The sequence below is a fragment of the Epinephelus lanceolatus genome, chromosome 19 (genome assembly GCF_041903045.1).
Source record: "Epinephelus lanceolatus isolate andai-2023 chromosome 19, ASM4190304v1, whole genome shotgun sequence".
Lineage (NCBI taxonomy): Eukaryota > Metazoa > Chordata > Actinopteri > Perciformes > Serranidae > Epinephelus > Epinephelus lanceolatus.
In genome coordinates this window covers 3,554,198-3,605,615 of record NC_135752.1, presented here as the reverse complement: position 1 = coordinate 3,605,615, position 51,418 = coordinate 3,554,198, and the positions used below count along the sequence as shown (strand labels likewise).

At 39.1% G+C, this 51,418-nt stretch overlaps 1 protein-coding gene across 1 annotated transcript; it reads left to right on the top strand.

Annotated features, from left to right (window-relative positions):
- Positions 1–3,028: 3,028 nt before the first annotated feature.
- eeig1b (estrogen-induced osteoclastogenesis regulator 1b) lies at positions 3,029–48,193 on the top strand. Its single transcript, XM_033647626.2, has 12 exons — positions 3,029–3,211; positions 3,565–3,865; positions 28,101–28,221; positions 28,889–28,918; positions 33,209–33,325; positions 33,441–33,487; positions 35,001–35,161; positions 36,638–36,739; positions 38,110–38,323; positions 39,697–39,818; positions 39,906–39,975; positions 40,052–48,193. Exons 2-12 carry the CDS (start codon positions 3,693–3,695, stop codon positions 40,095–40,097), a joined length of 1,203 nt encoding a protein of 400 aa, XP_033503517.1. The 5' UTR covers positions 3,029–3,211; positions 3,565–3,692; the 3' UTR covers positions 40,098–48,193.
- The last annotated feature ends 3,225 nt before the right edge of the window (positions 48,194–51,418 follow it).

Here is a 51,418-nt window from a genome sequence, read left to right as displayed (position 1 = left end):
CTTGCCTGATCTAAACCTTAATGGGGCTTTATTACTGAACTTCTGGGCCAGTAATGGATTGGCCATAACAAACATCATGTTCAAGCATCGTGATTCAGTGTACTTGGTACCAGAACACCTTAGGCCAAAGATCAGAGATCGTCTTTATGGTGGTATCATCAGATCTGCAGCCATATTTCTTCAACACTAAAGTTAAGAACTGTCAACTGATCACTATGGTGAGTTGGATAAGATGACAGGGTAGGCTGCTGGACAGTCCTGATAAATCAAACATGTAGTGAGGGTGAAAGGGGAAGGTCTTGCTTCAAGGTCTTTAACTCCGGCCTTGGGAAGAATTTCTCAAGCATCCTGGGGGAGGTTGGGGACATAGAATCCAACTTGGCCATGTCTCCATCGTAGAGGTAATTGTTAGCAGTTGAGGTCAAAAAAATCGGCAGTGTCTGTTGTGGTGGCAACCTGAGAATCTGCTGGTGCACACCGACGCTGAAGGAGGCTGTCAAGCAGAAGAAGGAAGCCTTTCAGACTTGGTTGGCAAAGGGGTATCCTGAAGCAGCAGACAGATACCAAGAGGCCAAAATGGACTTTGCCTAGACAAAAAAACAGATGTAGGAGGAGTTTGGGAGGAAGGCTATGGAAAAGGGCTTTCAAGTGGCCTGGAGGGGAAAGTAGAGCTTGGCTCAGGCTGTGTCCAGCAGGTAGGAACTGCTGACCCTGACTGGAATAGCGTTGAACAATGGAAAGAGTTCTCTCGGGAGTTCCTGAATGTCCTCTGTGAAGGAAGCAGAGTTTGAAGACTCAGGGGAAGCCTCATACATATGTCTGGCAGAGGTCTCTGGGGTCAGTAAGCTCCTCAAAGGGAGGGCCCCAGGTGTGGATGAGATTCACCCTGCAACACTGAAGGCTCTGGACATTGTTGGCCTCTTGGCTGTCTTGGCCGATATGTTTCAACTCGCTCCTTTTGATTTGAAGGAGCAGCGGCTTTACTCTGAGTTCTGGTTGTCTGAGAATTTACTCTTGTCCAACATTTTAACACTGAACTGTGCATATTTCTCATGAATTTTAAAACTGAATGCATTTGGTGTAAAACTGAGATAGTTTAAATCCCTTAAGGCACTGTTTAAAAAACACATCAACTTTTGTGAAAAACAGAACTCAGTCTTGACTGAAGCAATGCCTTTAATGCTTTTAAAATGACTGAGCTCTGTCTCCTGCTAGTAATTCCATAAACATAGTAACATCATGGCAGACAAGCAGGCAGTCAGGCAGTGATGGAAACGGGCATGTTGATAAGAAAATAAAATTATGTTGTTTTTTTTTTCTTAATCTCAGTGGCAACCAAGACATGGATTTCATGTAGACAGCCTACTCAGATTTACTTACTTGGACTTAGTTCTGATGTGCTTAAGACAAGGATATTTCCTGGTAGTCTGTATTTACTAACAGTTATAATACCTCCTGATATTGTCTGTCTCTCTCTGTGACCTAAATGAGGTGTAACTGGAACTTCCTGATGCTGTAGATAACAATGAAGAGGAGCAGAGATAAGAAGAAAGTAAGCTGTTTTATTATGTCATGTAGTCAGTAGTTTGAGATTTTAGGTGCAAACAAACACATTTGCTCATATTTTGCTGTCATATGAATGCCTTCCTTGATTTTTGACACTAGAAGCTACATATTTAATATGTCACTCTCCCTAAGTACCAGCCATACTACGGATCTAGCCCAGTGACGTAGATGGCTCTGCCAAACATTTTATAGGAAGCTCCACTAGTTTGGCCAGCAATTTTTGGCAATTCAAAACCAACTCTAGGGAAGTAATTGGTTCTCTTATGCTCAAAACAAAGCTCCAGGGATTCCCACGTCTCAGTGGGCTGAGCAAGAATTGACACTTCAAAATGTTGAGACTGCTTTCAAATGACCATTTGGAACCTCTGTGGTAACAGCTGCTAAAAACATGGCAGTTTTATATGAATAAGTAATTATAGATATCAGTCAATAATTAACGATTTAAATGAATATGAACAAATTACAGGTGTGTTCTTGTTTTCTTGAACTTTTTTTTTTCTAAACACTAAGAGCCCTAATTAGCCAGATTTACCTGAAAAGAGATTTCCATCTCAAAGGACTTTCTGGTTAAAAAAAAAGGTTATATAAATGAATAAAAATTCACATGCGGACCCCGATAGTGATATACATTCCACACACATCTCTGATTTATTTAAATTGGAGTGTGGCTGACATTTTTTTTGTGCTACTGGCAGATCCATATTTGAAATAATAACAATTTCAATGGTGACATGCTGTATATGACACTAACATATGGGTATGTAACATAAAAGGGTATATTTATTTATTTATTTTACATATATGTGCGAGTGATACATCACATTTATTGCCTGGCTCATAACTTCAATGAAATGTATTGATTTAGATATATGCCGAGTACTTTTTTATGTATTTTGGTTTTACTGTTATATATGATTAATATTTGCTATGTTCATATATGAAAAAGTTCCAATTTTGAATAGGTTCATACACTAGGCCTGGGATTTTCAACTTGCTTTGCCAGGGGCCACTTTTGAAAAATGACAGGAGGACAGGGGCCAGTCACAGCAAATTCGCATAGGTCAGCTGTATGTAGGGTGTACTTGCTTTTGAGAACATTTGGGGCTTAGCCTGAACCTCTGACGAGGGTCTTGGGGTCTATTTTTCTTGACAAACAGGCTGTATTTTAATGCTTTTTATGCACTGGGGTGCCTTGTTTACATTAGAAGTACAATATACCCCCTCCCACTGTGAATTAATTCAGATGTAACCCCTTAATAATCACCAACATTTGGATTAGCAACTGTAATTTAATCACATATTTTTTCTCAGTAACTGTAACTGACTACAATTACATTTATTTTGTAATTTAATTACTGTAGCTAGTTATATGTCAGTTACTCCCCAACATTGATGGATTTCCATATACCGTAGATTATCCTCCTCCTTACACACCTCTGCTCAGACTTTGTGGACGGTCCCTAACTGAGCTGTGAGACGTTCACGGAGCCGCTCTGACTGACTGTTGTTGAACTCTACCAGAAGGAAAAGTTGGCGAAGATGCAGTGAAACCGAGAAAACTGCCACGAACCCAGACTCCAGTTCTGTGCAGCGGCACACAGCTGTACTGTTTTACCAAGTATGAGGAGCTCACACCGACGGAACGGTAAGGTTTGCTCAAGTTTATGCGACAGGCTGTTGGAGTGAGCCACCGAGTGGTTTCGGTGTTTGCGTGGCAGCTGGTATCTGCTTTGGGAGAGTCTGTTAATGTGAGAGGACAGACCAACCAACACATGATCCTTAAGAAATAGGTCTTACTGCACTAAAAAACATTTAAGTCATCAGTCAAAAATGAAACAGAATGTAGGGGGTGTTGCAATGTGGGATAAATAAATATACTGACCACATGATTTTCACAGCTGTCATTGCAGCAAAAAACGTAACACGCAGCTGCAAATGAAACCGAGCTCATCTTAATGTAGCTGTAACTTCAACAAGTGTTTTTTTTTTTAATTCCAGGTCCAAACTGTTGTTCAGAGATGACTGACCAGAAGGCAAAGAAGGATTTTCAGCCCCCACTTTAAAGCCAAATACAGTATATTTATTTTTATTTTTTTCTGTTTTCATTCATTGGTGTTCATCACACAATGAGCACACTCCAGCAGCTGGGAACGATGTCTTTTTTGATCAAAAAGAAGAAGTTCAAGTTTCAAGTGCACTTTACATTGGAGGAGCTTACAGCAGTGCCTTTTGTCAATGGAGTGCTTTTCTGCAAGATTCGGTTGATTGATGGAGGGGACTTTGCCATTTTGTCATCCAGGTATGTAGAAGAACTTGTCACTTCCTTTTTGTAACCCAATAAATCCTCTGTTGCATACAGTCCACTCTGCTGGTTGCTTTGCTTCCACTCAAACCCTCACTGACGTTTCCTCCACATATGGTAAATATAATTTATTTCCATTTTTAATAGTTGACACTGCTGTTTTCTACAATTAGAGCAGCACCTGATTATGTTGATACACTCTGCCACAAACTAACAACAGACAAAATTGTCTGTTGTTAGTTTTCCACCTTAGATAAGGGATAGTTACAGCTGTAAAACTGGTGTAAAACTGCATGTCTTGCAGTTCAGCCTTTAGTACACCACAGTATGTGTTAATTCACCCTCCTGTCTCCTGGGAAAATTGTCTTTGTGCTGTTTCTCAGCTCCACCCTGGCGTTCACTCACACTGGGAGCTGCCCAGCATTAACACAGTCTTCTGATGCTTGTCTCTCTGTGGGAGTATGTCGAGGTGAGGTGGTTTGCTCAAGGGCTCTTGGGCAAAGTTGTTGAGGGAACAAAAAACATTGACTCACCTGCTAGGATTTAAACTGGCCAGCTTCTCTTAAAGGGGTAGTGCACCCAGAAATGAAAATTCAGCCATTATCTAATCACCCATATGCCGAGGGAGGCTCAGGTGAAGTTTTAGAGTCCTCACATCACTTGCGGAGATCCCAAAAAGCTCACGTGTGTGCACTTGCGTGAGACCATGAGACATGGGCACCGCATTCATGTGTGTTCACGTGCTTTCACTGGTCTCGCACACAAGTGCGCACACCACACGTGAGTGCGCTGTACTGAGAGGCATTTAGAGCTACAGACTACAATGAGGCTAAAAACAGAGTTCAAATGATGTTTTTCCAAACAACTTTTTATGTCAGGGCTTCAGGACACTTGGATCACTACGGACAAGCAGTATGGAGATATTTTGTGGTTTCAATTATGTGTTTTTGGACATTTGAATCTGGGGCGCCGTAAGCCTCCATTAGGTGGAGTTTTGTTGCTACCTCCTCTCCCCTTCGATCTCCGCAAGTGATGTGAGGGCTCTAAAACTTCACCTGAGCCTCCCTCGGCATGTGGATGAGTAGATGGCTGAATTTTCATTTTTGGGTGCACTATCCCTTTAATGTTTTGACTGGTTCACCAAAACACATAGAGGTTATTTCTTTGGTAGAAGGTATATCCAATTAGGGATGCAACAGTATGCCGGATAGAGAATCTCGCCTTTATTTTTAGGGATGCACGGTAATATTGGCATGTTATTAGTATTGGCCGATATTGGCTTTAAAATGAAATAATGGAATCCACCAACATGCCAAAAATATCAGCATGTCATCAGTATCGGTCCATATCAGCTTTAAAATAATCTATCAGAATCAGCCAACATGCTTTGCACAATAAATGAATATCACATGCACTGAAAAGTATTCTATTTCATGTCTCCATCTGCTGGTGGGACATCACAATAATCAATCAATCAATCAATCAATTTTATTTATAAAGCCCAATATCACAAACCACAATTTGCCTCACAGGGCTTTACAACATACGATATCCCTCTGTCCTTATGACCCTCACGGCAGATAAGGAAAAACTCCCCCAAAAAAAACCCTTTAACGGGGGATAAAACAGTATAGCATCATATTATGCATGCATGTAAGGGCATGCATGCATAATATGATGTTAATTTCAAGACAGAAGAGACTTGATGATCACTAAAATTAGGTTGGGAAAAAGCGGATATATCAATAGCGGCATCAGTTATCAGCCAAATTAGGAGTTATATATCGGTGGTTTTAAGTTTCAATTATAGTAATAAAACATTTGTTCAACCAAAAATAACCTTTTTGTTTTCATATCTTTAAGGGTCGTAGAGCTCGTAAGTTGCGTGTTTCCGTTTCCGGTACATGGGACCTTAAAAATCGATTTCTCATAATGCATTTCAATGGCTAGATGAAAATTATTTTCTGGTCCCGTTTGAATTGAGCCATGAATTTCACATGTTGTTTGTGAATTTGTGATATATTTTTTCGTGCAAAGAAGGCTACAATTTGGCAGGAAGAAGTTTGATACTGTTAGGTTTTGTGTGAGAGCGCTTTGTGGACTACAGCTCTTCGCTGCTCTCGACGCATATGATATACGTCACCACTCGCACTTGGAACATGGCTGTGTCTCTGGTACACTTCACAGTCTTCTTCCAAGGAGAGGACAAAAGCATTAAGCGTGGCGAAAACCACTACAAGTCTGGACATGTGGAAAGTTTCAGCTACGCCAGTGGGGAGATCTGATGGCTCCGTAGATCGTGGCAGAAGACGCAGCAGCAGCACTGTGAGTTGAGAAGTGGAGGGAAAGTGTGATGATGTGATGTCACATAGGCGACATGTTGTCTCTCATTACGTTGTTTCCACAGCCTTTAACTGAAGAATCATACAATAAACTGTCAAACTCTTAACATGAAAAAATATTATTTAGATCCACACAAAACATTTGTGTAATCCAAGGCATTTAATGACTGGGACCAGAAAATAATAATTTTCTCTCCATTGACTCCCATTCATATTTTCCGAGCCTAGAGGTCCGATGGGGGTCTACCAGAAGGGGCGTGACTTACGAGCTCTATTCTGACTGAAAGTAATAGTAATTCTGTAATACTGTGATATGTTTAAACTGCAATATTTGTACCAACAGACCAAAAGTTCACAGGTTATCAATCCACGCTTTTGCTATCATTATTTAAATCTGTTGTGTCTTGCACAATGCCCTCTGTTGATGACAAATCCTTGATACAGTGGTTCCACTCAAAACTTGTTAAAACACAGGTTGGTTTGTTAGATAGCACCAAGGCTCCAGGAATAAACAATTGAACCGGTTCAAGAACCAGAGCTAATTCGATGGAATTTGGTATGGGCAGGGGTGACAGTGGTTAGCACTGTCACCTCAAAGCAAGACGGTTCCTGGGGGGTTCCCTCCCCAGGAGGGAGACCTTCTGTGTTTGCATGTTCTCCCCTTGTCAGCGTGGGTTCTCTCCGGATACTCCTGCTTCCTAGGTTAATTGGTGACTCTAAATTGACCGTAGGCGTGAGTGTGAATGGTTGTCTGTCCCTATGTTTTAGCCCTGTGATAGTCTGGTGACCTGTCCAGGGTGTACCCCGCCTCTCGCCCAATGTCAGCTGGGATAGGTTGCAACGGGGGCAGAAATCTCAGCAACAGATATTGCAAAACCTGACAAATAAAACTGAACCAATCTTCATTCCACTAAGTTTGAAAATATGTTGTCCTCTTGTAGTTCAGGTGAACCGACCCTTTCGTTATTTGCAATTAGCAGTCTTATACCAGATAAAAGGCATCTGATAGCCCATGACCCCCTCTCATTCTTCAGCCATTGGTATATACACACCTCACTGGCATGACTTCAGTAAGACTCACTCTAATTACATTTGTGGCTCAACAGGAGTAAGCTGTGGGGAGGTGCCATGACAGGTCTGCAGGTCTGCAGGTTCAAAGAATAACAGACAAGCCTTGAAGGACCACACCAAAGTTTTTGCATGTTCTGACTCATTTAGAGCATACCATAATGATTTGAATTTGTGAACCTGTTTTTTTCCCCTCCCTTGGTTTTCATTCTTTTCTGTACAGTTAAGAAATCAGCTTGTAGAGACTTAACTTTCTTCACTGAGACAGGAGGATATGCAAATTATCACTTAATCAACAACTTCACTCTCATGGCAGTAAAGAACACCTCGGCATCTAAGTAAATATTCTTATTTGCTGTCTTTCTGGAAAGCTGGGCACCCACTGCATGATTTGAGCCTGTTACTGACAATATTTTTGCATGTTGGACTGAATTTCCGCTTTATTGTTGGGCGTTGTTTGCAGGGCAATGTACAAGGAACAGAGAGGATTGATCATGGCCTGATCAACTGCTCCTAACTAGCCCTTGGATGTTGGGTGAATTCCTGACATCAGATATTTAGGTTGGCCGTCGGCTCTCGCACAGTTGAAGCAGGGCCATGAGCCAATTTCCTAAGATCTGTGCCTTTTTTGTCTCACCTGCACAAAGTGGCAAACAGAGTGTCTAAAAAGTACCGTAGTGAGACAACACGTCATGGGGACAGAAAATATGGAGGCCAGGTTGGTGGAGCTGTGGCGAAAGCATACAGTCGTTTTTGATGTTTCCTCCTCCTCTCTTATCATGACAGATATGAACGAGAGAAACTTTGGCGATGATGCATTACTGTGAACTGATTTGTATGATGTTGCTCCGTCTCTGTCTTCATGTCTAATGTTTAGCATAAATTAACCCTTACTTGAACAATAAGAGTTGGAATTAAGCATCATTTCTAAATTGGGTTCAAATCTCACAGTGTACACCCACCTTAACTGAGATAGGAGGATCAATATCAGTCTCAAGTTTGTGGAGCTGGAGTCGTTAGCCTAGCTTAGCATAAAGACTAGGAGCAGGGGGAAACAGCTAGCCTGTCTCTGTCCAAAGCTAAATAAAACACCTACTAACACCTCTAAAGGTCATAAATTGACAAACTGTATTTTTTTATTATGCATAAAACGGAAATGTAAAAAGCACATGTTTTTCACAAACAGTTGATGTGCCCAGTACTTGTGTGTAGTGTCTCCAACTTTAGAGTGGGTTGCCAGATAATGTAAGTGAGTACAAGTTCTGGTATAGGTCTTGGTCCAAACTCAGAGGTACTAATCCTGGCAACCTCACTGTAACAACAAGACCTCAGGATCTCCGTCTGTTGTTTGCATGGAAATAGGAGGAGCCCCTCACTGCAGTGTGCATTTAGGGGCTGTACTCGATTTGGGTGGAGTCAAACGTTAAGCGCCACCCTGCGTTAGCAAGTCCAACTGCTATACCTGACAGCTAGCTTGCTAGCTGCTACCCCGCGGATCCTCTCTGCCTACTCCTGGCCACTTGACTGCATTTGCTGTGAGGAGAGTAGATGGCAGCTCCGGAGAGGCATGGGCGGAGTTAAGCATTTGACTCCACCCACATCAAGCACTGCCCAGCACAGCATATTGTGGTGAGGGATACTTGAGAAATAGAACCAGTAACACAACCTAAACCCATCAATTGTGTCTTTCACTATTCTGTATGGAGATACGAAGTGTTAATTAATAATTAATAAGTAAATGTATTGGTAAGCTTTTTTTCACATTAAACAAAGCAAGGCTATCTGTTTCCCTCCTACCTCCAGTCTTTAGGCTAAGCTAGGCTAATTGCCACACAGCTGAGCAGACATGAGAATGATATTGAACTTACCCTCAAAAAGTAAAGTAGTAGTGGGACAGTAAATTTCCCAAATTAACTATTCCTTTGAAGTAGATGTGATGTAATACCTAAAAAAAGGTGAGTCAATCCAGTGCAAGGTGGTATATTATAGTGAAATAAATGGAAACCAGTGACTGTCTGGGATATATGGGACACAGTTAAGGCTATGGGAATTGCAGTATATGGCCCAAAACATACAAAAACACTAGTGTTGGCAATCTTTTTTATTACCAACACTTTGCAAAGCAAGGAAAGAAATAAGCATTTAAAAGATAGGGCAGCGAATTGAGAAAAGTAAAAATACACCCAGCTGAGGGTGAGACATACAGAATAAATAACAGATAACGCAACAAGGATGAAATGAGAAAAGCAAAGAAATGGACTTGAATGTGAATGAGTGTGAAACTGCCTCAGACTGTCCTCAGGCAGGCTGCAGACTAGATGCCCTTTCACCTTTAGCCTTTAAACTGAACACAGTGGTGCTCAGCAGGTTCCTGCATAGGATCAAAAGGTCAGACGGATAACTGGGTTTGTAGGTAAAGTGCCAAAATGAACAGGCAACAAGCACATTAACCTGCATGCAAATAACTCAGATAATATAGGTGTTTTGTATTACCTAAATTCCCTATAAGTTTCCATGAAATGAATTAATGGCTCGAAGAAGTTGCAGTGAGTTAGTGTGTTATTGTAGATCACATTGGGATTGAAGCTGATAAGATTCAGGAAGCACCCTGAGGTGAGGAGCCCTCTCAGTGCTGTAGGACCTGCTAATGCTGCGTCATGCTGAAGATAACAGTCTGTTATTCAACATTCCAACCACGCACATAATTCATTAACCATAATGGAATGTGGCCAGTAAAGGGCCATTTTATACACATCTGTATGTCTTCAGGGCTTGTTTGTATTAAACATCTTTAAAGACCATTGCTCACCAAATAAAACCTCGTTTGAGATGCTAGAGCTGAGACACAGTGAGGAAAACCATCAGTCTACCTCAGTCTGTGCAAGATCTCTGGCTTCAGTGCTTCATGGTTTTGATGTACATCCTCCCTTTGGCCTAATTGAAGATTTCACACCATTGTCCCGTCTCCCGTCCCTCCAGAATAATAATAGGTACTTCTTGTATTTAAAGGCCTTTGGATATCAGGGATATCAGGGAATTCAGTTTCTTGTCCAAGGCTGATCCACAGCTTCAGTCCCATGTTATTTTGCAAGAATTTTTCCATCACACAGAAGGCAGGTAAGAGAAGTTTACCTGTTGGAGGTGAGCTGTTTGCATGGGGTGCAGTAAGAGCCTGTTGTCTGCACCTCTTCATCTAACATCTCACTGTGGCTGTTTCTGCCTGGACTCATCATCCTTGCGGTATTAGTAGGATTATATTTATTGAAGAAAAGCTGCTAACAAAGCTCCACTTATTTGGTAATAAACACTTTTTATTTCCTATCCCTATTCCTAAAATAAGCTACAGTAACTTAACAGGACTCCTATACAGCTGACTGCAAAAACAAAACAGTAAAATAAAGCAGATATCTAAAAGTACAAGCAGGATGCAGGAGTGAAACTTAACTTCAAACCACAGAGATTCAGTTAGAAGCTACAAAAGTAGTGGGAGCTAAACACAGAGACTTAAATGTCCTATCTGGTCTCCTGCACAGACATCAGTTGAGCCAGTTGATCAAAACACGCTTGTTTGATGGGGACATAGAGGAAGATGTCATCAGGGGTTGGCAGTGGTTGGCAAGACATCACTGCTACCCACTTGGAGGCAGTTGGTTGTTCTTTTGAATCACAAATCAATGTGACATGGTTTGACTCGGGACAACCAAAAGTGCTAAAGGAAAAGCCCTAATAAAGGCTTGTTTAAGGTTCTGGAGCCAAGATACACTGACTGTTGAGAGACAAATGATTCACACACTCTGCGCAGTATTCATTTTTTAGACAAGCATTCCATTAGACACCTCCCTCCAGCATCTAAACATTGCATTTTTTAAGATAAATCTACAGAGGCGCAACAGGTAACATTAGAGGACGAGAGAGGAGGAATGGCTGCCACAAGGCTGCATAGCTCTGGAGATTGGTGGTGTACCTGTGAATGCTGTGCCTCAGTGCCCACAAAATGCCTCTGTTGCAAGGAATGGGACCGGTTGCAGCCTTATTTTCAAGGTCTGGATGTGACCGAGGACGAGACACCTCCACCTGGAGTAGTATCCAGCTGGGCTTTATCTAGAGCTGGCGAGATATATTTCGGCTACGCTTTTCTATATGTTCTCTGACATTTATCCTAAGGATATGAGGCGGTCTTTGTGGAAAAAAAAGCTTGTTTAGTGGACTAACTTTGCACTTGAAGGTATGCCCGTTCACTTACTTTTAACAGGTCTGACGCTAGGGCTGTATCTAGGCTAACGGCTAACATGCTAACTATTATTTCTATGTCACTAGTCACTTGAAACAAATTTAGGACGATAGGAGACAGGTTGAAATAAACCGAAATTTCCCTTTAAGTATGGTTTGCTTGTTTGACATAACTGGACTGTACTCTGTCCCATAGCATAGCTAACTGTGGTGGGCAGCTTTGCATAGTGGTTTGACTTTGGAACTGAAAAGAGCACATGAGCTGCTCAGAAGCTGTTTCTAGTTGCAGTGCAGCTCTAGGAAAGGGAAGTGTAACCAGTCAGATCGGCTCATCTCTAACCAGTGAGTCTCCCCAGAGTCTCCTTTATGCTTTCATTGTAAATGATCATTTTTCTTCTTATACTCTTCAGTATCAGGTGTTTTAACACTTCTGAAAAGATCAGACTTCAAATATCCTATAAGATTATAATCATAATCATATCATATACTGCTTAAACCTAGACCTGTTCCCAAAGATTGTCTTTGTCAAAATGTTACTTTGTCTGTTATCAGTAATAACCGAAGACAGCATTCACAGGCAAATGGAAGAATGAACTTAACAAAGCAAGTTTAATATTGGATCAAATGTAGTAAGTTATCTTGATTGTTGTTCATAAATGTTATTGATCACATTTCCTGTAAAACAAGTAATGAATTGGAATTAAAAGAAGATGAAGGTCGTGAATTTAAGATCTATTTGGATTTCTTCTTCTCTGTTTCCTGAAGTGGAAATCTCTGAAGTTGCCCAAGAAAAAAACTCACTATCACTTTACTGTAATATACATATGACAAAATGTGTTACCAGTACAGCAGCAGAAGCTGCTCAGGACCTATTTTGTTACAGAAGATGTATAGCAGTCAGGATGGCCAAGTGGTCTAAGGTGCTGCAGTCAGGTCGCATTTTCCTCTGGAGGCGTGGGTTTGAATCTCACTTCTGACAGCAAGTGTTTTCACTGGGGTTTGAAGTATTATGTTTAGCAGAGTAAATCAGCAATGCTAGAGAATACGTATGACAAGACAGTGTTACTACAGCTGCAGCATTTGTCAGCCTCTACATTGTGAATGTAGTGAGTGATCAGTAAGTGTGTCTTTGCCCACAACAGTCTGATATCTTGATCCATTAATTGTTTGTATGAAGTCCTTCAAAAAAGGTTCTTCAGCTGTCATTTGCAAAACATACTCTGAAGGCTTAGTTTAAGAAGTGTCAACTTGGTAATGTAGGTGGAGTTCGAAGAAGGGTTTGGTTCATAGACTGTATAAATAAGGTTTGGTGAAAGCAACAGGGTAGGATGTAGGGACAGGGCCACTGCCCCCCCAACTCCTGGCTTGTTGAACTTTACAAATTTGTAGTTGAGATCACTATGAAGGCCATATTCGAAGATGGGTGTGGTCTGACTAAAGGGGGTGGAAGTAAGGGGCTTGGAAGCAGGGAAGGGGCTGCTGACCCCCAACTATATGCCCCTGGCCCACATTCATTTTAAGTTGCAGATCATTGTATCGTGGCTGGTGTGATCCCATCGCAACATGAACTCTAGTCTTCTTTGTCTGGTATTGTCATTTGTCCTTCTGTGTCCTGTTCCCTGCATAAATAATATGAATGGAGATATCATCTATGACACTGTCTACCTGTGTAGAGGTCCCATGGTGTAATGGTTAGCACTCTGGACTCTGAATCCATAATAAAACCCTTTGTTTACACTGTGGCTCAGTGAAGTGTCAGCTCAGTATTGCATTTCCCACACTCCTCTTGTCAGTGAGTGTTATGCCTTCTATGTCGACTCGTTTTGTCAAAGTGAATCATTTGTCTGTTCCTGTGGTGAACTTATCATTAGCTAAATATGCCAGAGGTATGTATGATATGGACACAAGATATTGGTATTTAGTTCAGTCCATCTCAAATCCATGGTGGGCTGCAAGTGAGAGATGTTTTTTTAAGTATGTTTAAATAGAGAGATTTTTCTACCATGTCACATAATTTTGTGGTTCCATGGTGTAATGGTTAGCACTTTGGAATCCAGTGATCTGAGTTCAAATCTTAGATGTATTTTATTTGAGCAGGGTGTAATAAAAACCTTTGTGTACACTGTGGCTCAATGAAGTGTCAGCTCAGTAATGCATTCCCCACACTCTTCATGTCGGTGATTGCTGTGCCTTCTATGTCATTATGCCTCAGACCCAGCAATAGCCATAGCTGGAGGCATTATGTTTTCATGTTGTCAGTCCGTCCTATTCTGGTGAACGTAACAGCTCAAGAACACTGTGACTTCATAATATTCTGCATAACACTTTTCTGGCCTTTATTAAATGTCATATCTTAGGAACAAACAGGGAGGCATTTAGTCAGATACTGAATTGATGTGTGTGAAGTATCCTTTTTTTCATAGACATGAATGTCAACTGTTACAGAAATGTGACTGGTGCGTGGAGGCATACATCCGCAGGGCAGTAATTCTAGTTTGATCTTGTTGTATGTGAAAATTTGGACTTTCTTTCCTGTGTGTTTTAAACCTAGACGTGGAAGAGTGAATCATTATTCATTACTGCTGGATTTGGATTGTGGTTGAAACATTTCACTCTCAGACCAATAAATATTGTTTAAAGCTGAATTAAATGATTTCTGACTACAAGGTGCCAGACCAGCTCAGCTTTTGATAGTACATAAAGCACTTCCAAAATTGATCTGAGATAGTGAAAGACCATCTAGAGTACTTAAAAGTATTCATAATATGCATATTCATACTCAAGGCATTTTTCAATATGATACTTACAGGTTTTGTTGTCAAGATAATTTCACAAATGAACACCACTTTATGATTTCTGAAGCATAAATGCAACTGGGCTTTTTATATTCAAGTCGTTCATGTCTATGGAAAATATTCATGCATTATTTTTTAACTGTGGCATAGCAAGAATATAGCTGTTTATGATGTATACAGTCATACAGAACCTATTGTTTATATTATTAATAAAGTAGATCTATAGCAAAATATTTCGAATTGTGAGGTCTTTTTTGGTGCTGTTTTTACCTCTTTGCTGCGATGGAGGGGTGGTGAGTGAGCAAGAAAAAACAGGGAAAATCTTGTCACAAAATAACAATCTAATGTCATGTGATTTCGTGATAGCCCCACAAAAGTATTGAGACTTTGTTTTATCTCAATAGGCTATCGTGAAATTTGATGTACCATTACATCCCTATAATAATAATTAACATGCTTCAGGGCAGGAGTTTTTCTAAAAAAATGATACAGACTTGTACAAAAGTAGTCTTCCTCAGTCATCATTTATGACTTAAGTTGTGTTTAAAACTGCAACCAACAAATCCTATTCATTCTGCCTTTAAGCAACAATAAAAATCTTATTGGCTTTTCAGTTTGTCCTACCTTTGCAGGTCTTCTTTCTAACGTCTAATATCAGAGCTGTGTAGCAGTAAACAGCAAAGAGCAATATGAAGAATCCTGACCGCTGTCTGGAAGCTGAAGCAGGAACGGTCAACAACATGTTTACATAAGGCATTGAATTATCAAATATTTTTCGAGTGGTCAGACCATAGCCAGTGTACACTTTAGTTTGTAAGATTTGTTACATTGCTAAGATTCATTTTATTTCTTAACATTTAAAAGAGAGTGCTCACACTGGTCCTCTGGTGTGTCATTTTTCTTATAGTAATGTTCACAGCAGGCCTGTTGTTCTGCAGTACTATGCTGCTCTGTTTTCAGTTCGTACTGAAGTCATGTTGGTTATAGTACATGTCTACAAGGCTGGAAGAACAAAATATAATATTCAGCTGTGATTGAAGGTTGTTGCAATTCAGTAGTTAGATGTTATTCATATCAATTCATGCATCAGTTTATTTCATGTTGTCATGCTACACACCCAGGCCTGACCTATGAAGGAGCAGTGTACATTGACTGTATTCACTGGTGTGTTGGTCATATTACAGAATATTGCTCATGTAAAGTGAATAATAAGATAAAGAAGCTTTAATTAACTTCAGTTGAGTACATTTTTGCTGCAATAAAAAATGACGGGATGAACAGGCTGAAAATCTTATGAGTTTACATCAATGCTGACATTTTTCCTCGAGGGACATAATTTGCAGTTGAAAAAAGGATAATGAATTGCAACATATCACAGTATTTGTTATCACAATACTCAGCATATTGCAAAATGATTGTATTGCGACGATTTGAAGTGTTGTGATGATATATTGTCTCGTTACATAACCATCATGATGATATTGTCTCGTGATGTAAGAGTTGTGATGACATTGTATCATAATTTGAGTATGGTGATAATGTTGTATGATGTAGCCTCGGTGATTCCCACCCCTATGGAGGACATTAAGATACTTCAAGGCCTTTAGTGCGTAACTGCCACAATTTGGATCAAGCAACTATTATCAGTCATGACTCTGAACCCACATACATGGTACACATATGTTAAGATTCAGTGTGATTTACACTTCCTGAGGATATCATCATCTTTGTTGTCCATATGAACATCTAGAAATCCACTTAGAACTTGCCTTAGAATCATCATGTTTATTTTCATCATCAACTAACTCACTGATTCCATGGCAACACTTAGGTTTTTCAGCTCCCTAACTATAGTTTTAAAAGTTACAGCATGGTTTATGGTAGGAGTCACAATATCCATTACTAAAATTAGCTAAAAAAGCTAAAATTTACTCCAGCTCAACGAGCCGCAACTTTAGAATGTCCCCCCGCTTACTGACCCCTCCTCTGTAATTCTGTAGCTTTGTACTGACAGGCTTCTACATCATGCTCACACAAGTACATTTCATACTCCTACATAGACTTATCACACATGCTTCACATTCACTTTCACACAATTACAGACATGAATATTTGGGAGCGGCCCAATACATCACTCTCAGTCTCAGTCCCACTTTGAAACTTTAAGCCACCACCACCTTAGATAAAACACACCTGCGGACTAAAGCTACCACATTACTACATAAGAACCTACACATCATACTCTAATAAAACACACAACACAGATATAGTAACCAAAAGACATGCATATATTGGATTGTGTGTGTGTGTGTGTGTGTGTGTGTGTAAGGCTAATTTGCAACTTTGTCTCATTCATCAGATTCTTCCACCAAAAATAAATAAAGAAATAAAGAAATAAAAATAAAAAAGTAACCAGTAAGAGGACAGAGTTTGCCAAATGGGAGTTTTAACCCAAACACATTTGTAGCAGCACTTAAATGTTCTTGGAAAATAGATTAATATACACTCAACACAAGTGAGTATTTCCTGCAGTATGTAAACAGACAAGTGCAGATGCTGTGTGGTGCCAAGGTAGTACTGTAGTGACGTTACAATCAGAGTAGTGCACAGACTTTTAGTGTTAAACTCAGATATCATTCTGCGCACTGGAGCTCAAACATCACAGTTAAGGAACAATAAGTAAACAGTAACATATTTGAGTGGGAAGGGAGTTTTAATAAAGCAATCAAAGCCAGCCATCCACAAGTGGCCAGTGTTAGAAGATGTACTTCAAAAAGCTGTTAAGTGTGATGGATAGATCCTTCCTACAGCTGCAGTGCTTGAGTTCATCTCAGATGTGTTCAGTGACATTTACATCAGGGTATGTGATGATACCTGATAATCCCCCATTTTCTTTTTATTTGTTAGAATAGAATAATAGAATCGTAAGTGGAAATGCCAGAAAGTTTAAATATTCCAAACAAAGGTTTTGTACTTGCCTGAGGTGGAACAGTTGGTGTATGGATAAAAAACCTTGGCATCGTGTTGATATTGTATCAGGACTTAAGCATTGTAATGATACTGCATTGTGACCTAGGCATTGTGACGATAGTATATCGTGACTTCCTGATAATATTGTATCATGACTTAAGTGTCATAATGATGTTGTATCGTGACTTAAGTATTGTGCTGATTTTGTATCATGACTTAAGCGTTGTGATAATATTGTATCATTACCTAGGCATTGTGATGATATTGTCTTGTGACTTAAGCATTTTGAAAATATTGTATTGTGTCTTAAGGGTTGTGATAATATTGTCAAACAAAGTTTTTGTACTTGCCTGAGGTGGGAAAGTTGGTGTATTGGTAAAAACAAAATGCAGCAAAATACATGGAAACAGTCTTTATGCATAAATCATGACATACAAGACGCATGTCACGAAAGCATTACTCAAATGTCCATTGAAGAGACGAAAACATCAGATCTGAGTAGAACAATGAGGAGACTGTAATCTTCCTCAAATCAATAGGTGAGTCAAAACAAATGTTATATTTTCATCATGCTTTACCATTTTTTCCCACTGTTTGGAGCTCTTTGAATGACGTCATCTGGTTGGATCCTCTGTTATACCAATTGTTTATCTACATGAACCAACTCCTGCATTAGTACATATTTATTTTTGCTAATTTTCTGGATATTCAGTTAAAGCTTTAAATATATTTGGAAATTTGACTTTGTGTTCATTTTCAGTTTGGAAGGATGTTGCTTGGTTTTGTTTTGCCCTAATCAATCAGTAGCAAGTGATGTATTCGACTTGCTGACATCATTTTCATTCAGCTGTCTAAACAACCTGTACAGCTGCATCAGTCTCCGCACCCTCACCAACATTTTTTGTGCATTTTTCAAGCTCTGGCACAGGAAGTAAACATCCCCACTCTTGCCACTGCCACATCTCTGTTGTCAACTTCTTCCTGTCTGTGTAATTACTATAGGTGACCCTGATGAAGAATTAACATTACCAATTAACAACTGACTGCTATATGGCCACACAGTCAGTAGAACTGAAGTGGACCAGAGGTGATCAATAGATAGACAGAAGTTGTGTTTCTTTACCTACTTGCTTTTCGTGGTTGTAAATGGAACTTTCAAGGCTAGCTTACCTGGTAGAGTGTGCGTCCATATAGGCCCAGGCTAGACACCAACCTGAAGCCTGTTGCTGTATGCCATTCATCCTCTCTCTCTCCCACCTGGGTGGATTAGTGGTAGTACGTTCATGTAATGCCTTCTTAATCTTTTAAACTTGACGTGCATGCGCGTGTGAGGTTGGGTGTGTGTGTGTGTTAATGTGTTTTTATGCCTTATGGCGGTCTATAGGTCTACTCATGATGTGTGGGTGTGTGGGTCTATGAGTTTATGTGTATATTTATTTATTTATTCTTAGACCTCGTCTTTTTAAATACACTGAGGATAGATTGCCCAACCAATTTCATTGTGACAATAAAGGAAATTCTGATTCTGATTCTGATTAAAGATTAAAACCATCACCACTGACCTCTGCTCTTTTCCTTTGGATTACCTTAAACAACTAAAACAGTATTGCAAAGGCAAAGTGTAGTATCTACAACCTACATGTGTTCATCCAACTTTCTTGTTGTGTTTCTTACTTCATTTTGATGATTTCTTATATTTTATTGATGTGGTAACCCTTAAGATTAAGAATCTTCTTTTATTGCAATGCCCTTTTCATCACAGAGTGTTTTGCTAATCAAAAACCCACTTTGAATATATGGTTATCCTGTTATCATAATTTCCCCAACCATCATTACCATTTACACAATAAATAAATGCCAGTATGTTGACTTGCATTTGTATTTTCATTTTAATTAAAAATTAATTAATCACCGAGAGTTATATCTGTGGTTGACAACCCTTGAATTTTCTTGATGATTAGTAAAGCTGATGTGATATTTTATCTCAGTCATATGATCTAATTTGGTTTAATAGAGACTTGACATTAGGCAAAATCAACATACACATTACCCAATAATCATCAGTGCATACCTGTATATGACAAAAATATCAAAGAAAATAAGACATTCTTTGAATAGTTTTTTTAATATGTATGTATGTATATACAGTACAGGCCAAAAGTTTGGACACACCTTCTCATTCAATGCGAGAGAGAATGCCAAGAGTGTGCAAAGCAGTAATCAGAGCAAAGGGTGGCTATTTTGAAGAAACTAGAATATAAAACATGTTTTCAGTTATTTCACCTTTTTTTGTTAAGTACATAACTCCACATGTGTTCATTCATAGTTTTGATGCCTTCAGTGAGAATCTACAATGTAAATAGTCATGAAAATAAAGAAAACACATTGAATGAGAAGGTGTGTCCAAACTTTTGGCCTGTACTGTATATATATACATATGTATATATATATATATATATATATATATATATATATAGTTCATTCAGAGATTTTATAGTTTATTTAAAGTAAGCATTTAATTTTGTTAAAGATTGTTACTGACTATTTGATCAACAAAAAAAAAGAAAAGAAATGAAAATCATGACTGAGATGGGTTTCCATTTTTAAAGGCAGGTAGCCTATCGCAAATGGCACCATTGTTGATTTAATGGGAGTTTTTTTTTCATAAACACAGATGTGGTTTCAAGGGGGCAATCTGAATCATTTGCAATCAAATTTCAATTTTGACCAAAGGGCAGTAGGACAGTATAGCTGTCCTATCAATAAAGGCAACAAAATGCCAAAAATAATCTTGTAAATGGAACTTTAGGCCCTAATCCCTGCCACTGTAGCAATCCACAGACAGAGCAGAGGGGGAGAAGCAGGGAGACAGAGCTTTAAGTTGCAATTGGCAGTTTTCAATGCACCAGGGACCCTGCTTATTTTGACAGGCAATCGTTCATAAATTTAAAAGATATTTAGCACTCTGCTAGCGCTGCGTTATGTGAGTGCTCTGATTGGTGAATGTATTCTTTGATTTTGAAACAGTATGTTGTTGCTTTTTAGCAAATATATTTTAAGATTTACTGGGATACTACTATACGTAAAATTAGACATTCAGAACCCCCATATATAAACAGAATGATCCCTTGTTTCATAACCGCGTTCTCGTCCACTACAATGATTTGACTGTGAGACTGGCAGTCGAATCAGGCTCCTTAGATCGAATCATTGAATGGGTGACTGTTTGGAGTCAACCTTAGTAAATACCTTTTTTTTCCAATCAGCCAACAGTGTCTAAATATAAAGCATGTATCAGTCAGTAAGTCTGGTCAGTAAGTCTGTGACATTTATGAACAGTCCCTTGGAGGCGGTGACCAACTAGTCAGAGAGAAAGCATTACTTGTATGTACTTGCTGTATAATGGTGTGTTTGTGAAGGCAGGCAGGCAGGCTGGGCTCTAAGAAAAGAAGTGGCAAAACCTGTCTGGCTGTTTTCTGCCTCTCCCAGGCAGCTGGCAGCCTCCAGGCTCGTTGTTTTCGGAGCTGTAAACTTCAGGTCACCCTGCAGATAAGCGGAGTGGGAAAAGCTTCAAGGATAAAGTTAATATTAAAGTTAATGTTGTAAAAGAATGCCTGAAGATACTGACTTAAGCTCTTATCCTTTGAAAAACAAATATGAGAAAGAAAACACTACCTGCTCAGCAGCAAACAACACACAGACACAGTTAGAGACTAGCTTTGTAGCATTAAGCAGAGAGAAAGATATTTTTGTACGAAGCTGGTGGAGACCAAAAACAGAGCTAAAACCAGAAGCAGTGTTGTGTAAGTTCACACTTCACAAGAGCTAGCTCACAGTTTCCTTTATCAGCTAGTTCTTGTTCTTTGACAATTTGAATTTTGAGTTGAGTGTTGCAAAAAATGAACAAATTTGCGTTCATTTCTCCCGTTGTTGTTGTTTTATTTTTTTATTTGTTTTTTTTGTTTGTTTGTTTTTTTACTTTTTTAAATAAAATAAAGATCCTGCAAAAAATCGTTTTGGTCTCTATAGCTGATTTAAACCTTCATGACAACTGCATGGCAGTGAATTTTTATATAACTCACCTGTTTACATTTTATTAAGACTTCAAGTTACTCATAATTATGCTTTGAGTGACAGGCTCCAACATGCCGAACAGTGTAGGAGAAACACGGATTTGTAACGTGAAACGTGTAACTGCTTTATTCAGTGTTTTTAGTGTTTTTAATCACCTGGTCTGTTTGTTCTTGAGAGGATGAGATCTCTGTGGATAATTTGGCTCACAATAAAAACTTCCTGAACAATGAACACTGAAGGAATTCTAACCAGCTGCTTGGAATCTGCAGTCCTCTCTGCTAGATGCCACAACATCTCCCTAAATCTTTCACACTTGCATCTCTAAGAAAATTTGTTTTGTGTAAGCATAAAACACAGCTTTGCAGTTTTAATGTTTTCAAGAATAATTACATCGGTAGCTAACTGTGCAGGCATATCTGTGAAACAAAATGAGATAATGTTGAGAGTTTTAATTAGGGCATGACATGGGCATGCAAGTTGTGTTGTCAAACATGCAATATTAACAGAGTGTGTATGACATGCATGTACATAAGTTAAAGAAATGATGTCCATCACAATACAAAGTGCTGGTGCTCAGATTTCCATTTTGTTTGCATTGCTCCACCTGCATTTAAACATCACATTCCAAAGACCAAGCATGCGGGACAGTGTGTTATCAGGAGAGCAGCAGGCTGAGTCTGCACATGTGTGTTGTGTAACTGAAGTGCTGACCATGTAAAGAGCCTGACAATTCTCATGTTGTGTTTCCTCTGACAGCCATGCAGGGACAGATAACATCAGAGTTAACCAGCTGGGACAAGCCAAGCACGCTGATAACCTGTGTGTGTGTGTGTGTGTGTGTGTGTGTGTGTGAGAGAGAGAGAGAGAGAGAGAGAGAGAGAGAATACAGAGTAGAAGAGATAGTAATTCACATTGACAGCTTTGGTGTTATTTTTCTGATAACTGGGCTGGTCTCAGCTGTTACACCTTACCTTTGCTCTCAATTCATTAGCATTGTGAGAGAAGCCTGTGATAAATTGAGCAAGGGACACACTGGATCAGTCCCACAAGTCCTCATTTCCCCTGTGGCCTCTCAAATTCCACAAATGCAGGCCTTTTCAGGTCTTTATTTTTCCAGCTAAAGTAGTCTGTGCTTCAGACTGGCTCCACCCTGCTTCACATTGATATAACATTGACATTTTCACATATCAGTAGTTGTGCTAATTGAGGAAAGAGTGGTACTTCTTTACTTTCTCTACATAGATGTCCTTTTGGCCTTCTGTCACCTTCACACCCCCACAATGCAGATATGAAACACTGTGCTCTTGTGTTGGTTACACATAAGGGCTGTCAAACAATTATTTTTTAAAATCGTGATTAATCACTAAATCTCAATAGTTATTCATAATTGATTGCAAGGGGGGATAACAGATCAACAATACATGCTATGTAGAAGTGATATATATATATATATCACCTCAAGGCTGGAAACCTGAAGATTAATTTGAGATGCAGCTCAGTACGGTGGGTCAAATTTTTCTAGTCATAAATCTGTAATAAACATTGCATGCAAAAAGTGCATAGTTTGTGCCCAAAACTGACACAACAGACTAACATAAAGTGGACATGTCTGTAAAGGGGAGACTTGAGGGGACCCACAGAATGCATTTTCATTCAGATTCATTCAGATATCTCAAGGCACCTTTGTGAAAATGGCAGTGCTGTTTTTCCCTCACCAAACTATAGCCTAACTTTGTAGTGTGTTTTAGCCCCTTTCCTGGGAAGCTAGTATAACATGATTGGTACAACTGGATTCTATAGGTCTATCAGATTCATATGATACCAGTATCATCACTCTAGCTTTAAAACTCAGCCATTTATAACCTCTGAAACACGGAAGGCGGCAAAAATAGCATGTGATTAAAAGTGATGTGATTTTAAAAAAATAAACGCTTTACGTTTGTTAACGCATTAACGGTAACAGTCCTATTACACATATAATCAAGTCACTGTTTGGCTCTGATACTCATGTTGTGAGTGACAGACATTTCTGTAGAGTCTCTGGTGGCTTCCGCACAATGTTTTTATTTTCCACTTGAAATTTTGGTTAAAGATATATACTGTGTATAATTTTGTGGAGATGTTGCTACTTGCCAAAGTGTTACTGAAAGCATCTGTGTTTCCTTCAGTAAAGTCTTTCATACAGGCATCTGATATGTAATGTGATTCCAAGTTAACTTGTCAGTCTAACGTCAGAATGAGCAACTAAGTCACTCCTTATAACAAAGGATTGGGTTTGATCAACACATTCTCATCCCAGGTCATCAAATACAGACTGAAACATATTTTTACTTGTTTTAAACCATTAATTGAACAATTTGCAGTTCATTTTTCGTTCTTGAATGTTACATGGTGACACAATGTAAAGTAACGTAATGTTAGCCTCCTTCAAAATCAATCGTGTATTTTATCAGACTATTGGTAGGCTAAAGATGGCTTCTCTATACAGTGGATGCTACCTAACCCCATCTCATGCACATGTGATAATAAATCCTGTGCAGTAAAGATATAAAGGACCATTTTGTTTAGGGGGATTTGACTCTGTTACAACAGAGCCATAGGGTTCATGGAGGAATGCATTCTCAATGTACCTTCGTCATTTTTTCACTGTTACTTGTTGCCAAATAAAGAATCTCAATACAATTAGTCTTATCCATTTTCTGTCCTCTGCTGTGGACACCATCTGTAGAATATTTTAAAATGACTGCAGCTACACTGCTGAAATAATTTGATTGCAGAGTGTAAGTAGTAGCAGTAAATGTCTTACACCAAAGTACACGCAGATAAACACTGAATCTGTTTTCAATCTCTAAGTGGAAAACCCCTCAACAGAACCAGATGAGATCATCTGAACAGTCATCTGCCACTGCCTCATGGACTTTATTTTTTCTAAGATCAGGCAGACTGTAGCTTTTAATATCATGTCCTGTGTTAAATAACATATTTACATACAATTAATCTTTAATATAATATGAAGCTTTCAGCATCAGTAAGTAAGCAGCCAGGACCATTACATGATTTCTCAGGCTTTGTTTAAACTCATGACACCTCTGACATGTTCTGGTTCAAACACACCACAGTGAGAGCCCATCACTCTTCATCTAACAGCTCACTGCTCAATGTCCATATCTTGTTGTGTAGATGAGTTTTTATGCCTCCACGCCAGTGATAGCCATGGCCAGAGACACTGAGAAGTTTTAGGGTCGTCTGTCTGACCATCTGTCTGTCCATCTGTCTATCCGTCCTGTTCTTGTGAACACGATATCTCAAGAACTCCTTGAGGGAATTTCTTCAAATTTGGCACAAATATCAACTTGGACTCAAAGATGAACTGATTAGGCGCTCAAAGGTCAAGGTAACAGTCACTTTGCGTCCATCTCATTCAGTGAATACAACATCTCAAGAATGCCTTAAGGGAAAGTGTGGCACAAACGTCCTCTTGGACTCAAGAATAAACTGACTAGAATTTGGTGGTCAAAGGTCACTGTGACCTCACAAAACATGTTTTGGCCATAACTCAGGAATTTTTACACAAATTATGACAAAAATTCGCACAAATGTCCAATAATTAAGAATGATGAAGTGATGACATTTTTTATCCGAAAGGTCAAAGATCAACTTTACTGTGACATCATAATGTTCTGCATAAAAAACTTTTCTGGCCATTACTCACTGTCATATCTCAAGAACAGAGGGGGAAATATTTGATCAGATACTGAATGGGTAACACTAATCTTGGGTGTCCACCTTGAAACTGTGCTGATTGTATAGATCTTCTGTGCTGATGGGGGGAAGTGCTGTGTGAAGCATCCACGTTTTCACGGATGGAGGATTATGTGCCCCAAAACTGAGGTCCTAATCATTGGATAAAAAAAAAAGCAATTTCAATTTCTCATTTACTCATGAACAAATGTGTGAAGTAAAGAACCTTGGTGTTATCTTTGACTGTGACCTGTGTTTTGAACCCTAAGTGAGAAACGTCACCGAAAATGCATTTTTTTCATTATAGAAACACTGCCTGTGTGCATCGTCTTTTATCTGAAGAAGACACTGAAAAACTTGTTCATGCTTTTATCTCCAGCAGAATTGACTACTTTATTACCTTGTTCTCAGGCCTCTCAATTTTTTTTTAAAATGCAGCTGATCCAAAATGCATCAGCACATCTACTCACCAAGACAAAACATTGTTTACATGTTATTCTATTTTTAAAGCCTCTGCATTGGCTTAGTGTTCATTTTGGAATTAATTTTAAATTTTTGCTTTTAGTTTTTAAATCTCTTAATGGACTGGCTCCTGATTATTGATCTGATATGATGGTTGAATACATTCCCTCCAGATCCCTAAGATCCTCCACCTCTGGTCTAAATGTCCCTCAGAGTAGAACTAAAAAGTACAATGATGCTGCATTCTGTGTCATTGGCCCTCATCTCTGAAACAGCCTTCCAAAGGATGTCAGACTCTGATTCAGTTGACAGCCTCAAACAAAATCTTAACATCTATCTTTTTAGACTTGTAGACTTTAGATTTTTGTAGCTTTTATTTGATTATTTGGTATTAAACCTAATTCGTTTTTTTATGTGTGTGTGTTAGTGCGTGCGTGCGTGTGTGTGTGTGTGTGTGTGTGTGCGCGCGAGATCAGATGTTACTAACTCTATCTTATACGGTCTTTTATGCAATTTTTTTCATTATGTGAAGCACTTTGAGTTGCACTTGCTGTATGGACTGTGCTATACAAATAAAATTATTATTGTTATTAGGGGCCGGACAGCCTAAGCTGCCAGGACCCTATTGTTTTGCTGCATGTTCTTCTTCTTCTTAAAAATCATAGAAATCATACTTCCCATGCGCGGAAAATCACCAAACTTTGCACAAAGGTCCAGTCTCATGCCAGATTGCCTCAGCTGCAAAAACAGGCCAATAGTCCTGATGGTGGCGCTACAGCAAGCCTCTAAAGGTTAAAATTTTGAAAATTCACAACAAATCAACCATATGTGTTACAGATTTGCAACTTTCACCAAAATGTAGCCCCAATACTGAAGAAACTTTTGTACATTTAAACCCATTGCAAATTATGAAGTCCATCAATCTGTTTTTTTCAAAAACTGTAAAACTTATTAAACCTATCTCCTGCCACAATTTTTGCTCCATTGACACCAAACTTGCTACAGAGCATCTTCAGACTGTCCTACACAAAAGATCCACACAGATTTTTGATTTATCAAAAATTGAGCCTATAGTGCATCAAAATGTTTGACTGTAAACAGTACTGTAAACATATACATGCAAATTCTTGCTAAATAAATCTTCAATGTCATGAAAAAATGACAAAATTCTAGAGTCATGGTAGATGATGTTTGGAAAATATCAGAATTTTATCTCAAAAACTGAATTTTTGACAGCATTTTGAATTTTGCTCTCATGCGAGCAATTGGAGTCAATGCAAAAATGGCATTTTTAAACATCAGTTTTTCACTTATGGAGCCAATAAATCATTGTTAAAAACAAATTACCAACATCTCCATGCTGTCTAGATGCAATTTGTGTATTTTCGGGTTTTTGTCTTAATAAACGGCTGTTTGAAATCTGCCTTTACACACTAACAGCTGCTGTCTTCCACACAGGTGACTGGCTTAGTCAATTTGTGAAGCTACATGTGATATTTCCATTTGCCACTTAGCTCAGTGAGATAGATGATGGTTCTTGGTGTTGAAGATTGTGAGTTAAAGCCTGAGCTCATGCAACATTTCCATTATGAGAAATCTACCCAAACTTTTCACAAAGGTCCAGTCCCATGCCAGATGTCCTCAACTGGAAACACAAGACAATAGTCCTGATGGTGGCACTACAGCAAGCCTCTAAATTTGAAAATTCATAACAAATCAACCGTATGTGCTACAGCTTTGGAACTTTCACTTTCAAATTAATTTGCTTTTCCATGGCATGGATGGCTACTGTCTGGCACTCTGATGCTTGGCTTAGTCAATTTGTGAAGCTGTCACTTGCCAATTAGCTCAGTGAGATAGAAGACAGACCTCAGTCTTGGAAGTTGTGAGTTCAAGCCTCAGCTAAGGCATAACGGACATTCTAATGTGAAAGTCCAATGTTCAGGCATCATGCTATGTGGATTACAGACTACTGAGGTTAAAATAATTATGATCCAGGCAGTTTTGCGGAGAGACAAATACTCTTTATCAACACTTTTCCCTGTTATCCCTTGTCTCTTTTCCCTGTTTATTTGTCTTAGCTATCAGTCAATATGCAGAGTCTATCCAATAGCTACTTTTACATTTTAAAAAATGTTTTCATCTTTGTCACCATGGATAATGTTTAGCTTTAAGCTAGATCAGGCCAGTTTGTTCATAATTGCTAGCAGTTAATGTTATTCTTACTTTCTTGTTCTTGAGTTTTTTCTTTCCTTTGTATATTATGAGTCTGATCACTTCAGCCACTCATCCACAATTTGAAGGGCATGCCATAATTATATGATGTAACATCTAGGTTGTGATATGCTTTGTTTTAGTGTGTGTGTTGCTCAGAATTGCCTAATTTTGCCTAAAATTGCCCCGCCCCGACCATTGCTGCGCAGCAGCTATAATTATTATTATAATTTAGTGTGCCAGAGGTGTTGTCAACCTATCTGCTTACACCTATATACCTGTTGTTTTAGGCCACAGTCTAACCGGATGTGTGTGTGTGTGTGTGTGTGTGCGTAGGGAGGAGGTGCAGCAGAACTGCGTTCGATGGAGGAAGAAGTTCTCTTTCGTGTGTAAAATGAGTGCTAATCCAATCACTGGAGTGTTGGACCCCTGCATCTGCCGGGTCTCTGTACGTAAGGTAAAGTACAATTCCCAGCAGCCACCTCTCATTGCTACTCATGGACATGATTTAAACCCCCCAACCACCCAATAATGCAGTAATGATTGAACTGCATGATTCAACTGATGCAAAGTATCAAAAAAATGTTGCCATTGTACATTTCTGCAAACCATGGATAGTTTACTTTTTTACATTATTATGGAGCAGATATGTTTCAACAACGCTGTGTTTAACGTGTAGTTAGGGTTAGGCAGAGAAACCACTTGGTTATTGTTAAGGTCATGTTTTGGCCTAAAATAATTTTTGTGGGACTATCCCAGTGGAAAAGCAACAATGAGTTGCTAAGAAACAACTGATTTTGTTGTTTGCTAGTTTCATGCAGTGGTCTGCATCTTGGCTGGTGCTTTGCCTACATGAGAAGCCATCCACCATTCCCTCTACCTCCTGATGAGAAAAGTCAGCTCATATACAACACCACTTAAGAATCCTTGACATGATACGTATGAAATGCCCAAACATTTGCAGAAATGTACAATAGCCAACATTTTCTCCCGGCGAGTGTTGTTGCACAGCACCTGTCCCAGGTTCCATATTGGTTCTACACGAATCTATAGAGATGGTGTCTATAGAGACATACACACACAGATTTGACTCTGACAGTCTCTTTTGCTCTCTATCTCTCCAGGAGCTTAAAGGAGGAAAGGCCTTCTCAAAGGTAAGATTATTTTGTGATGAATAGCAACCGCTAAAATACATAAAATATCAAAACTCATCTTTAATCCAGCTCAGCCCAGTACCGCTGACCTGTTTTACCTGTGAACTCTGACTGGCTCATAAAGTTAAGAATGACCTTCCTCCTTCATAAAACAGACTTTTACAGTGTCAGTGATGGTAAAATATGTGTTAACCATGTCACCATCACATGGCATTGTTTCAGATGCATGTGTCTGTGTGAATTGGCCAATAACAGACCACACTGTGTTAACTACACTCTGTGTGTGTGTGTGTGTGTGTGTGGTAACAGCTGAACGGGGCTGAACCAGTGGAACCTTAAATCACCTTGATTATAGGGATCATTTTATATTTCCAGACTAATTACTAGAGTCACTACATGCTGAGTAATGCATATACAATGTGTTTGTCACAGGGGGACTTTGGTACCTTCTCGTTCCACTGTCTTCTGTTAAAAAAATCACAAGAAGGACAATAACTGGAAGTTGTGATTCATAAAATAAATTGTGAAATGTGGGTTAAATACATATTAAGTGCTTCACAGCTGAAAGTTAAAGGGGGCCTATTACTGCATGCACATTTTGAGGTACTTGTATTTTGTAGGGCAGAATGTTGGTCAACTAAATTTTTACATACTCTTCAACCAATCAGTTGGTTGATGAGGGAAAAAATTAGCACGTTATCTCTGTATCAACATAACTGGCCACAGTGCACTGAGTGCACTCTACCTGGTAGTGTTGTGTGTCCACCAAATCACTTTTATTCCGGTCACAGGACTCAACATTTACACTTGCCCACGGCAAGTTAACTCTGTGTTCAGGCAAGTGGAATGCCTCGAATGAAAAATAAGTGTGATGTCCAATGTAATGTTAACAAAACAAAACAAAACAAAACAAAACTGTGCACTGTAACAATTCCACCTGAGCTGCATGTATGAGTCTGTCTCACCCCCAGGCACTGAAAGAGACTGATAAGAAAAATCTGACATACTGGACACTATAAAGTTAATTCTGGGCTTGACGATGTCATGTACAACATAATGTTACTAACATTAAATATCTCTGTCTGTGCATGCAAGAGAGACAAGAGAGCCCCAGAAACTAACGTTAGCCATCTTGCTGCTCAAACAACGGCTCAGGTAATTAGAAGCTTTAGGGGCCGTACACATGCTGGAAATGCAAAGTCAGGTGCTGGGTGCTACTTTCTTGCCTTTTCTGTGCCAGCTTTCAAGAACACGGTGGTAGGTTGCGTCTGAGGTTACTAAGAAACCTCAACAAGCAGTGTATCATAGCCTATTTACCTGAAATCCTGAGTGCAGAACTGATCTTCTTCCAGGTAGTGTTGCTTTTGTCAACGAAAAGTATGACTAAATATCGTCATCAACGAACCTTTATCACGTGACGAAAACGAGACGAGACGCAACGTAAATGGTGGTCATGTGATGGTAACTATAATTAAATATATAATGAAATATCGTTGACAAATAAAAACGAGACTAAATGTGGTTTACAAAATAAAACCTCTGCTAAAATGTCTCTTCATTTTCGTTGACCAAAACGAGACAAGATGAAATAACGTTATAATGTTTAGTCGCGTTATTATTATTATTTTGCAGTATTTCTGTTTCCTAGGCTGTGCATCGCACTGCGCAGACGGATTACAGCCGTGACAATATACAGTACAACATCACTCGCTCTCATGTGATATTGCTTTTATACAACAGTTCAGCAACAGCTTAAACAGCAATGCTGAGTAAGGAAATGTTAACAAAAGGTAATGAAATAAAAGTATGTTATGTAGCTCCGCGATCCCCCAGTCTGTTGCCAGGCAACGCAACACACACGCCAGGAACTCACAAGCTACTTTGTATTTACATTGATCTGCAACTGTGTAACTTCATCCAGTTCGGCTGATGAAACGTTGGCAAACCTGGATGTTGGCACGGCCGGATTCAGCTTCCACTCTCCCTCATCCTCATCAGTACCTCATCAGATGATCATTGATAATTCCTGACCGTGTTCGCTTCATTTTTGCTCCTCTCCAGTTTGTCGAGGTCGGCTGATGTTACACAAACACACCTGGAGGTCTGCACAGAAGAGTCCTGGCTTTCCTTTTCCTCGTCCTCTCCTGACGACCACTCATAATTTAATTCAAATGTAATTTTGGGGAAAATATCCATCTTCTTGGTGAAACGCTATAGTGTCCGTTTGCGTCAATGTAGCGAGTGTGACAGTTGGTTAATTAACGGTTGTATTTATATTTATTACACGGCTCTATTAAATGCTGTATTCTGATTGGTCAGTCGCAGCATTCAGAGGTCTGATAATACTGTGTAATGACCATTGCTATGTAGCCCAGCGTTGCTAGGGACGCTTCCTTGACAAGGAGATTCAGCCATTGCCAGCAGGGCAGGGTGCGCGTCGGGGTTCTATTCCCCTGTCGGGAGTTATTTTCCCAGTATTCACCGGCTCATTATACATTATCCCTTACTTACAACACCTGTGAGCGGAGTGATTTTACTGTTACAAGTCCCAGTGATGTTATATCAGCACTCACGGAATGCCTCTCGTCCAATCAAATTACTCGGTCGGAACTAACTGTTGTATAAATAAATATATATTTAGCTCTAACTAGGAGCTGATTTAGAAAAGAAAATTTTGGTTTGGTTATACTATACTAGGTACTTATACTATATTGACTGGGTATAATAGAATTGCATTACTAAAAAGAGACTAAAATACAATTTTCACTGACTAAAACTAGACTAAAATGTCAACAGTTTTCGTCGACTAAAATGAGACGAAAATAGTCATGGATTATTCTGACTAAAATCAGACTAAAATGCTCAGACTTTTAGTTGACTGAAACTTGACTAGACAATAAAGAGTATGAATGTGACTAAAACTAATAAAAACTAAAATGACAGTTTGACACAAAGACTAGACTAAAACTAAAATTAAAACAGGCCGCCAAAAACAACACTACTTCCAGGCACTGTTTGTGTGTAGGCCTATTGTCCGTGGGACAGACATAGAGCTGATTTGAGGGTGCAAAAAACGCGGCATGTGTACGGCTCCTTATAATCCAGCCTTGAGCTGCACTGACTCTTTGGAGACTTAGTGATAAATCCATACTAATAAACCTGACACGAAATGTCTTTTGTGATTAATTATGTTTTTCAGGTTCAAAATAAGAGTTGAATAATGTTGGGTAAAACGTTGCACTTTTCACTGTCACCAGTCATCCAATCACATTGGAGAAAGGGCAAGACAAATACCACAAAGACCAGTCGTCACAGAGGATAGTGCTAATGACAACTGCTGTTTCCAGCTGGAGAAAGACATGCTTTAGTGGAGACGTGGCCATGTTAAAGTAACACCAGCGATTGTCTGACCAATGAGAATTTAGTATGAGCATATCGATCAACCAATCGACCAATGAACCAGAAGTTTACTGCCCTTTACGCAGGAGGTCAAATATTGTGACAGCCCTCTATAACATTTTCACGTTTCCCTGACATTAGCATGTAGCTACATGTAGCAGTGTATGTAATGTTAACATTTTCAGCAGTGTGCTTGGAGCAGATGGTAGCCAAAGTGGACAAAAAACGTGGTAAAGGAGTATTCAGAACAGTGTGAAGCCTAAGGTTTTTGCTCACAGAAATTACTTTCACATACATTTACAACATTATTTGAAACTTTGGCCACATTTAATAGGATCTGGCCTGTAGTTGTCAAGATTTCTTTCTGTGTGTCAATGTGTTGGATGAATCTAAAAAAGTTGTTTTAAATCCATCGGTGACTAAGGAGTTTACTTCAAATCATAGTCGTCTACTTTGCAGGAGGTAAAGGACAGCCTTCTCAGCAAAGCATTTATGATTTAGACATCATTTGCAGATTCACTGTAAGCACAGATGAGACACTTTTGCACAAAATATGTTAACAGGATCAACAATCATTACGAAGTACACTTACACACAGGCTCACACACACCAACATTGCCACAAACTGTGACCCCTGGAGAGAGAAGCAGTGCTGACTGGGCAGAAAATCATGAATGAGGAGGTTAAAGGAGGTTAGTGACTTCTACATAAAGTCACTCTCTCCTTCAAACACTTCCTGAAAAGAATGTGGACCAGACTTGACCGCCACTTTACTCTTAATCTCTGTTTGACTTTCTACACCCCATCTTAAATGCGTTTTTACTTTTTCTGTTGTTTTATCATGTCTGCTCATCTGTCTGGCTGTCTGCTAATCTGTCTGTCTGTTTCCAGCTAGGTTTTGCTGATCTCAACATTGCAGAGTTTGCTGGTTCAGGCTCTACAGTTAGATGTTGCATCCTGGAGGGTTATGACACCAAAAACACTAGACAGGACAACTCTATCCTCAAGGCAGGGCGACCACACACACACGCACACGCACACACATGTACACGCACACACACACACACACACACACACACACACAGAACTGATCAGCACTGAGTAACACTATTTTTTTTTATAGGTAACAATTGGGATGACTCTTCTATCTGGGGATCCCTGCTTTAAAACGTGAGTTCCTCTTGATCAGAAATTTTCAAACATACAGATTTGCTTCTGATCCTCAGTTAGTGTCAGTCACACTCAATCAGCAATCAGGCACTATGGGTTCTAAACACAGAATGTATAAAATAATGGATGTAGCCACCATGACGTCACCAATTGGTTTGTGGACTTTCTGAAGCCTTGAGTTTGGCATGTTGGTTGTTGCCACCTTGGATTTTTTGTGCTAGATGTGATCATATTTATGTGAGAGGGTGGAGAAGATAACTGATGGAGAGTCACTTGTGGAGCAACATTTCAGCTGTGACATATGTAGCCACAATATTCATTACTTCTTCGTAGCCTGCAGGTGTCAACAATTAAAAAGCAGTTTTCGTTATTAGGCAGCGTAGGGCTACAGCCAACCTCTGCGGCTGAGGAGGGCTCACCCTTGGTGGAGTGTATTTCCTGGAGCTTCACGTTGTTGGTCGTACTAGGTGTTTCAGACCAGAGGTTTGAGGAGGGTTTTTTTCACAGTGGAAAGGTTTTAAGTACGACTACCTGCAGTAATAGTGTTCTTGTCATCCTTCCTTCTGACAAAATCAAAATAATGGGAATATTTCCAGCCACTGAGGTAAGCATTTCCATCTTCCAAACTAGCTTGCTGCTTTGTGACGTGCCTGTGCAACACGACAATTTCAAAAATTAATCCGCTGAGGTTATGTTGTATTTCAGGTCAGTAGTGGGGTGATAACAAAAGTAACATTGTAAGGAGTTGTTTGGTTTTGGGGTAACTTTAATATTATTACTGAAATTTTATTAGTTACACTACTCATTGGAAAAAGTAATATTATTACAGTAACGCATTGCTGCCCAACACTGCTAAAAACAGACTTAAAACCATTAAAACAAAATGTGCTGACCAAAAAAAGTGAATATCCAACTCCTTATAGGATCTTTGAGTACAACCAAATGCTAAACAAGACTTTTGAAGGTGACCAAAATTAACCTTCTTGAATGAAAACACATTGAAATAGCGACAGCTACTGCTACGCCTATACTACGCCTATGTGAATCTGGGGTTACGCCATGGTTACATTACTTAAGCAGCGTTGTCACTGTGGTAACGATTTGTCAACTGACAGCACCCACCTGTTGTTCAAAGCAGCCACGCCCTTAATTATGCGTAACTTTAAGCTTTAATGACATGTAAAAGGGTGAGTTATATAATAACTCAGCCTAGTCAGTTGTCATGAATGTTGAGATTATCTATAGAGGACAAAACTGTTTTTGTACCAGGCTGTAAACATTTTTGGCTTTTTATCACAGGGGTCTATGTGGATTAACTTGCTTTTGGAGCCAGCCACAAGTGGCCAGTAGAGGAACTGCAGCTGCAAGTGCTGACCTTGTTGCAGTCAAATCAGCAGCCAAACTTCAATAATTAACCTTCCATTGTTTTTAGAATGCATGTATGCACCTGTTCCTTCCACATGGTATCTTTCCCTCATGTCTTTCTTTCCCGTGTCTGTGTTTTCACAATCAGGCCTCCCAGCACAGCCAAATCTGTCTCCATTGGGGACGAGGACCCCACCCTGCAGCTGGACTGTAAGGGTGAGAGCACTGATTCCACAGTGCAGCCGCGAGGAGGCATCATGGAGGGTCCTCGCGTCTTTAAGCACAGGCAGTCATCAGTACGTAGCTCAGGTAAATGCTCAGCGTTATTGTTCCGTGTCCTCTAACCAGCTTGAATTGAAGGGTAATTCCAGCACATCACAAATTGGATTTTACTTGTGTCTGTCAGTGATGTGATCTGGGAACACAGTCACATGACAACAGTGAGGTCACAGGGAAAGACACATGAGTAGCTGGACCATTAGAGCGGTTGTAAACAAGCCAAAAGTTATCCAAACCACTTTATTTGGAGGGCAAACTGAAAGTGATTGTACGTGAACTGTCGTTAATAATTCCTCACGGCACAGGAAACTGTGTGAGCATAACTGTGAAAATGATAGTAGGTTCAAAGTTTTCTTACCTGGGAGTTTGTTTACAACCTGTCTGATCATATGACTGCTTGTGTTGTATTGTGTTCCCAGATTATAGCAATACATTTGGTGAGGACATTTGTTTAACAACAGAATAAGCTTCTTAAAGCTGTAGTTGGTAACTTTTATGAAAATAACTTGTTGTCATATTTGCTGAAACTGTCGCTACATCCTCACAGTAAACTTGAGACAGATAATCTATGAATCTGTGCTGTCAATCATATCAATCACTGCTTGTTAACTGCAGTCAAACTATCAAACTAGGCAGTGCTGATCAAATATGAATCAAGATTCTGTGACTGCATTGTCTATTTATCTCCTCAAATGTTTTCAGAGACATTTTAATGACTGTTTGAATGAAAGTTTGCTCCCGCTGGTGGCTGGGGCTCTGTTTCAACTCGACTGCTTTCAACATGGGCTGCATCTTACGTCTCTTGACAAATAATATCAGAACAACTGGCCTATTGGTTTAAGTGCTGACCTTGAACGGCAATGTTCTATTTTTGTTTGGTTAAAGGAGGTTAGTGACTTCTACATAAAGTCACTCTCTCCTTCAATCACTTCCTGAAAAGAATGTGGACCAGACTTGACCACCACTTTATTCTTAATCTGTGTTTGACTTTCTACACCCCATCTTGTTTTGAATACTTGTTTTTATTTATTTACTGTGTTTTTTAAATTTGTTGTACAGCACTTTGGTAACCCTGTGTTTTTAAAATGTGCTATATAAATAAAAGTGGATTGGATTGGATCTTAAATGCTTTTTTCACTGTTTTTACTTTTTCTGTTGACAAATAAAACCAAAACAACTGAGGGGTATTCCAGAAATCAGGTTTAGTGAAAACTGCATGACAACATGCTAGTAGAGGTTAATAAGGACATATATTTGTTTTCTAATTTAGGTTAACGGACCCTTTAATATGGAGTTTCAAACAAAAAATCAAAAAATAGCAAATAGCAAAATTATTGATAGTATCCCAGGAAAATCTGTTGACAGTGATGAAATTGTATGCAGTATATACCAATAACAACAAAGTGACAGATACTTCTAAAGAAAGTCTTCAGAACTGACCAGATAATATCTCTGATTGGTATCCTACAGCCAGGTGTCAGTGTGTGTGTACTGTGTGTTCTGCAGGGCTTCCTGAGGATGGAGAGAGTGTGTCCAGCCCAGATGATGTGTTTCACACTGGTCATTTCCGCAGCTCCAGCTATGCCAGTCAGCACAGCAAGATCTCAGGTCAGAGAGCTTCCTCATGCTCCAGCCAAAGTCAGGAGCTTTCATTTCCCCATGCTTAGAGCAGATGCTCTGATAGAACAACCCCGTCACCCTGAGAGTGTTATTACTAACCCAATTTAGAAAAAGCTTTTGACCCTATAGTTAAATGGTTGTACTGTGCTTGTGTCTAAGACTGCACACAAGGCAGGATTACCAACTGGACCATGGCACCAGCAGTCCTCCTCCTCTTTGTCTCCTCTGTGTCCTCCTCTCTGTCTCTGTACTTTCCTGACCTCTCCTGTCCTCTGTATATATCTTAGCTGCTGAGCTGTTGCTGTGCAGGTTAAGAGATCAGCTCAGTGGTCTCTCCCTGCCATGGTCCTTATTCTTAACCATCCTCCCACTGTTTCCTCTCATGCACATGATATTTGCAGGTTATATTTTTGCCTCCAGGCAGTTCAGTGTTTGTAAGGAGTGGCTGAAGGTGCTGGGATTATTTTTGGAGTACTGAGGGTTTTTTAAACAAATAGCTGTGAGATAATTAAGGAGAAAGTGTGTGCTTGGTTGTCTAAATGAAAATGGTTTCTACCCCAGTTGTCATATAGTGGGAGAGTTCTGATTGCCATTAACTTGTTCACCTCTACTCTTTGGCACAGACTTAGTGCTCTGATGCCACCATGAGGCCTGATAGAGGACATCCAGAGAGCCACCCTGGACTTTTTTTTGGCCTGGCCCTCTACCTACCTATGGTTGAAGGGGACCAGGGACTGATTATCCAGTCCAAAATCCCCTCATTTAGTCTCCATACTGCACAGAGACTGCCGTATGACTGTGGCCCAAGCTAGTTCCATATGGCGTGACCTCTGCAGCGGACAGCTGGGTGTTTGGGTTATGATGAACAGCTGTTCCTCTTATAACCCGAGGACGTGGACCATACTGGACTGGCACCCTTTTACAGATCTTTACAGATTTTTAAAATTGCACACCCCACAAATGAGATTCTGGGCGTCGTGTTTGAGGAACCTTTGTTTTTTTTTAATAACCTCATAATGACTCAAACGCTGCAGTTTGCCTGCCTGTGAGCCAATCTTAGAGAGACTCGCTGTTCCGAAATGGCATCTGATGAAGATGACAGCAATATCTGTAGATGCCCTGAGAGAGATCAGCAATATCACCTCTATTAGGCTGATTAACTTGGTGGTGGAGGTAGTCTGTGCTGCCTTGCCACAATCCCTGAGAGCATTTGCAGGAGTTATCTGATCAGATAAACACATTTTTTTGTTTGGATTTGACTATGATCTGCTGATTCCCTGCAGTGGTTTAATAAAGGGACTTTGAAACCCAAAACCTTTCCTGACCTCTTCTCTCCTGACCTCCCCTCTCACCTCCAGGCTATAGCACAGCTCATTCTCGCTGCTCCAGCCTGACTGACCTCAGTCACCAAAGGAACGCCTCATCCAGCAGCAGTGTCTCCTGTGGGTTCGCCCAACCCAACCAGCTACCTCCCTCCACCCCCACCGAGCCGCACCGACAAGCAACTCCCACCAAACCAGAGAGACCTCCTCTACCCTCTGCAGCAGCCCTCATGTCCAACAGGTCCTCCAGGTAAACACACACACTTAAACCTTTGACAAAACACATGCTCCTCCTGCATGCGTTCCTCAACAGCCTAAGAGGTGAGGAAGTTGAGGGTTATCATGAGTTGATCTCACTGTGAGGCATTTCAGGACTCCATTACACTGATAAAGGTCTACAGCTGAATCCCAGGCATGTATAAACTAACATGTCAGAAACTGTCCAGGAATTCACTCCAGAGGAGGAAGGTGTGTGTGGCGTGTTCTGTTGGTCACATGACTGAATGTCAGTCAGTACAAAAACAGGAATGGACCCACACTACTATGTGCTGCAGTCATGGAGCTACTGTGAAGATAAAAGTCGATCAGTGCCTGTCAACAGCTGGACTAAAATACATTTTTTATGACTTGCAATTTTTATTTTTCAAGATGCAAAATGCACAGTGAGTACAAAACCAGTGTACAAACACAACTTAACCCCCCCCCCCCCCCCCCCCCCCCCCCCAAGAAGGGATCGCTAATGTGGTCTCATTAAATAGGAAATACATAGAAAAATAAATAAAATAGACAAATACATTAAACCTCATTAAACCACCTTTTGGTCGTCATAGGTAAAAGGTCAAGGTCACTGTGACCTTGTCTGTCTTATTCTCGTGAACACCATATTTCAAGTACAGCTTGAGGGAATTTCTTCAAATTTGGCACAAATGTTCACTTGGACTCAATGATGAACTGCTAGATTTAGGTGGTCAAAGGTCAAGGTGACCTTTGATCCCATAAAAATGCCAAAACCAACAATATGTTAGTCTGTCTCTCAGTACTGTCTGTCCTGCATTCAGCTTCAAACACAGTGGTTCCAACTGAAGACATTCACTGAAGATGTCCACAAATATTTATTTTCATTTTTAAAAAAGACATAGTTAATTTCTGCAACAGCTGATCTCTAGTGGTAGTTTTTAGCAAATGTTACTCAAACAGAAGGAAATGTTACATATGCTGGGGACTGCTTTCAACTGTGGATTAATACACATAAGTGAGTATTTATGGCAGCAGGATGGCGTGTGTGGGACTGAGTCAAAATAAACTACAGTGTGTGTGTTCATGGTAATGGAGGAACACATCACCCAGTTTAACAGTGTGGCTTATTAATGTGTTTTTAAAAGATTTTAACAACAAGTCTGGCACAAAGGAGGAAGATATATCAGGCTGTAGATACACACACAAACTTGTAAGTAGATATGTTCACTGTCGATTGGCTATGCTGAACATGTTGTTTGATAGTAAGTAAATATAGAACCACCTGACTTGATATGATATGATGAATTGCTGTATGAGGAGGCAGTATTGTTGTATTTCAGGTATTAATCTTGTCTCTGTGTTGGTGTTGATCTTACCCAACAACAGGAGAAAGAAGGACACTGTGCAGAGGCAGCCCAGTTGTGTGGATGACACCCGCATTGATGCAGATGATATTGTGGAGAAGATTGTCCAGAGTCAGAACTTTTCTGACACCAGCAACAATGAAGGTAGGACAGAGTTTAAGGATTTAGTTTGAGCTCAGCATTTGTGTGTCACAGTGGTAACTTCTCCTCCACTTTCCCTGTTTCCCCCAGACAGCAACTTGAGACTGTTTGTCAGCAAAGATGGAACCACTGCCCTCAGTGCGACACAGATTGCCAACAGGTACACTTATTTACTGAGCCTTTTTACCAACCCACCTTCTTTATCTGACTGATCATGTGTTTCTGTGTTTTCACAGAGGAACGCCTGGTACTTTTGAGCCGGTGGTCATTGAGACTCACTGACAGATACATTAACACGTCTCCAGCCTCATCAACTGGTTACTGATTCTGTGACATTGGAATGTCTGACTGTATGTGCATATTTCTCTCCAGTGCACATGGCGTGAAATAAGACTACTATGATATAGAAATGGAGCCTTTCTAGTATATTTAATCAGGTGGTGGGAGGTGTGTAACACATGGTTACTGTATTTTCTCAAATAGTGGACGGGCCTCAGATGAAGAAAGGAACAGGCCTGTATTTGTATATAAGTCCATTTACAAACCCTCCTATGTGCTCCTGGTTGCTGTGTTAATTCACAGTTCTTGTTGTTAACTGTTAATGCAGATTTAAGACTGCCAGCAGTCCAGGATGGAATAGCCCCTCCTCTTTCCTGAGAAGCTTTTATTGTGAAACATCTACAGGAGGTGTTGTGTTTTATTACAGCAGCTTAATATTGGCAAAGTAGAATCAATCAAAATTAATTCAACAATGAGTGAGAACTGCAGAGCCTGGCCCTTGCCAGGAAGTACACATTTAGCCTCATGCATGGGAATTAGTAATTTATGCCCAAAAATGACCTGATTTTATATGCACAAATAAGCAATTCACTCTCCGGAATTGGTGTCAAGTCACTTTAAAAGGAGGTGCCTAAAATGCTGAATTTATTCCTTTATATTGATATTATGTGGACATTGCATTCATTTAAGTTGTCCTTGTCCCCTCACGTCTTCTTATACAGTTGGGATGCTACATTGAAGCATTACTGTCCAGCTGTGTCAGATCTATACCTAAAGCATGAAAAATTAACACTAATAAGTTGTCAGTGGAAAGACTTCTGATCTTGCTTGTTAGACATATGTTGAAATGTTAATATGTGTATGTGCAATAATGTGCATCTATTTTTCTTTTGAGAGCATAGTTAATAATTTTTGTGCAAAAGTAAGTTTTCCTGAGACCTAAGAAAATAATGCAGGCACTATCTGTATGATACAGATACCAGTTATTTACTTTCCCCTCTCTTTCTAGGTTGTATTTTAAGTGCAGGATTCTATTTGAGAATTTACAGTAATACAGGAATAATTTCCTCTACAGTACACTGGATGTGTGTCAAACTAGTCTCTGGCTTAGTAGGTTCACAGAGTCATTCAGTTAGTTAAAATATGCAGAATGGTTTGTAAAAAGCAGTGAGCATCTTTACTCACCGACTGGCAGGCCAGCTGTTAGGAAATATTCCTTTGTATCTTCTTGCACTTGTCCTGGGCCAAAAAAATGTCCTCCAAAGTAAAGTCAAACATTGATTGAAGAAATTACTGCAAGGATTTGAATCACAAGATCAACTCAGGTGTGAGCATTTTTTTTCTTCATTTATTAATTCAGTCTTGCAGCCACTTTGATTAAATATTGGTCAAGTTGTGTGCAGAACTGAAATAGTGTAAAGAGTATATGGTTGTCAGCTCTCAGTTTTCCAGGATGCAGAAATACTTAAATACACCATTTTGAAAAATGAAAATGTTCCATTTCCCCTCGCCAAAATTTAGTGTAAATTTGGAGCATTATTTTGCACCTTTTCCGACAAGATAACATGATAACATGGTTGGTACCAATGGATGCCTCAGGTCCTCTGGTTTAATATGATTCCCGTGTCTTCACTGTAGCTTTAACTGAGCCAGAAACAGCAGGTCTGCCTCACTTCTCACCTTCAGCTCTGCCTGTATTACCTGCTGCTTCTTTACATTTTTTTTGCCAGATATTTGTCCTTAGCCTCTCTGCTCCTTTTATTTTCTTGTTCTCTTTGTACCCTGACTTTTCCTTTAGGAGCCTCTGATTTTTGGTGCAACATTCTGACTTTGTTAATCAGGCTGCAGTCCGCCTTACATGTTTACATTAGCGTGTTCTGCACATCATACTCCTGACCCCCTCTGTCATTTCACAATACCTGCGGGGAGGTGGGAGTATCAGATGGCACGTTAAAATGTGTTTTAATTATAAAAATACATTTATTTATCATGTAAATACTTATAACTTATATTGTCAGTGATTTCAATCAGTAAGTAAATTGTTGTACTTGATCCAATGTAAAGGTCATCCATAGACCTTTTTAATAACATAAATGTTGGCTCAGTTCTATTCAAGTCATGACACGGAGCCAGAAAGAACAATTCAGCCATCATTTGATTATTGACACCTGTGCTTTTCCTTTTCCAAATATCCAAAAATGTTCAGCGTTACTGCAAGTAGATACAAAATACAAAATGTATGTGTAAATGTGATTAATTGGATCATATCTGCAGGAAGTACAAAAATGTGTAGGGACACCCCCTCCGTACAACAATGTCCTCTATAATTTGCAGGATTGATTTTGCAACCAAGCAACAGTTATCATCTTCTTTGCACTTAAGAGATATAGAAATGATGTTATCTCACTCTTAATATTCTCCCAAAATTTCTGCAGTTTTGGACAATCGCAAAAAATATCTGTACAATCTCCAGTCATCAGGCACCACACTTAAGTTAAAATCTACTGTAAGCATTGTTACAACTACAGGTGTACATTCTGTTAGTTTTAAACTTTTAGGGAGATCTGTTGCTGATGATCAGAACAGTAACAAGTCACTGACTCATCAGTGGCCAACATTTCAATAAATCCTGGAAGACCTGCTCACTGTACAGGAATTTACGCGGTGCATTACTGAACCAAGGAATAGTCTGACCACATCCAGTGAAACTTTGACTGGTGCTAAGTGCACAAATTACTTGAACAATACCCTGAAAACCACTGCATGGTGGGAATTGTAGTGCAACACTGAAATAATGGTGCATCCAAGGGGGGCCTCCTCAACTCGCAAAACTGAACATTTCTAAGTTTACCACCAGGAAGTGGTATCTGATCAGCCTGCAAGATACAGGACAGAACATGTCAGTGGTGAAGTCAACCCATGACAGCCAGTGTTTCACTTTAACACATGATGGACAGCTGGAAACAGTCCATCAGGGTGATATCCATTACTTGGATTTCTCTATCATACAGTATAAATACACGTAACAGACTACATCATGCTCAGGCTGACAACAGGATCAAACTGGAGAGTTTATGTGTGGTGTTTAGTATTTATGTCCCACTGCAACTTTTTCACTGGTCCAGTTCATGTGATGGATTTACCACTGACTAATCAATCAGTCAATCATTTTTTTGGTCACATGAAATCATAAAAGGTACAATTCCAGTGAAATGATGAACACAAAAGTCAAACCACTGGTTAATATGATTGTATCTTGTCATTATTGTCTGACTTCACGAGTTGACGAGGACCCACGGAATGCAGCACAAGAGCCATCGGGGGCTCATACTGAGGACAGACGTCCTCTGCAGACTGACTCAAAATCAGCCTGAAACTGGAATATAAGCTTTATAGCCTTTTATTATATTTTGATGCTATTTGATCACTGTTGATACATACTTAATATACTATTTTGCACATGTGTACTCTCTTAGGAGGATTGTTAGAAACCACTTAAAGGACATGGAGATTGCATGGTTGTCTGAAAGGACATATGACATGTTGAGTTTTTAAGTCTCTTTATTCCTTTCCACGTTTCATTTCAGTGCTCGTGTCATAGGACAAAATGTAATTTGGTGAATCTGTCAAAGGCTGCTCTTCTGAGACAGCAGTAAGCATGCGTGCATTCATATGGCTGGCCATATGGAACCGTCCACTTTCTGCACTTACTAATTACTTTGAATTTGAGTGCTCTTAGTCTAATCAGGAATGTACAGTTTTGTGGTGATGTTCAAGAGGCTTTTTCAGACTTTGGTCATATTAACTTAGAAATATGTATATTAATATACAAAGATAAGCTGAGTCTAGAATGCAACTATGTTATGAGCAGGACCAGCTTAAAAACATGTTACATTGCATAGAAAAGATCTGAATGAACTGATTTTAGCAGTGGAAGAAGCTGTAAACACAACACTGACATATGGCATTATGAAGTTGTTCTGGCTTGTGTTAGCAGTCACAAAGCAATATCATCGTTTGTATGGAGTCGTTTTTCTGACCTGATGAATGAAAGTCCATATTCATGCTGTTTAAGCTCTGTTTTTGGTCACCACAAAGTCCTGAGAAAATGATCTGTCTCTTTGGCTTTTAAATGCTGCACTATGTTCACCAGCTAGTCCCTAACTTTGTGTGTCGTCTTTATTCAGCAACTTTGTAGTGGACAACTGCTGCCTGATGGCAGTGGGGTTGATGACATCATGGTCTATGGGTTAAAAACAAAAACAAAAAAATGAGCTACAAGAGGCTTAAAAGCTCAGCAGAGCTGAGGGGAACTGCAGAGCTGGTGATAATTCACTGTGGTTGACCACTTAACATTACATACTGTAGCTGTCTGATCCATTTTTAAAAATAGATCAAGTGCAACTTTAAATTTCAGTAATTTAAGAATCATTTTACTGTTGACTCACCTTGGAACCACAGTGTCTGTCTTTTTGGAGGATCTGAGTGGCAGATGGATTACTGATTGATGATCAGTTGACTTCTGCAGGACCAAATAGATTCAATGTGCACGAGAATTATGTTAGTCGGTCAACTACCTTTGAGGCTCAGATTAATCAGCCCTGTCTCCTAGAAATTGCGTTTATATACAGCTAATTTGAAACAGCACATGTGTTTTTTAGGAAAATATAATGCTGAGTTAATTGTGTTTTCTGTTAACATAATGAAGAAATGTTTCTAATTGATGTATCTGGCAAGTCACAGAAATGATGATATTGAACAAATCAACTCACTGACAATTCACTGACAACCCATTTAATTTGTTTTCTGCAAAAAAAAAAAAAAAGGCACTCTTGCAATGCAGTAGGTAGTTGTAGTTACTACAGCACATTTGTGCCTATGCACCGGTAATAGCTGCAGCCGGAGGCATAATGTTTTTGCGTTGTCCATTTGTATGTCCATCCATACATTCATCCATACGTCCATACCATTCTCGTGAAGGCAATATCTCAAGAATGCCGTGAGGGAATTTCTTCAAATTCAGCTCAAATGTCCACTTGGACACAATGATAAATTGATAAGATTTTGGTGGCTATAAGTCAAAGGTCAAGGTCAGTGTGACCTTGCATCCGTCTTATTCTTGTGAATGCTATAATCCAAGAATGCCTTGAGGAAATTTGGCAAAAGCATCCACTGGAACTTAAGGATGAACTGATTAGATTGGTGGTCAAAGGTCACAGTCATTGTGACCTAGCGTCCATCTCATTCTTGTGAATGCAATATCTCACAAACACTGAAGGAATTTCTTCAAACGTAAATAAGAAAGCAATTTAGTAACATGCAAAAGTAATTTTAAGGAGACAGGGTGGGATTAATGGAACAGAGAAGAATGCTGACTTCTGATTTGGTGCTGCTTTGCACAGTATTTGCCAAAAAAACCCCAAAAAAAACATCAGACAGACCTCATTGCACTTTGTAGTTTTTTTTTGGCAGTTTTTGTTTTGTGTGGATGCTGCAACATATTGTAGGACCGTAACTCATGGTAAAATAGATTAACACAAAATTTTTCATATGATAGCTGAAAAGCTTGTGTAAACTCTGTCCCCTCTGTGTCTAGAGCTAACAGTGATAATGTAGGCAGCGTGTTGGCCACGGTGAGGTCAGTCCCACAGCTGCAGCTGCAGCCGCACAAAGCCCCTGTTGAACCAGGACTGACAGTACAATGACATACAATAGATGCTCAACCCACTGTGTGTCTGCAGTATGTGTATGTTATTGTCTTTTTTGTGATACTGTACTGTATGTGTGAGTGTGCCAATACATGCATGCAGGACATGCATGTTTGACTGACCTTTTCGCCTTTGCTCTGGCCATCAAACCCTCTACTGGATAAACACTGCACAATCAACTGAGGCAAATACTGGTGAACATAGGGCAAACTGTGGGTGTCAAACAGGGTTCCAGTCAGCTTTCCACTGTTGTCCACACTAAAGCACAAAAATTTGTAATATTATTATTACTAGTTACTTATTCAGTACAGTTTCCGCAAATCCTCGCCCAATTTCTCCATTGTCATTTTTGTATCTTTAAACAAATGCATTTTTTCCAACAGTAGTTCATATTTGTCACTTCATGGTTCTCTCCAGTGTACAGGGGGCCAGTTCCACCCTGTACAGGTGGATCTGTTACCCCTTTTCCACCAAATTGGCTCTGGTTCTCAGATTGGTTCCGTTCAGGATTCTTGGAAACTTAGTTCTATCTAGCTAACCAGCCCACATTTCCACAAGTTTTGCGCGGTACCATTGTAATCAGGATGTGTCATCAACGGAGGGCATTGCACAGTACACAACAGAAGTGAACAGTAGTGGCAGAATTACAGATCACATCAATTACCTGCAAACTTTTGTTCTCTTATTACGGATATTTTACATAGTTTAAATTATAACAATAAAATGAAAGGATATTTTGCTGTCTCTAATGTTACTCAAGCCCCGTCACCCAGCTGACGACGTGAATCCATCAACACACCTTCAATTTCAATATGTATTATGATTATTATATAATTCTTAGATAATATTATTATTATATAATTGTTGTATTGTAATATTTCAACTTTGACCATTTCATTAGTTTTTGTCTCTCTTGGATGACATTCAGTTTTAGTAATGAGAGGATCTTTAAGTGTTAAATAAAAGTTAATTTCAACCGTATTATGTGAACTGTAAATATTCTAATCCTTACTTGGAGAAAAAAAAAGAGCTGCGGAGCATCGTTCCTGTGGGCTCCAGCAACACTAAACCCCTGAGCTTGCCTGAGAAGGACTAAGTGCACAAGCCCCCTACTTTTAAATATCCCATAGAGAGAGACTCTCACTCAGCCTGTTCTATTTTGTTCTGAAAATGGAGGTGTGCAACTCCTTTTTGTCGACGATAAACGAAGTGCAGGCTTCCATCTTTGTCACCAGTGATGAGGAAATACAGTGATTGCTGGACAGAGCAGTGAGTGACAACAACACTGCCCACATTTAAGAGTACTGTTTGCAGTAGAAATGCTTAACGGACCTAGGGTCTAGGTACCATGTCTGAAGGGCACCTTTGATTTCCAAAGGTACTATACTGAAAGTGACTGATGGAAACGGAACTTCTGACACCCCCACTGATGTTGTCCCTGTTCACACTTAAGGTCAAGGAAGACCTGCTATTTTGGCTCCAGCTGGGAACCAACTTTTCAGTTTCTGAACCAAATTATTTTTGGTTAAAATGCTTTAAACAGTTCAAAATTAGGCAATGGAACCAGTGCCATGTTGGTGGTAAAGGGGTATGTGTTTTACACAGAGAACCGTGGAACCATCTTAACTATTTTCCTTTGATTTTCAGACCAGCAGGCTGGTCTACAGATTTGTACAGAATTGTATGTAAAAGTTAGCATTGTATGGTGAGATGGGACTGAAAGGATGAACTCATTCATTACAGTGGTGGTCATGAGAGAATACTTCAAGTAAAGGGAACCGTTTGCATTGGTGAATTGTCTGCTACTGTGATTTGTTCTTGAAATACTTCTTGTAACATGTAAATGTGTAACCTGTGACCTTATTAATGAAATTTATACAACTTAATGTTTGGGGGTTTTTTTTTGCATGCGGTGAAAAGGTGTTTTCTTTCCTGATAATTTGAAATGAAACAGAATTGTTGCATAATTACATTGGGATTATTTACAGCTGTAATACTTCATTTGAAAAAGAAAAACATTTAGGTGAAGAGAACATAGAAACATTTAACTGCTACTATTTTGTAACTTATTCACTTCAAATTGGATCTGTACTTCTTAAATTACTAGTATTATAATATATGCATATATGTCTACATTTTTGGTACACTTTTGTTATCCTCAAAAGTTAACTTATGAATAGAAAATCTGAAATCTTTTAGTTTTTTCCCAAACATATTGTAACTTCAGATACAAATGTTTTTTGTCCTTGTGCTAAAGTGCCAGGAAATGTCAAAGCCACATCAAATGTTGAGATTATTTTTCCTATTAATTACTGTAAACTGTTGAGGAGAAATTGATTATGGTTTGCATAAACATGCCAAATAAAATGGTAAAGCCTGGAATCATCATTATTATGTATTTGATGTGGAGTTATTTAATCATCGTATAAACATGGCTGGTGCTGATGCACCACACACTAGTTTAAGTTAATCAGATAAAACCTCACTGAGATTAAAATGTATCCCGGCCAAGAGAGGCAATAGCACATTAAAACTAAGTTTCAGACATAAAACATTTAACATTTACAGACAATACATTTAACAGCTTGAGTATAATACCAAAAACAACTTCCTTATGCTACCTTGATGCTCCATTGTTTTACAGCAGTGATACTCAGCTAGCTGCCGTTGGGCCAAATCTGGCCCACCACCGGGTGCAAGGTGGCCCCCTAACCTTTTTCTAATTTACAATTAAAAAATAAGTTGATTCATAATGGGAATTTCCTTTCACTTTTAATATAAATAAGGTGCAAGAGTGTATAGACTGCATCAAAACAGAGCTTATTTATCAAAAAAGTGTCAGGGGAGGGTCCCCTGATCCCCCTACAGAGGTTCAGGCTAAGCCCCAAATGTCCTTATATCCAAAAATGCACCTGACCTGTGCAGGGCTTCCCTGACTGGCCCCTGGCCACCTGTCATTTTGCAGAAGTGGCCCCTGGGCAAAGCAAGTGGAGAATTCCTGGTTTACAGACTGTAAGTAGTGAAGGCATTTAAGTGCCTTTTTAAATGTTAAACCAAATCATACTCATATAAATAATAATAACATAAAATAGTGGGTTTATTAGAAAGAATTGAAATTTATTAGAAAGAAATGACAGATCAGACATCTGGGAAGACTATTTTACTACTGGGCACCACAGCATGGTAAAAATAATCTACTTTGACAAGATAATAATAATTATGAAAAAACATAACTTGAGGTCCACTAACTAGCTTTTTTCTGAAACTTTTAATGAGTTTTTCGCAGCCCACAGCTGAGGAAGACAGGAAGATGCAGGTGAAAGCTCTGGAAAAATCTAGTAAATGACATTGAGTTATTATTTTTCTTTTCAAACTATGGTTCTCATGGTCAAAAATGAACCATTACACTCTGAATCAGTGGTGGAATGTACCTACGTACGTACATTGTAAAATAAAGATTTGAGGTACTTGTTGCATACTTAACTTGCATACTTCCATTTATACCACTTCATACTGTACTCCACTACATTTACGAGGCCAATATTGTACTTTTTACTCCACTACTTTTATCTGATGATATTATAATTTTATTTTGATGTATTATTATGAATTAACCTACCAGGCAGTATACAGTAGTTGAAATAAACCCAGCCTTTACAAACTGCAACATTAGTGATGCTTACACATTAATGCATCACCAATCATAATCCGATAAAATATATCATTCTAAAATGGGCAATTCTGCATTGAGTGCTTCTATTTCTTGTACTTTAAGTATTTTTTATACTAAAACCTATTTACTTAAATTAAAGTAATGCAGAGTATTTTTCCACTCTGGTTATACTACTTTTATTTAAGTAAAAGATCTGAGGACTTCTTCCACCACTGCTCAAAATGAATGTAATCTAACTACAGAGTATTAGGAAATGGCCACTGTGTGATGTGTGTATTTTTAACAATATAATATAATAATATATAGGCAACGTTAGTGTATGACTGAATAGGGTTGTGATAATGTTTAGAAATAACATTGATTTTGCTGCCTTCATAAGAATGCTGTTTTTACATGGTAGTTGTTTCTTGCCATTTTTTTTTTTTTGCACACACATAAAACTGCATAAAATCCAAATAGTAAAAAGACTATCTTAAAAAAAGACAGGCTTATACAGACAGACCTTGCCTCAACTTAAAGAGAAAAACAGACAATGACAAAAAAGGGAGAAAAGTAAACAAAAGAACCAACTGCCATTATACAAAAAATACAACAGAAAATAGATAACAAAACAAAGCACACTGAGCAGTCAGTGAAAAACAATCCAGTTAAAAACCAAGAAATACATAGAACACCATGCAGAGGGAAAAAAAGGGGGAAAGATATATTTATATACAAGTCAAGAAATAATTCAATTTTATGAATTAAATGTAATGATAATGTTTCAAAATGTTCAAAGGATAAAGAGCTCTTGACAACATGTACTCTGGTGTTCCAGATCTGTACACCACCATATCTAAGTGAGTAATGGCCATGTTTAGTTTTGTAGAAAGGACGGTGGCGCTGATTAACCTGTCTAGTATTATATGAATAAATTTGGGAAGTAAATTGAAAGAAATTGCTAAATGATGACTGTAGAGAAGAACGTATGAACATATATAAACACACATATCTGATGAATGTTAATATCATATACTGAAAGACGGTAAATTTTCCTGAACAGTGGAACAGAGGCTGCATTACATCTAAGTTGCCAATCTTACAAATCATTTTTGCAGCAAATAAAGTTTATGCAGAATTGAGGGGTATATTTACTCAAGCAATGTTACCATAAATATAAAATAAGGATAAACCATGGAATAACATAACATTAATAAACTAGAAACATTTAAAAAAAAACTTCAGAATTTCCTGATGATTCCCCGGTGACTATCTATTAATACTCTGGCATGGTCTCCATCATACCCTCTGCTACTTGATGCAAATATAATGAATTTTTTTTTTTTTTTTTTTTTTTTTTTGACATTTCATGAGAGCTTATCTAAGTGCACTTGTAATAAAAACTACCATATAATAATAGAATTACTATATGACTGTATCATAAGGTTTAAATGTACAACATCATAATATAAACCCTGCTCATGAAAATCTCTAACAGCCCAAGTAGAGTGGCCAAGGAGAGCTACTTCATACTTGCAGGTATCAAAAAACTGGTGCTGTTTGGATCCAATGACGCATGGGACCAAAAAGGGGTTGATGTTAGACTTACTTTGATTTGTGATACAAAAGCACACTGCTTTGCAAGAATTAAAAAGCCTTTAAGCCCATTTATTAGAGGCTTTTTAATTTTTGCAAAGCAGTGTGCTTTGGTATTTTTTGGTTTTATCTTACTGATCACTGATTTAGCCCATACCTTATTATACAAACTGCCTCTGTGTCATAAAATGTTGTATGCACATGCAGTACACCCTGCTGTTTCATTCTATATATAGCAAACTTAATTCCAAAAGGTATTTGGATGTGTCACTCTCAGCCCAACAGATTGCTTGAATATAGTAAGTGACATTACAAATACACACTGAAATGTATAGCCTATCAGTACAGAAAAAAATAGACTGCCATTA

Bases quoted from the DNA above. Each gene is read 5' to 3' on its own strand.
- eeig1b (XM_033647626.2), top strand. From the start codon at position 3,693: ATGAGCACACTCCAGCAGCTGGGAACGATGTCTTTTTTGATCAAAAAG. The intron at 3,866-28,100 runs GTATGTAGAAGA...GTGTGTGCGTAG, and splicing joins TTTGCCATTTTGTCATCCAG to GGAGGAGGTGCAGCAGAACT. The intron at 38,324-39,696 runs GTAAACACACAC...ACCCAACAACAG, and splicing joins ATGTCCAACAGGTCCTCCAG to GAGAAAGAAGGACACTGTGC.